The 71309-nt window shown below is 44.5% G+C and overlaps 2 protein-coding genes and 1 long non-coding RNA gene across 4 annotated transcripts in view; 1 reads left to right on the top strand and 2 right to left on the bottom strand.

Moving 5' to 3' along the window:
- Positions 1-3666: 3666 nt before the first annotated feature.
- Positions 3667-37610, bottom strand: ADAM11 (ADAM metallopeptidase domain 11). Its single transcript, XM_031968651.1, has 25 exons — positions 37221-37610; positions 36478-36656; positions 19859-19935; positions 19240-19306; positions 17015-17100; positions 16812-16872; positions 16238-16301; positions 16072-16139; positions 15016-15090; positions 14827-14898; positions 13537-13703; positions 12040-12124; positions 11798-11888; positions 11440-11491; positions 11030-11219; positions 10290-10357; positions 9934-10225; positions 9746-9796; positions 9442-9505; positions 8731-8830; positions 8251-8370; positions 7890-8058; positions 7654-7768; positions 6911-7001; positions 3667-6697 (listed from the first exon to the last, which is right to left on the bottom strand). The coding sequence occupies exons 1-25, from the start codon at positions 37285-37287 to the stop codon at positions 6649-6651; spliced, it is 2520 nt and encodes an 839-aa protein (XP_031824511.1). The 5' UTR covers positions 37288-37610; the 3' UTR covers positions 3667-6648.
- LOC116423290 lies at positions 21339-35703 on the top strand. The gene is made up of 2 exons (XR_004233843.1): positions 21339-21676; positions 34854-35703. It is a non-coding gene; the product is annotated as an uncharacterized LOC116423290 (long non-coding RNA).
- Positions 37611-58729: 21119 nt separating the features above from the next.
- Positions 58730-71309, bottom strand: part of DBF4B (DBF4 zinc finger B) — a 24624-nt gene continuing 12044 nt past the window's right edge. For both annotated transcript variants that reach the window (XM_003768423.4, XM_023502480.2), the window contains 5 exons: positions 70964-71009; positions 66846-66962; positions 64767-64872; positions 64342-64466; positions 58730-61987 (listed from right to left, as the gene is read on the bottom strand). In XM_003768423.4, the coding sequence (XP_003768471.2) occupies positions 60685-61987; positions 64342-64466; positions 64767-64872; positions 66846-66962; positions 70964-71009 (1697 nt within the window). In that variant the 3' untranslated portion in view covers positions 58730-60684. The remainder of the gene's footprint in view (positions 61988-64341; positions 64467-64766; positions 64873-66845; positions 66963-70963; positions 71010-71309) is intronic.

The raw sequence follows: 71309 nt of genomic DNA on the forward strand, positions 1-71309 counted from the left end.
TAAAAACTAATTTTTATTTGATTTTGTTACTATGTATGCATTTTGTTTCAGTATATATAGTATCCATGGGAACTATTATTGTCATCCCATTAAATCGATAATTTTTTTTTAAAGTCCAATATAATCTGCATTGTCCCACACCCATAGCTTCCTCCCATTTCTACAAAAAAGCAGAGGGAAGTACTTTCTTCAATCTCTTCTTTGCAGTTAAGCTGAGTCATTATAATTTCATTGCATTTTGGGGTTTTTTTTCTCTCAAACTTTCCATTTATAACATCATTGTACACATTGTTTTCCTGACTCTGCTTCCTTTACTCTGCATCCATTCATATTGGTCTTTCCATATTCTCTATATTCATCACATTCATCATTTTTGGCAGCACAAATAACATTTCATTATTTATAGACCATAACTTTTTTAGCTATTCCCTAATCAATAGGCCTGACTTTCCAGTTTTTTGCTACTATAAAAAGTTCAGCTATAAATATTTTGGTGTATGTGAAATCTTTCTTTTTGTCACTAACCTCTCTGTGGGACACATACCTAGCAGTGGGATCACTGAATATAAGAAAATGGATATTTTAATCATTTTCTTTGAACAATCCCAAATTGTTTTCCGGAATGATTAGATCACTACTTTACTAACATTGTTCATTATTAGTGGATCCATCAGTAGGTCACAACATTAAGTAATGCTTCTTTATTGAGAGAAGAGGGCTAGATGTATAGATTGGAAAGTCCTATGCAGAGGTGAAAAGTCCATGAAAGCTGAAAAGGTCACCAAGAACTCAGAGAGAAAAGAGATGAGGGTCGGGTCCAAGCCAGGGTGGGGTTAGTTTATCTTTCATATCATGGTCCTTGTCAAAGGAGACTAAGAAGGAGCTAACAGAGAGGTAGAAGTAAAACTGAGAGAAGAGGGTATCCAGAAAGAGAGATGATTGGATGCTGCAGAGAATTTGAGAAGAATAAGAAGAGAGAAAAGGTCATTGGATCTGGCAATTGTGGCCCCTTTGTAAAGGCCTTTGCAGATCAACAATGAGGTTGGAAACCAGATTGCAAAGGGCTGAGTAGTGAGTGAGAGAAATGGAGGCAGTGAGGAGTGTGGTCAGGGAGATATAGGAAGTTGGCTTTGAGAGAATGTAATAGGGTTCCCCCCACCATGATGGAAGAGACTCAGGCGTGTTTGTAGGGATTCGGACAGGAATGGATAAATAGGAAAAAAACAAGATTGGAGAAAGAAGGAATGGGGGGGATGTTTGACAATCTGTTGGCAAAAGGGGAGAGAATGGGATAGAAGCTTCGTGTAAAGGGCTTGTCTGAAGAAGGGTCTTGTCTTCGAGATTAAAGTAAGAGAGAGAAGGTGATGAGGGATGATTTAAAGAGGGGATTGAGATAATAGAAAAGAAAAAGGAGAGAGCTTCCTAAGAAGGGTCTTTTTCTCAGTAAAATATGAAGCAAGGCCCTCAGAGAAGAGAGAGGGAAGGAGGAAAAGCTGAGGGAAACGGGGAAAAAAGAAGAGAAGGTATTATTTGTATGGAGAGTGGAATGGAGAATCAACTAGGGAAGAGCTAAAAAGGTTATTTTCTTGGGGATTACCCAGAATCTGGTGGTCCTATTCCAGCCTCCAGGATTTTTAGGAATATGTTGTCATAGTTATACAGGTTTTCTCAATAGGTGAAGAGAGTAAATGATACCAAAATCTAATGAAGACCACATTTCCTGAGTCCTTCATGTGAATTATGACTCAGTCTTGGATACTGAGAGACCATCCCTGGGGGGTTTTGAGTCTTTCCTCTCTAAAATTTCTGCTCTGATGTCCAGCCAAATTCACTGTGACTGTCCCCAGTCATACTCACTTCCTTTTCTCAAGCTATCTCCTTCTCTTCCCTGTTTCCTTCCAGTTTAGGGATCACATTCAAGTTACTGATCCTGGAAGGGATGTATCACTGTACAATGTAGATGGCACAGTGGATATAGGGCCAGGCCTGGAGTCAGAACAATCTAAATCCAAATTCAGCCTCAGACACTTACTAGCTGTGTGATCCTGGGCAAGTCACCTAGTCCTGTCTGCTCGGGTTCCTCATTTGTAAAAATGAACTGGAGAAAGAATTGGCAAACCACTTCAGTATTTCTGCCAAGAAAACCCCAAAGAACAGAAGACAAATGAACTGTCCACAAAATTATCACATTAAGATTCAAATTGATCTTTCTTGACTCCATTTTAACTCAACCAGACAAGCATGGTACAATGAAGAGCACTAGATTTTGAGTCAAGTACCTTTGTTCAAATTCACTTATTTCCTGTGTGACCATCAATAAGCTCTCTGGACTTCAATTTCCATAGGTACAAATTCACCTAACCCACTATATGTGAGACCTCTATCATCATGACATCTTGCCATCTGTATTATTCTAGCCCTGTTTTCCACTTCTCTAAGGAACAGTAAATGAAAAATATTTCAGCTGCTTTGGGAAAAAGCTGGAGAACGGGCAGCCCTGTGGCTTCTTTGATGTCCCTCACCAGGCCAAAACTCCCTTCCCTGGATAGAAGTAAGCTCCCCCAATTAGGGACGTCAGGGACTGTCTCACTTTTGTATTTCTCTTCCCTGGTCCTAGCATAGTTAGTGACACACAGCAGGCTCTAAGTAAATGCTTATCTATTCAATTAGGCTTTTATGTCCCTTCTGTCTCTAAATCTGTGACCCCATGACTTATAACAAAGCCTTTTATAACAAAAGGTCCCTTGGCTAGAACTGATCTATCTTCTTTGTGCCAGTTCCCTTCTCAATGAAATGAAGAAATGAGCCCCTTCCCAGGAGAGCATCCACGTTCCCAGGCTTCACTGATAAACTCCAGTATTTCATCCATCATTCCCTCTCAGGCTAGAATGATTCTAATTTACCGAATATTGAAGCTTACTCTTTTGTGTTCCCTTTGGAACTTGGGGTGCTACCTTGGGGTACAAGCAAGACAGTGGGAACGATAGGTTTCAAATCAGTCTGGATGTCTGGCCTGTGATATCTTACCCCAGTCCCAGGGAGAAGTGCAGTTATTCTTTTTGTATTGCTGGGGTTAGGGTTATGGCATCCCAGCAGTCTAGAAAATCTGTGTAAAATTTTTTGGCCTTCCCTTGGTACCCAAGAAGTTGTCTGAATTGATTTCTTTTAAGGGTTGTTGACAGTTCTTTATTGTAAAATATGGATTTCATAGGCTCTGTGTCATTTGCAGCTTGCACAAAACTTCCAAAAATCCCCATTTAATTTCTTATGCTGACCCATGATATATAGAAATCTTGGTGCAGGAAGGGATAGCTGTACTTAGGTCTGGATTCATCTGACACCCTTTGCCCTCTTGAAGTGTAAATGAATTCTAAGATGAGACAGACCCCTCAGGACTGTGTGGATGGGGGAGAAAAGTTTTCTGTGGGTCAAGGAAGACTTGTGACTGTGAGATCTCAGTGAAGAACAGGATGGCTCTCTTGGCAGGGGCTGATCCACTTTCTTTGTGCCTGTTCCCTTCTCAGTGAAATGAAGAGTGCCCCTTCCCAGGAGAGCGTCCAGGCCTATGCTGATAAACCCAGCATGTGGACAGTGGGCTGGGGACAGAGAATAACCCAGGGAACAGAGAGAGGCCGACAGGAGCCAAATTCATCACAAGACCCCGAGTGTGAGTGTGAGCTCCATGGAAGCCCCAGGATGTGACCTTTATTTCCCTCTCTTCCCCTTCCCCCCAAAATGGTGTATTTACAGGATGCTGCACGGAGACCACCGCCCTCAGGGAGTCTGCAGCCTCTGACCCAGGCTGGGGGGCTCCGGGGGCAGGCAGTGGGATGAGAGGTCACGATGGCTGAGAGCCTCGGGCTTACACACAAGGTGGTGGGTGTTCCTCCCCCTTCCCCAGCCGCACTCACCCACTGGCACACCCCGAGGCACGTTTGTGCAGAGGTGCAAAGCCATAAGCTGATGCCCAGGTGTGTGCCCCCAACGCGGGCGGCCCCCGGGGGCGCTCCGTAAGGCATCCCCAGACCCGCTTTAGCTTCTCCGGGCAGCAGGCAGGTGTGCTTGGGGCAGGGCTCGCCAATGGGAGGACACCCTGCCTCGGGCGGAGCAGCCAGAACCCGCCCCGCCGGTGGCTGGGGCCGCCAGGCTTCCCACAGCTACTTAGAAGGAATCAAAGTGTAGCAGCCCCAGGCCCCCCCAGCTAGCACCTGAGGTGAGGTTTGGGGAGGCGAGGGGATGCAGCCCACCCCCTGAGTCCTCCCCAGAGTTGCCCCAGTTGGGGGAGCTTGGGCTGGAGGGAATACGTGGAAGGGGCAGAAAGCAGCAGCTTTCATCAGGAAAAGGAGCGAAAGGAGCGCTATCGGCTGTGGAGAAGGGAGACAGGCCTTTTGTCTCCCTTCTCACACATCCCGGCCGAACAGATTTAAACGAGGAGAGAGGGAGCAGGATGGGTTCCCTCCCCACTCAGTCTCTTCGGCTCTGCGCCCAAGTTCATAGAGGAAGCCCAGAGACAAGGTGATTGTCCGGAAGAGCCCCGGGGGTCTCTCCCCCAGATGGAGAGACGTCTTCCATTTGGGGTTCAAAGGGTGGGGGTGAGAGGCAGCAGCAAAAACCTATGTAAACACTGCTCAGACCTTGGGTTGGGGTGGAGGAAGGAAAGGGAGTTTAAATTGAGTATCTGGGAAGTATTCTTGAAGCCCTGTCTTGGGATTGCAGATTGCTATGGGGACCTGCGCTTTCCTTCCCCATTACCCCAACACCCACCATAGCACCAATCACAGAAGAATACCTCGGACCCCGTCCCTACTACCGGGGGAGAGGTTCGGCAGCCTCCAACATCTAAGGTCACCCCGATGGGCCCTCAAACCCTGAGTTAGTCCCAGAACTGCCCATAAGGAAATAGCTCATGCCGTATTCCTCCCTGGGATTGCCAGTCCAGTCCCTGGCCCTCACTGACATTCTGGGGTCATGGCCACAGAACCAGGCAACTTTGGTTTAAATTCAACACTCAGGCCTGTCCTGGGTTTCGGTAGGGCTGGGGAAGCTCCGGCCTGGACTGGTGATAGACAGAAGTAAGGATTGCTCCCCAAACTCCTCCTTAGGTTTGGGGAAAATGTATGTTCTGTAGTTAGGATTTTGATCCCATCAAAGGGAAGGGAGAGTTCCTATGTCTCCTTTTTTTCTTCCTTCTCCCCCTGAATGCCAGAATGCCCTTAAAAGCTACCCTGGTCCCTGCCAACCTTGTGGTTACATTCATCATTTAGTTCTCAATAAAAAAAAAAAAATCAGACATCTTAAACCACCTCCAGGCTCTGGCTGGGAGAGTGAGGAAGCCAGAGCCGGGGGCAAAGAGCAGGTGATTCCCCCAGCCCCGGAAGGCTGAGCGTGGAAGCCCTGGGACCTGGTAGTTGATCGACTGGACCAGTCTTGCAGGCAGGGTCGGCCAAGGTGCCCCAGGGCCGTAGTGCAGTGTCAGCTGGTGGGCGACCCCCTCCCTCACTGATGCCCTCTGGCCCGTAGTCCCAGCCTGGGCACAGTCAGTGATGATGGAAGCTACATTCACACAGGGAGGGGCTGAGTGCACACAAGGCAAAGCTGGGCATGAGGTGGAAGAGGGGGGGCAGGGTGCACACTCCGGCCCACCCACTCTCAGTAGTAGTAGTGTGGGGGATGGAGCCGTAGCCCCTCTGGCCCAGGGACCCTCCCCACCAAGATGTCCCTTTGGGAGCCTGTGTGATTCCTTGGCCCCGGGAAGACTTTTGCATGGCATGGCTCCTCGGTGGGTGGGCTGAGGGCAGCTGGGTCCTTTGCCCTTCCAGGTGGTGACTGTGAGCGCCAGGCAGGGGGTGGAGAGGAGGTTACGCCCCACCCGACCTGCAAGAAAAACAAGGAACCAGAGAGCGTGGGGGGGATGGGCTGAGCGCAGAAACAGCCAGACTGCTGATGGGCAAGGAGGAAGGAAGGGCAATCCCAGGCTGGGAGTCCCTCCCCACCCCCACACCTACCCCCCAAGATGATGGGAGGAAAGGAGGGTGCTAAAGCAAATAAAGCTAAAACAGAGCCTTCTTCCCCCAACCACCACCCCAGATGTCTGAACATCTGCTCCTTAAGTAGGACCTGTCTGTCACCATGACAATCCATAGAGGTTGAAGAGAAAGTTAGGAATGCATGAGAGGCTAACAGGGAGGAGGAGCAGGGAGGTCAGACACTGGATGATATGGAAGACATGACAGATGGGATGGGGGGACGGGTGGATTGTGGACCTGCATTTCCCCCTCCCTGGGGGACCAGTGCTGCGGTTATTTATTGCTGAAGGACAGAGGTTAAGGAGGTCCAAGTCCCTGAATATTTCAGGGGCTGAGTCTGCAGTGGGGGCTGTGGAGAGCTGGTGGTGGAAAGGGATGACCCACAAAGTGCCCCTTTCAGTGGGGAAGCAGGTGGAGAAGCCAAGAGCAAAGCCCGATCCAAGGCAGGCAGGCTGCAATGAGCACCGGCCCTAGCACCCCTCCCCCAAAGGGAACAGGCGTGGCAGGTGGTGAGCTCAGGTCTGTGCCCGATGGAGAGGTCAGGATGGAGGCTGATGATGGAGATGGAGACGGATGTGGATGTGGATGCGGATGCGGATGGGAGTGGGATGGGGAGATGTCATCACACTGCCCCCTGCTGGGTCGGGTCATACCTTCCTCGGCGAATGTTTCTTCAGGAGTGAAGAAGGGAAGGGGAAGGGGAGACAGAGAGAGACAGAGTCCGTTTAGGGCCAACCTTCGATTAGCCCCATTAGGACCAGGACCCCCTTCCCCCTTCCCCAAGGTTGGCCCAGGGTCATCAGAGTCCAGACACTGTGGGAGCCCCACAGTGACCCCAGCCCTGGGTCAGCAGAATCAGCTGGGAGGGGAAGGGCAGCTCTTACTTAAATCCCCAGCCAGTGCCGCCCAGAACGATGGCTGCGACCAACACAGCCCCTGCGATGGAGCCGATGATGATGTTGGTGCCGCTGGGACCTGGTGAAAGGGAGTTTGAGTTTGGTTAGGAACGTGAAGAGAGAAAGCAGCTAAAAGAAATCAGGATGGAGGAAGGAGGGGAATCAGAAAAGTAGAGGTAGAGGATGATTAGAAAGAGATGGGAGAAAAAGGGAAAAAGCCCACAAGTCCTAAAATATTTATGGCAGCTCTTTTTTGTGTTGGCAAAAGAACCAGGAGTTGGGGGTGCCCATCAATTAGGAAATTATGTTGAAAGAATGTGATAAAATATGCCATAAGAAATAATGGAGATAATTTTAGAGAGACTTGGAAAACTTCTTATATGAACTGATGAAGAACGAAGCCAGAAGAACTAGGAGAACAATTTACACAACAAAAACACTGCAAAGATAAGAACTTTGGAAGACTTAAGAATTTTGATCAATTCGATGAATGACCCAATTCCAGAAGATACACGATGAAATATGCTTCTCCTCCCAACAGAGATGTGACAGAGAGCAGAATAAAACATGATATTTTGGACATGGCCAATGAGATAATCTGTTTTGCTTGATTATGAATATTTTTTATAAATGTTTTTTTTAAATGGGGAAGGGGTTGGGGAAATAAATGTAATTTAACTTTAAAAAAAGATAAGAGTTCTGACCCCAATTCCTAGGTCCCCAAAGTTCACCTTTGTATTTCTCAGTCTCTTCTGTGGGTGGAGAGGTGGGCATTGGGTTGTAGACACTGCAATCTTTGCCTGTCCAGTCTGGCTGACAGATGCATTTCCCCTCATTGCTACAAACCTGGGTGGGAGAGGAAAGGCGCCGTGTGAGGAAGGACATCACCATCTCCCCTCCCTAAACAGACTGGCTTTGACCCATTCCACAAAAGCTCAGTCCCTGGCTTGGAGAGGCTGGTACCCACCCCGTGGTCAGAGCAGATCCTGCGGCCTGCGCTGCCAGGGCAGCTGCTGAAGTTGAAGGCCGAAGCTGGGAGACAATGATGATCCAGGCAGAGCATGTTGGGGCCACATGGAGTGCCGTCCTCCACATAGCTCAAGTCTGAGCCATCTGCTAGTTCCACATGGCCTCCCCTAAAGACAAAGGCAGCCTCTGCTTCAATCTCTGGGGTGTACTTCCCACTCAGTTCCCCATTCTCTTGTCTCTCAATCAAAGCCTTGCCCCCCACCTACTTAGTTTTTTCCCTCCTCCCCTTCTCTAATTCTAGTCCCACAGAGGAGGGTTCCCCGGCCACAACAGGACAGAAAAGACAGGGCTCCAGGTACCTGCAGTCAAGCTCCCTGCCCTGGTGGTAGAAGGTGATACTGCTGATGTCCCCACCCAGGTCTCCTAGCCGAGGCCCACCGGAGATGTTGACACAAAGAAGAAATCCACAGAGCACGTCCCTGGTGGGAAAGGGTGGGAGAGAGGAGACATGAGGGCACTCTAACGCTGATGAGTGGCTCCTAATCTGAATCCCCAAGCCAAGTTTAGCTACAACCCTGGCTCATCCAAACCATGACCCTTTCCCTAACTAGAATTTGAACACAAGAAGAACTTGAGGATTCAGGAAACAGTGAGAGGGATCCCTCAAGGCTTCTTTCTCACCACCCCTTCCTCCCTCTCCACTTTTCTTGCTTGACACCCTCGTCCTTCTAACCTCAGGGTCTTTGCCCTAAACAGAAAATTCTTGGAGAGGCCCAGCGCTGTCTCCCTCACCCAGGACCCCAGGGTCAGGGCTTCCTCACGAGAGGGGACCCACTCACTGCTTACTACACTGGACCCAGCCAGAGCCCTTTCGCCCACAGTTTCCTCGTTCTGTCCCCTCCACGTTCAGTCGCTCATAACAGTAGCGGTCAGCAGCATCTGCAGGAGACAGAACCCTTGGTTTGTCCAGCAGCTTTACCCTCAGCTCTCCGAACTGTGCTCCTCAAAGGCTGAACAATCCAGTCCTGGAATTAACCTCTTTTGTGTCACGGATCCCTTCTCAGAAAAAGGTTTTTAAATGTATAAAGCAAAATAGAACCAACCGATTCCCAAGGAAACCGATTACTTTGAAATAGTTATTAAAATGAAAAAACAAACAACTCTCAAGTTCACGGACCCTAGACTAAAACATCATCTCTGCATGTGCACACCCAGCGAGGTCTCTGAGCCCCTGGGACCTCAGGAAAGGCTCCAGGTGAGAGGAACACTCCTAGACCTTCCCCTCCCACGGCTTCAGTCACAGCCCCACGACCAGAGACCCTTACAAGGCAAATGCTGGAGGAGGCCTCGGTATCGCAGGGACCATTTAGTCCCAGACAGGGTTAGAGGGGAGCCCCGCATTTTGCAGAGCCCGGAGCAGGTCTGAGTTTACCCGAGGTCTGTCAGACTAAAATCCAGTTCTCCTGACTTCCAGCCAGAACCCTCCCTACTGCGCATGAGAGCGTGTTCAGGAGATGAGAGGCCGGGGCGGTGACAGCAACAGGACTCACTGTGGCCCCAGAGTGCCCGGCACTGCTTGTCCCTGGTTTTGCAGCGTCCTCCGTAGCAGCGACCCTGAGAGGAAGAGAGACAGACAGACACAGAGGGCCAGAGACAGGGACACAGAGAGGCGGGCAGACAGAGAAAGACAAGAGCACTGAACCTGAGGCTTCTCCGGGGACGGGCCTGGGGAGGAGGCGGGCCCGGGGAGGAGGCGGGCCCGGGGAGGAGGCGGGCCCGGGGAGGAGGCGGGCCCGGGGAGGAGGCGGGAAGAATGACAAGCCCCGCCCCGCATCTCCCTTTGTCGTTCATTACCTGTTCCTGCTCACAGTAGTAACCGTCCAGCTTGTGCAGGTTGGGGGGGCACTGCGGAAACAAGGGGGAGCGTGTGGGGGCCCGGCCCCCGTTTTCCAATGAGAGAATGGCTGAGCTCGGGCGTGAGATGCGCCCCTCCCCCCCAGCGTCGGGGAGGGGGCGGGGCCCCTCGGGGACATCAGACCCACCTGGCTGGAGTCCCCCGTGCAGGTCTCCGCGATGTCACATTCATTCACGGCCTCCCGGCAGGACACGCCCCTGGGCTCGTACTGGGAAGGGGAGGGAGGACACGACCCTAGGTGAACCCTCCTCTGTTCCCGGCCGATGGCGCGGGTCCAGCTCCAGATCGGCCCCCACCCACCCGCTCGGCCCAACCCTAAATTCGCGCCCCTTCGTTTTCTCCGAGCTCCCATTCCTCCTCCTGGCCCGCGCCAGGCCCCGCCCCCTCCCACCTCCCAGCCCCGGCCCTCCAGTCCCCGCCTAGAACCCGTCCCACCCCCGCCCCTCCATGCCCCGCCCCTCCTGCCCCCCCCCCCCTGCTCACCTGCCCCCTGGTCCAGCCTTCCTCCTTCGGGGTCCGCCCTTTTCCCACTCCTGGGCTCGGTTCACCCCCTGGGGGAGAAAGGGGGGGGAACCTGCCCTAGCCTGGCCCCCCCGCTCCCCCCTGCCCCCCTACCTGCACGAGCCGCTTTCCTCCCTGCCTGAAGCCTTTCGCACCTGGGGTTGACGGGAGGGGGGAGGGGGGGGGGTCTCCCCCCCTCCTCCCGCTTCCCCGGCTGCCCCAGGCAGGCGCCAAACCCTCCCCCAGGCTGCCCTTTTCCGGGGGGGAGGAGGGAGGGCCCCGGCCCCTTCAGGGTCCGGGTTAGTTGGGGGGGGGGACGGGGGGGGGGGGGGAGGGGCCGGCCGGGACTTCAGGGTCCGGTTAGATTGGGGTGGGGGGAGCGGAGGGAGGGGGCGGGGAGGGGCCCGGGCTCCAGACTTCAGGGTCCGGTTAGATTGGGGTGGGGGGAGCGGAGGGAGGGGGCGGGGAGGGGCCCGGGCTCCAGACTTCAGGGTCCGGTTAGATTGGGGTGGGGGGAGCGGAGGGAGGGGGCGGGGAGGGGCCCGGGCTCCAGACTTCAGGGTCCGGTTAGATTGGGGTGGGGGGAGCGGAGGGAGGGGGCGGGGAGGGGCCCGGGCTCCAGACTTCAGGGTCCGGTTAGATTGGGGGGGGGGGGGCGGAGGGGGGGGGGGGGAGGGGCCCGGGCTCCAGACTTCAGGGTCCGGTTAGATTGGGGTGGGGGGAGCGGAGGGAGGGGGCGGGGAGGGGCCCGGGCTCCAGACTTCAGGGTCCGGTTGGATGGGGGGGAGCGGGGGGAGGGGCGCGTTGGCTACCTTGAGGGGCTTGTTGAAAAGGCAGCTGCCGCCTCCCTCCTGCAGAAACTGGCTGTACTCCTCCACGCTACAGCGCGAGAACTTCTGGGGCAGGTAATGCCTGAGGGGCGGGCGGAGGCGCTCGGTCCGGCCCGTACCCCGCCGTCCCGCCACCGCCTCCCCACGGGCGCGGCCTTGGGCTGTGGTGAGCGCCGCGCCCTCCCAGCGGCCCCGGGGGGAGGGGGCAGGGCCTGGGGCCGGCCCCGGGCTGCTCCCCAGGGGCTCCTCTTCTCCCCGCCCCCGCCCAGGGCCCCGCCAGCCTTTCCGGCCCCCGCGCTCACCCCGTGTCCTCCATCATGCAGCCCTGCCAGGTGTCCGGACACTTGCACTCGCCTGCGGGAAGACCCAGGCGCCCTCAGAGAGGTCCCCGCCCTCCCCCACCCCCTCCTCTGCCCCCTTCCGCCGCCCGAAGACCAGGGGCGCTGCTGAAAGGGGGGCTCCCGGGTTTCAATCCTGACGGAAGGGCCCCTGGGTGAAGAACGTCTCTGTCAAAGGAGAGCCCCGGGGCTAAGGGCCCTGCCGGCTCTGAGTCTCGCGGGTGCGGCGCTATGTGGTGGAGAGCACCCTTCCTCCGCTCCCTTTCATGCGCCCGAGACTGAGTCAGAGGGAGCAGGGGGGCACCGGAGGCAAAAGGGTTACCTGCTGAACTTCGGTGTTTGTTCCACATCATGCCCAGATTCTGTCCCAGGGTCTGAGCCAGTGTCACTGCCACATACGCCACAGTCCCGTACTTGAAGGAGTGATGGAGAGACAGATCAACCCTGAACCCAAAAAGGAAACACCCCCCCGCCCCCGCCTGCCTCATCTCCCCCCAGCCCTGCCCCCTACTCTGTGGGGGCTCCAGAACCTTCTCCCCGTCTCTGATCCCTCCCCAAGCTTACCTCATTGACGCCACCTCCCCTAGACTGGGAGCAGATGCCCCCGACATAAGCTGTACCACTTCTGGCGTTCTGGAAGGTCCTGCCTCTGGCGAAGGAATGATGGGGAGAAAAATGAAGTCAGTAATAGGTCTGCGAATAAGGAGAAACCGGAAAGGTCCTCTGTTTGCATGGTTCGCCCTGCCATTCTACCATTTCTGGGTCATTTCTGGAGTCGGCTGGGAGTGAAGGTTTAAAATGCAACCATTGCTAGGAGGGATGGCACTTGTGACACCACTAGCTCACTTATGATCTTGTGGAAATCACTTTCCCTGGTGCTCAGTTCCCACAGCTGCAAAAGGAACTAGTTGATCTGTCAAGTTTTGTCCAGCTCTAAAGCTTTTAAGATTCTCTACTTAACATTTGGGGGTGAATTAGTTTATCAGATTTTTTTTCACCAAGGGCCAAAAAACATGAGAGCGCAGGACACCCGGGAGGGAAGAGGATGCCAAAAGGGGGGAGAATAAATAGGGGAGCATCAGGAGCCACTAATGTGATGGAACAGGGGTTACTCAGAAGGTGAACAAGAATTTAGCTTCCAACTGACAGAGAAATCTCTAACCAAAGAGGAAGTTGATCTCTGAGGTTCCTTCCAGCTCTTAAAGCATTTAAGATTCCAAGATTCTCACCAGTCCTGAAGTTAGGAGGACCTGAGTTCAAATGTAGCAAACACTTCCTGGGCAAATAAATCACTTAAGCCCAATTGCCTCAGGAAAAAAAAAAAAAAAACAAAGATTCCAAGATATTAGACTGTAACACCTGGGGGTGAATTAGTTTATCAGATTTTTTTTTTTTTTCCACCAAGGGCCAGAAAATAGGAGAGCACTGGACACCTGGAAGGGAAGGGGATGACAAAAAGGAAGAAGAAAGAAGAAATAGGGGAGCATCAGAAACCCCTTGTGTGATGGAACAGGGGTCACTCGGGAGAACAAGGATTTAGATTCTAGCTGACAGAGAAATCTGTGATCAAAAAGGAGGCTGGGAAGAGGTTGAAGAAAGGGAGTTTTGCCGTAGGAGGACTGGCTGGGGTGATAAAGATTCCACATTTTGGACAGAGATGATGGTAGGAACAGAATTCAATCAGAGCTGTGGGGGAGAGACCATCAAGTTAAGTCTAAGAGAAGCTGCTCCTTCCCCCCCTTTACATTCTTCCCACTCCTAAGTCTCAGTCTTGGCTCCTGGTCCCTATGGGAGATCAGCTCCATTCCAGGAACTCCTCCTGGGTGCCTTGCTCTCTCCAACAATCATTGGAGTTCAGTGGGGATAACTGAAGGGAACCCAGGAGACAAGAAGGTGCCACTTGTGTCTGGGATGGACCGGCCTTTTTCAATATTCCCAGGAAGGTCTAGGAGTCTGGGGAATAGTCCCAAGGGGCTCCTCTACGGTCTGGAGAGGGGGAAGAGTTCTCACCAGGAAAGGAAGGCAGATGAAAGGGCAATGGGGTGGGGCAAGGAATCTCACGAGAATAGGTGGGTAGCATCGCTGGGCTCAGGGAGTCCCTCCCGCCGGTAGACCATAAGTCGGGCCAAGGTCTCTAGAGGGTCATCTTGTACCTGGATCTTGTCACCTCCTGCCCATGTTTCCATAGCAACCAGCACAATTCGAGTGTTCAGCTGATCCTTGTACAGCTGCAGATGGAGAAGAGCACGGTGGATGGAACACAGGATTTGTAAGCAGGAAGACCTGAATTCTACTCCTGTCCCAGACACGGGCTGTGCGGCCCTGGGCAAGTAACAAGCTCTCTCTACCTTGGTTTCCTCATCTGTTAAATGGGTCTAGGAATAGCTCCTACATTGTGAGGTTGTTGTAAGGATAAAATGAGATCATATTTGTAAAGCACTTTGCAAACCTTGAAGCTCTACACAAATCATCACCATCACCATTATTATCATCATCCTGGGACAAGACAGGAGAGGGAACAAGTCAGGAAAAGGGGGTTGGGCTGGAGCAAGGGCCAGAGACCTGACAGAGCCTTCAATATTCCCACCTCTTCATGTGGTCTGGACCTCAGTTTTATGCTCTATAAAATGGGAGAGAAGTCCCACCTCTCTGCTCCAGCTGGAGCATGGAGGGATGTGACTGGCTCAGGGAGACTGAAATTAGAGCAAAAACTGAAGCCATCCCAGAGACCACAGCCCCTAGACCCAATCTCAGTCCTTGTGCACACCTGATGTAATGGATGGAATAGTGGCCTGGGTTTCTAGGCTGTGGGACCCTGGACAGATCATGTAACCTCCCTGTTTGTTTCCTCATCTGTGAAATGAACCTTTCTCAGAGGATTGTTATAAAGATCAAATGAGGTAACATGCAAAGAATTTTACAAACAAAATGCTAAATATTTACTATTTATTATTTTGCTCATAATCCTGGGTAATGATGAGGGAGCTAGCTAGGAAAAGGTGCCACAGATAGGGCTAAAAGTTGGCTGGAAGAAGGGTGTCAAATACAAGACTCATACCTTGCAATACTCCTTAGTCCACCAGAACTAGATTAGGAAATATTTAATCAAAAAAAAATACTAAAACAAACCCCCCAAAACAATAATAAATGATGCAAAAATAAAATAAATAGTATTTTAATAAATTAAAAATAAAGATAATATTAACATGTATTTTTCTAAAGAAGCATGTGATCCGCAGGGCACCCTATGTACAGTTTAGTGGCCTATGTTACAGGAATAGGACTCTTTCTGGAGTGAAGGGGGAGATGCTGCAGGTTTGGGGGTCCGGGCAGGGGGTGGACAGTGCTTACCACATCAGCCAGGTTCACCACAGATTTGGCAAAGTTGCTGGTAAGTACGACAGACTGACGCAGCTGCTCAAACTGACGGAGGGAGAGAGAGGGGAGTAGAGAGGAGAGATTGGGAGAGGGAGGATGTCCTGAAGAGGGCACCGTCTGCCAGACCCTGCCCAGCCCTCAGCCCCAACCCTGCCAACTCACCAGCTGGTGGTCATTGATCACGATGAGTTCCACATATTTGGTCTCGCTGTGGACAGTGGAGTGGCCACGCCGGACCTGGGGGTGAGGGACAGGTGAGAAGGAACCAGTCCACCTCCCCCTGACAGCTGAGCCCAGCTAAGTGGAAGCTCTAAGTTCCAAAGAACCAGAGCCTCCAGCCAACTGGGAAAAGTATGTGCTGGAACTAGGGAATTACAGGTTCTAGAGCAGGGATTCTTAACCTGGGTCTATGGAACCTTAACAAGTGAACTTAGATGTGAAAATAATTATAGGGGCCACTAGATGATGCAGTGGATAGAGTACTGGCCTCGGAGTCAGGAAGACCTGAATTCAAATCTGGCTTGAGACACCTAACAACTAGTTGTGTGACCTTAGACAAGTCAATTAACCCCAAGGGCCTGGAAAAAAATGATTATAGCATTAAAAAATAACTGATTTCCCTTTGCGATTTTGTATATTTGATTTTCTGCATTTACAACATCATTCTGAAGTTCTTGACACACAAGGGTTAAGAACCCCTATTCCAGACACGGGCAGGTTTTGCATTCCCTTCTGGGGAACTGGATTTCCTTGAGATGCTTACAGCACCAGAGGGAGCCAGCTCACTTTGAGTTCAAGACAAGAATAAGCTATGGCATTCTCTTCTTGTCCACCCATCCGGATGGCCTGGTGCACTTTGCCCCTGCGTGCATCTTTCTGAACCCCGGGGCTCGGGGCTGGTGATTCTGCATGCTGGATGCAGCTACAGCACTTTCTTAGGTCGTGCTTTTGGTCTGCAAAGCATAATGATCTCATTTGAAGTGGGAGTTTGCTTGTGGGCAGATGCAAACACATGCAGATGGGTGGGCAGGGAAGCTGAAGGCTACAGGCCCAGGAATGGGCAGCTTGGGGCTGCTCTGCGGTATGCAAAGGGGACCCGCTCCCCCACACAGTCAGCGGCTCCAGGCCATGCTCGTCAGGGTCCCCAAGGCTGCAGGCTCCTCCTGCCTGTCTGAAACCTGAGGATTCTGCAGCCTGAGGTTTCCATGGGCCCCATACCTGCCTTTTCCTTCTCAGCCTGGGCAGGGCCGGGGGAACTGGAAGTGAGGGGGCAGCAAACAGACAACCTGGGAGGAGGGAAGGCAGGTGAGGGGCCACCCCAGGTTCTTTACTCTTTGTGTCTCCCCCCACACACACACGCTTTCCCCCCCTCCCTCTGTCTCACCTGGTTCTCGGCATCCAGGGATTGGGAGAAGAGAGGTCCGGTGAATGAGGTGGGGGAGAGGCCCCTGAAAGGAAGAGGGAGGCATCAGCCCACTCTGGACCCTCTTACTCCAGAGAAACAGAGGCAGCGAGCAGAGGGAGCCCAAAGGGGAGCTTCTAGTATTTCCCTGCTCCCTTGTCCTTAACCCCACCCCAAGGTGAACGGCCAAGGCTCCCATGTCAGTATGTCAGATCCAATCTCCTGGCTCCTCAAGTTCTCAGGTCAGGACCCTGGGGGCAGGTACCGGGAGGAGGGGGTGGGGAGGAAGGTAAGGAATTGGAGTCAGGTCTGGGGTTACTGGGGGGACAGGCAAGGATACCGTAGCTGGGGTTACCTGACTAACTGGGAGGACAGGAAGAAACAGGAAGGAGCAGAGCATAATTATGGAATCTGAATCATTGGAAGAGAGGAAGGGGCTGGGATAGAAAAGGGCTAGTTTGCTCTTCCAGGGGAAGAATTTATGCACTTATGGGGAGAGTGAACAGAGGAAGACCGACCCCAGAGGAAGGGAATTACTGGAGGAACCCTACCTTACCTGGGAAGTTTCTCCTTGTGGCTCAACGGTATAAGTGAAATTTCCATCAGAGAAAACTCCACTGTGAGGAGAAAAAGGAGGAGTTCTCTCTGTTCCCCACCTCCTCACCTGCCCCAGCTAGTCCCAGGGAATGGGGAAGTGGTCAGAGAGAATCCAGCCCTCTGAGGGGCTCCCCTGACTGGGCCCAAAGCTCCAATACTCACTGTAGTCCTTGGCAGGTAGAGATGGCAGCAAAGGACTCCGGGTTACCCCGGAGCTTTCCCTGGTAATAGCAATGGTCTCCTGCCCCCTGAAATAGCCCAGAGCAAAGGGGGTTAGTTAAATCTTTGCCCTCCTGCCTCCTTCGAGGTCCCCTCTCTGGGTACCACCTCATGGGGCCAAAGGGATGCTCGGGGTGGCTGCTGGAAGGATTCCTAGGGTCTCAGCCATATCCCTTTGGTCAAGTTCTGCTCAGGGATACAAAGATGAAAAGTCCCTGTCCTGGGAGGGTTTAAAATATAGTAAGAGAGAGAGAATACAGAGAATCAGGCCACAAAGTGGCGTGAAGGATCTCAAATGCCAGGCTAAGGAGTTTAATTTATATTTTATCTTGTGGGCAGTAGGGAGCTACTGAAGATTTCTGAACGGGGCAGTGATGTGACTGGGCTGCCATGGGAGAGAGAGAAGAAAGACTAGCAAATAATTAGGAGGCTAGTTCAGGAGAGAGGTGAATGACAGGCGAGAATTATGAGATTCTATCTCCTCCTTCTGAATGTTAATAAGTGATTCCTTGAATCATTGCAATCAAGGATGATTCTGGATGACCATTGTTTGAGGTAAATTACTGTGGGGACTCTGTGCATGCACTGAACTAGACCAGATTTGTCAAATTTGAGGGCCCCCAGGCCTTCCAAACCAGATTAAAATGTATTTGAGAAATGTTAACAAAATAAATAAAAAATACAATAAAACATTGATAATGTTAATTTGAGGTTTTTTAAATTAATGTGAAGTTGTTTCTATTTGCAGTTTGATAACTTTGGACTAAGTGGTCACTGAGGTTCCTTTGATTCTCTAAAGGGCCTCCTTGAAGCTCTACCCCATCCCTGGCTCACTGCCAAAGGGGCTGCACATCTCCCCCACAGCTCCTTCTGTCTGCAGTTCTTCCCTTCCCCCCATTCTCTTCATTTCACAGGAAATTACTTCTGCCCCAGTTATTGGAACTGCCTAAGGAGAGGAGAGGAGTGGGCTATTTATAGAAACTCATTCATCTCTAACCAGGCCCTTTTGGCAACTGGTGGGAGGGGGAGCAACAAGAGGGGTCCAGGTGTTTCTAAAGACAGTGAGAAAATCCTAATGGCTCTTGGCAAAATATGGATAATGATAAAGGATACAGAACTTCAGGTATGGAAACACAGCTAGAGCTATATTTAAAGTCCTTCTTTTAGCTTTTCTGATGTCTCTTTCTCCTCACAGGAGCAGAGAGCTATGGGTTTAGAGCTAGTAGGGGCTTTAGAGATCATCTATTCAAACTTCTTCGTCTTACAGATAAGGAAACTGAGGCTGGAGAGATGAGAAGTGACTTGTTCAAGGCGCTAAGTAGAAATCGGGATTCCAATCCCAAGCTTTCTCCACTGTCGGTGCTCCCGCACACAATATGTTGCCCCAAATCAGACTTTATGGACCTGGGATGCAAAGAATGAGGAACCAAAAATCCAGGGATCCCCCTTTCTCGGCTACCTTTCTTCTCCCACCTTGTCAGCACAGTCTGCAAAGCTCACATTTCTAAAGCACGTGAAGGTTTGCAAAACTCATCCCTAACCACCATTTCTTGTCAGCATGGGCATAATTGTTCAGGTAAGGAAATTAAGGCTCAGAGAAGTCGTAGAATTATGGATTTAGAGTTCAAAGGGACCTCAAAGACCATCTAGGCCGGGGCTTCTGAAACCTTTCCCATTTGCAACCCCTTTATGCCTAAGAATTTTTATGTGACCCCAGATATAGAGGCATATAAAATAGGTATGCAAACATTTGCTGATGAATGAAACATTTACCCATAACAAGCCATCATTTCACAACTCCCACGTTCAGTTATGAGTCCCCTTATGGGATCATGAACCAGAGTTTAAGAAGATGAATCTAGCCCACCTCAGGGCTGTCCAAGGTCATATGGCTAGAAGTGTCACATCTGGAATTCAAAGCTAGGTCCTGACTCCAAGCCCAGCATTTACTAGGAGCTTTTGAAGTAATTGGGGGTGGGAGGGGAGTAGAGGAAGAGCAGATGAGAATGAGAACCAACAGAAATGCCAGAAATTTGAGCGCCTCAGTGACTTCATCTCCCCCCATGTCTCCTCCTTTCTGACCTTCCTCCCTCTCCCCAATCCACCTTTTGTGTCCCCAAGTACTTCTCCCCCATTAGCTTTGCCTCTTCCCATTCATGTCCACTCACCGTGCTGTGCTGGGTGATCCCATCTCTGCTGAAATGCCGTTCAACGTACTGTGAAGCCAGGAGGTGGCTGCAATAAAACCAGAGGCAGCAAGGTGGGAGTGAGACAGAAGGGAGGGGGGGTTCAGTTAATCTTTCCTTTCTCCTGTGGTCCCAGCCACACCGACAGACATCCACCCATTCTGTCCCCTTCGTCAGCCTACTGACCATCTTCCCATACTTCTCTCATCCAGCTCTTCTTCTTTGCTCCAAGCCATCCTTCCACCCTATCCCCTAACTCTAACCTCCTGACTTTTTTCTTTTTTTTCTTTTCTTTTCTTTTCTTTTCTTTTCTTTTCTTTTCTCTCTCTCTCTCTCTCTCTCTCTCTCTCTGTCTCTCTCTCTTTCTCTCTCTTTTTTCCCCTGAGGCAGTTGGAGTTAAGTGACTTGCCCAGGGTCACACAACCGGGACATGTTAAGTGTCTGAGACCAGACCTGAATTCAGGGCCTCCTGACAGGGGCTGTGCTCTCTCCACTGCACCCCCTAGTTCCCCTCCTGTCTTTTTTTAGGGTGGTTACCTAGAACTCAGCTCAGCTCTCCCTCTGCTCTCCCCCCTTCCCTCCCCTTCCCTCCCCCACTCACTGGTTCAGCTCCAGATCCAAGGTGAAATTCAGACCAAAGGCAGGAATGAGGAAGCTCACCTGGGCCAGGTGGACAGGCTGAGAAGGCAGAGTGCAGGAGTTAGCCCCAGACTGAGCCAGGGGGAAGCTGGCAGAGACCTGGGGATGGGACCACCTGGGAGGCGGGAGGGAGAATTTGGATGTAGGGGACAGGTCCTTAGGATCTAAGTGAGGGGATTTAAAATAAGGAAAACCTAAGTTTGGCATGGGAATAGCAGAAGGACACACGGACAGGACAGGGTGTGGGGGTGGGGGGGAGAACAAAAGGGGAGAGGATTTGAAGATGGGAAGATCTCAGGGTGAAAATACAGGGCATAGAGACTAGAACAGGAGCAGCTCCATGCAACTGAAGAATGGAAGCTCTGGTCCGTGAGCAAAGGAGGGCATCCCCACATTTGAGATGAAGGTGGGGTGACTTGGAGATGGGCTCCACAGTCCTGGGACCAAGAACTTGTCCTGTATGTGGGGGGCTCATCCACTAAGGGAAGTTGTTTTCCTTCCAGCCCTCTTGCCTCCCTTCCTATTTAAGACCTCATTTGGGGTTGGGGAATAGAGAGTGGGGAGGAGGGGGAAGCACGGAAGCGCCAACACGCAGCAGCCTGGGCCTGGAGCCACTGACGCCTCCAGGGGCAGGGGGAGAGGCGGCTGCAATCTGCTGGCAGTCTCCTGCCAGTTAGAGTGCTTGGCACACCTTCCCCTCAGGTCTCCACCAGAGATGCCCTGACATAAGCACTCCCTGAAGAAGTGTCTGGGGCACCCTCCCCCCCGCTGTCCCCAGGGCTCCTGCTGATCCCCCAAAGCGCCCACAGCCTGGCTCCAGGTCAGCGTTAGCAATCTATCAGGACCCGACTTCCAAGTGTAACGAGTGCCCCTGGAGAATCAATAAGCCAATGGGCTACTGGGGGGTGGGGAGCCCCTAGAAAGGACAAGGAAACAGAACAAGCTCAGGACCCAGAGGCAAACCCCAACTGAAGAGCTCCCGGAAAGCACCCAGAAAACTGTGACTTATGACCCGGGGTACAAAGAGGCAGGAGGTGCCCTTGAGGATTCCACTAAGGCCAGTCAAAACTGGTCAGGGACAGAGGAAGCTGGCCCCCAGCCTCAGCCACACGGGAGGGAGTGAGAATAGCCCAGAGTCCTCGAAATGGTGGCGGTGGGAGTATAAAAGTAAGTCCAGTCTGGAGATAGGTATGAGGGGAACTTATCTTTGATAATTGTGACTGAGAACAGAAATCTGGGGCCTTGGACGTCGCCTCCTCCCCCCAACTCAGACCTGAGTTAGTGGTTAGGGGGCCAGACTTCCATCCCCACCTCTGCCTCCCACACACGGCGCTTTGGGGTTCTCTGACCAAGTAAGGTAGGAATACATCTTTGGGGCTAGAATCTCAGGGTGGGAGATTTGGGGGAAGGGGTGGAAGTATCCCTGGGAAACGGGGTGGGATGAGATGACACGAGAAGGTGTTATCTTGCTAAAGATACAGCACCCCCTCCACACCCAAATTTAGCATTCAGTTCCCCTCTCCCAACTCCTGCCTGAAGAAGCTTGTCTTTAATATTTCAATTCTGATGTTAATTTTTAAAGAGGGAAGTTTTCCTGATAAATTTTTCAGAGGGGCCATTGCGGTGGGGCTGGGAGGCTCTGGGTTGCCGTGGCAACACACCAGACCTCTGCAGGATGGCCACCCTCCTAAGTCTGGGCTCTTATTGACTGAGAAAGGTTGGAAAGATGGGGGCCCTGGAGCCAGAGACTGCTGAACCTGCTGACTGTTTTCCTGGGGAGGTAAGACAAAGAAGGGACAGCATGAGGGATGGAAGGACGAGAAGGCTGGGAAATGGGAACATAAAAGGTTTATCTATGGGATTTCAACAAATGGTGGTGAGCCAAAAACCTGAGACTGGGAGCCAGAATTCTGGGGTTTCATCTTCATACTCTGTCCAGTACTTTTTGGACCTACATCTAACTTCTTCCCCTGGACTGTCTCTCCTTGAGGGAACAATGTTCAGTCTTTAGGGCCTTGTATCTCCATACTCATAGATGCAGAATTAGCAAGATGGAAGGCAAGGTCCCAGAGAGGGCGTGGAGGGTAATTTCCAGGATAAAATGGGCCCTCCGAACCCTACCTGGCGTCACAGCAGATCTGCTTGAACAAATCAGGGCCCACAGCTTGAAGCTTCAAAGTAGGATCCCTCGCTCAGCCCCATTCCTGGGGGTCCACCCAATAGCCTCCCTAAACATCCCAGAACATGAGACTCAGAGTCTGGGGTGTCATGGAGGATCATGATTTAAATAAAGGAAGGAATACTAGGGGAACCTTATCTAGTCCTCTCATAGATGGAGAAACCAAGGCCCAGAAAGGAGGGAGGAGGCAAAAAGTCACATTCCGATACACACGTACAGGGAAAGCAGAACAGCCACAGGTCCTGTCAAAACATCCCAACCTCAAACTCCTTTTACTTGTATTTCCCCCTTGCTCTCCAAACACTACCAGGATTAGTTGTGATTCACTCTCTCTCCCAACACACACACCTGCATTCCCACTAAAATCCCTTCGGTTGCTAAACCTGAGGATGCTGAGCCATAGATACCCAAGTTTGCCCACTGTGATCTGCCCCAGACCCCAAAGTCCTGCCCTGCAGCTGCTCTCCCAGTCAGCCAGGAGCTGTCTTCCCCCACAGCCTTTGCTGACATTGGGAGGGAAGAGAAGAAAGCAGAACGAGGGGAGGGCCCTCTGGATGACTCCGTTAGCTTGCTGAAGGTGAGCGGGGAAAGAATGAATTACTGACTGAATGGCTGAATGAAAATTGCATTAAGCACTTCATGCCGTGCATTGTGCTAAAAGCTGGGACTCAGACACAAGAAGCAAGAAGGATGCATTCCAATAAGGGAAAACAAGCCATAGAGACAGAGAAGGGAGGGTTTCTCTCTGTCAGAGATGCTGAGTGGAGACCCTGGGAGAGTGATGGACTTCTCCTTTCCAGGAAAGAATCCAGAACAAGAGGGAAGGATGGGAGAAGGGATTGGGGGTGAGCAGCTCGGCACAGAGATGGGCCCTGTGCAGGGGTCCGGAGGTATCACATATGGTGAGCACTCCAGAATAAGGGGAGGGAGCAGGAAGGGGCTGCATTGCCAGGTTGGGTGCTGGAGGATGAACCAAGCAGCATGGGAGGAAAGTGGGGCATTAAAAGCTTGGGGACTCTGGAAAGGGCTCAAGAAAGCAACCAGCAAATCCTTTGATTCCCAAGAAACACACACTTCCCCTTCTCCATTTTCCATTGTCCCTGGGATGGCCAGGGATTCAGCTTTCACGTCTGAGCCCCTAGATCCTCCATCAGGACATAATCGAAGACAATGAGTCACTTCCACTCTTCTCTCCTGCTTTCCTTACAATCTTGGCTCCTTTTGCTGCTCAGAATGATTCAAACTCACCCTCTCCCATCATTCTCAGTCTCGTATTCAAGATTCCTGGGTTTCTTTCTCTGATCTACCCCTAAGGACCTAGTCTTTCTATGTCTCAGAGGTTTAGCTCCTCCCTCTGGAAAAATTCCTGCTTCCTTCCTCTTTCCCCCGATCACTGTCAGAGATGTGAAAAAAAAAAAAATGAATAAGACAGGGCTGGCAACCTAAGAGCTTGGATTCAAATCCCCATTCTGCCACATACTGGCTATATTAACCTTGAGCAAGTTACTTTCCCTTCTGAGGCACTGATTTCCTCCTGTAAAATGAGATGTTGGGACTAAAACATTCGTGACATTCTAAGGCTGTTCGGCTGGGACCTGCTTGGTTTCCTGAGCTGGTGTTCTAGTACACTGGGGGGAGAGGGGTGGGAGGGAAAGGAGAAAGGAGAGATGGAGATATTGGTAGTAGATTCTGGAAAAGTTCTAATGGCAAAGCTCTGTGGCTCTGACTGAACCTCCCACACTTTCAGGAGAATCAGAAAATCCATCTGTCCCCATTCTGTTTGGAACATCCCTTGTGGAGAGGGTCTGGGGCAGAAAGGGAACCAGAGGAAGGAGGAGACCCAGACCTCGTCCTCAGAGAGCTTCCAGTCAGATGAGACACAGGCCCTACCCTACTCAGTCCTTCACAGAGGGATAGGACACAGATGGGACCAATGACAAGGAAAGAGAAAAGTAAAATGACATTTGCATTGGTCCAATTATAACTCACAAGGTAGAAAGTGCAGGTCCTGCTCCCTAGGATAGGAGGGAGTCAAAATGTGACTTCTGCCTGGGATGAGGATCCCTCTTTTGTCTGTAACAGCTCTTACTCATTGCTACCACTCCATTTGGACTCCAAAGTTGGATTTCTATCTGTGTGTACCTTAATTCTCTTCCTCCCACTTCCAACTTCTTCAGAGAACTAGACAGACCACCTTCTCTAGTGCTCCCTAACTTACACCCCTCCTGCACCATCAACATAAATCTCCTAATCTGTGGTTACCCTTATCCTTCCCTCCACTGGCAGCTCCCCAAAATAATCTAAATTAACTCAATCTCAACTGTCTCCCAGTTGATCCCTTCCCCTGAGCTCTGAGGAACCTCCATGTCACTCAGTGGAGTATAATCTTGTCTCTCTCCCTCAACATTTTCCTTCCCTGCCCACCATGAAGCAGAGATCATAAACCTGTTTTTGGGCCAAACAGTCTGGTGAAGCTTATGGATCCTTCCTCAGAATAATGATTTTTAAATTTAAATTTAAAATAAAATACACAGGATTTTAAAGGAAAACCATTATAGTGAAATAAGGGTATAATTGTTTTTCCATCTAAGTTGATGAACTCCCCTCTGAAATCTACCTATGGGATCTGTGGACTTTTTGTGAAGAATCCCTGCCTTTCCCTTGACGATTCCTTATCTCCCACTGCCCTCTTTCATGATAATCTTATTGACTATTTCTCTCATACTGGTGGAAGAAAAGGAGATAGATGAGTCCAACCACTGGTGCCAGGCCATTACTCCACCAGACTCATTCATCATGCTATCAGACTACATCAGTATTTCCATATTCCCTCCTGTCACCTACTGAAATCCAGGACCCATGTCCCTTGAAAATCTGATTCAACTTTATTCTCCAGCTGGTCTCCAGCCATCATTTTCAACTATTTTATCATCAGTGATGACATCCCATTGGGCACCTGGACCTTCTATCTCCTTCCACCATCAGCCACTTACTCCCTGGACTCATCCTTCTATGGCCCCTCTCCGATCTCAAACTCAGGGTCACCCCCTGCCCACAACTTCCTCGGCTTTCCCACTCTCCCTGAGCCTGGGCTCTGCCCAGGGCTGACTCATTCCCACCAGCTGCGTCTCCTTTCCTGCTCCCAGCCCAAGGAATATTGCTCAGGCAAGGTCATAGGCTTGGCCCAGGACAGGCTCTTGCTATCTAATTTCTGCCTGGGTTTTTGGTGCCATCTAGCCATGCTCTTGCCCTTGCTACCTGCTTTACCTTTGATCTAAAAAAATAAATTTAAAGTGGAAGTGAAGGTTATATAATTATAATGACCAAGAACACTAACTACCATCAGGCTTAGCTGATCTATTGGTTAGTTCTGATGAATTGCTTGCTTTTTTTTTTTAATTTGATGTTATAAGGGATAGATGGGACAAATGGGCGTAAGAAGGAAAGAAGAAACTATAATATTCAGAAGTTAAGAGGGTATAAAAAAGATATCAATTACATTTTTGAAACTTACAAAAATTCTTTTTTTTTTTATTTAAGCCTTTAAAAATAATCAGTCATTTCCACTTATACCACCTCCATCCAGCCAATGAGCTTTCTTTTGCTTGGAAAAAAAAAGCTAAGAAAATCAAAGGGACAGGAATTCCAGACCCACTTTAGCAGATGTATTTGACTTCCCACTTTGTGGAGGATCATAGATGAGGGACTTAAAGCTTATCTAATCCAATCACCTCATTTTACAAAAGGGGGAACTAAGATGTTAAATGATTTTGTTCATGGACATAGAGGAAGTAAGTAACAGTCACAATCTGAATTTAGATGCTCAATAAATTATCTCATTTTATCCTTACAACATAGATGCTCTTATTATCCCCATTTTACAAATGAGGAAACTGAAGGCTAGAGAGATTAAATGATTTGCCTAATGCTACCCAGCTAGAAAGTGTTTATGGGTAGGATTTGAATTCAGGTTCTTTGACATTAAATCTAACATTGTTTCCATTGTGCCAGAGTGCTTTTCTTCCCTCAGTCTATGTATGTCATTTGTGCTTGTGGAGAACGAAGAATGAATAACAACAACAAAAACAACTTCATCCTATTCCCTACCACCTTCTCCAGGATCTTTTCTCTTCAATTCTCTCTTTGCTTGCACATATTGTTCTTCTTCCCCTGTACCTTTAAGCAGAAACATTTCTCTTTGCCCTGACAAACCTTCACTCGATCCAAATGTTCTCATCCTATTTCTTCCCTTCCATTCACTGCCAAATTCTTGAAGGTGTGGTCTATACTTGCTACCTCCATTTCCCGACAATCCATTAGGTCCCTAATCCTCGAAATCTGGCTTTTGTCCCTGCCATAAGACTAAAACTGCTCTCTGGAAATTTACCAGTGACCTCCTAATTACCCAATCCACTATTTTTTTATCTGCTTTCATCCCTGATGACTTTTCAGCTGCATTTGATACCATGGGTCATTCCTCTGACCTGTTCTTCTCTTAACCTCTAATGATCCTGTAGTATCCTGGATCTCTTCTTAACCCTCTGACTTCTACTTATTGATTACTCCTCTTCCTCCTTCCACCGTCTCCTTATGCTTTGCTCCAAGATCTACTCTCCAGCTTCCTGCTCTTCTGGCTCCGACTCCTTTTCTTGGATGATACCATGACTTCAGCTATCACTCACAAATATTTCTCTCCAACCTCAGTCTTGGGTTCTAATGTTACACCCTAGCAGTCTACTCTACCTTTCAATTTGTGAGTTTTGCATTAGATGTGATGGCAGATCCCAAACCAAACTCATCTTTATCCCTTCGATATCAGCCCAATATCAGCCTGCTTCCTGACTTTCCTATTTCTATCATTATCACCTTTATTCTCAGATCTTTGGAGATATCTCTGATCCTTTCATCTATCTCACCCTTGACAATCCCATCAAATTTTTAATATTAAGATAAATTTTTATTGATAAATATTTCTTTTACATTGACTTAAATTTCCCCTTGTATCTTTCTCTTCCTCTTCCTAGCAAGTTGTCCCATATAATTGAGAACATTTTTATTGAAAAAAAAGGAAAAGGAAGAGAAAAAAAGACTTAGGAAAAATAACCAATATATTATAGAATATGAAAATATGTGCAAAGTTTAACATGTGCACTCCCATCTCTTCAAAAGAGTGAAAGGAATTGTTTTCTCATATAATTTTTGGGCCAAACAGTCTAATTACCAACTAATTACCAAATCCTAATTATCAAATTATCAATCTTCCTTTATACTCCTAAGACCACCCAGCTAATCGAGGTATTTATTACCACATGCCTGGATCATTCCAACTGCTCTCCATGACTAAGCTTTCTCCCTTCTTTACACAGACTTTGTATCTGTATATCTTAGAATGATAAGAGAGGTCTAGAAGTCATTTGAAGCCCAAACTAGTCCAAAATCATACATTTTGAGGTGATTTTCCTAATATGTTTTAACTCTATTTCATTGGTTCCACTACCTTATTAGTGCAGTGTTCTGTTCTTCAGATCAGAATGCAACCTATCCACCTCTTCTCATCCACTTCTTCCTAAAAATCCTTCACAGAAGGCAGATGCACAGGAAGTTTCCCCCTGTATAATTTACCTTGCATATACATTCCTAGGGGTATAGGGGCATACTGTCTCCCCATTTAAATGTGGACTCCTTGATAAAAGGAACGTGTTTTTGCTTTTCTTTGCATCCTCAATCCTTAGCACAGCATCTGGCACACAATAGATGCTTAATAAATGCTAGTTGACTCGATTTGTAGAAGTCATTTCTTTGAACCATTTGTGCATATTCTAAGGACCTTGCAAATAGTGCTTGTTTAACCCAGGGCCTCGACCAGTGCTGGACATATAAAAAGCCTTTGATAAATGCTTGTTGACTGATTTCTTGATACTAGTGAGTTATTCTTTAGTCTTCCTATGTGAAGCATCTCCCATTTACTGTGTCTGCTTTCCAAGGATCACTCTGGTCAAATCTGCAGAGGTTCAATACCAATATCATGATGATCAGCCATCAGATAATGAATATTGCAGCCAGGGTGATCTACACCCTGGATCGGATTAAAAGTAAAGAACAGATTAAAGTATAGAATGATCTCTAGACCGACATAGCTCCCTTCCATTTCTGTGGTGATGACACAGAGAGGGATCTGGGGATCTTAAAAATCACGCATTTCTCAGACCATCTGCAGTTATGAAATGAATCCTTGTCACTCTTCATGTGTGATCTTTGTCCAATGACTGAAAAGTTAATAAATAATCTGAGAAATTGTACTACATCCAAGTGAACATTCTTATTGTAAAATGCACATACCTCAACTACTATGCTACCGTGGGATATGTCACTCTCCCCCATTCAAAAAATTTCAATGGCTCCCCAGTACCTCTATTCAGCATTTAAGGCTAGATTAAAGCAATCTGGCACCTGGGGGGCTGGGTTGTGGAGGGCTGAGGTATTTGGGTTTAATCCTGTCCGAATCAAATGATGTAGGTTTGAATCCTGGCTATGCTATTCACTGCCTGGGTTATCATGGTCGAGTCATTTTTTTTAGCCTTGTCATCTACAAAAAAAAGAGGAATTGAATGAGATGACCTCTAAGGTCTCTTAAAGCTTGCAATTTATACATTGTAAAGTATCCCAAGACAGTGTGTGCTAATTCATTAAAGATGTGCTAAGCAAAGTACCAAATGAGCTTCAAGGGGATAAAGACATGACTGACAGGGAGCATCAAGGAAGGCTTCCTAGAAGAGACAACATGTGAACTGAGTTTTAAACAAGTAAGAGAGGACAAGCTCAGGACCACTGATTTAAAATTGAAAGGGGTCTTAGAGGCCACCTAGTCTGACCCCTTTATTTTTCAGATGAGAAAACCGAGGCCCAGAGGGCTTAAGTGACTTGCCCCAAGTTCACACTGATAGTATCAGAGATGAGATTTGAACCTTCTCTAATGAAAGTCAAATCCCTTTTCACTGAACCATGCTCCTTCTGTTAAGGCAAAAGGAATATCGCATGATTATGGAAGCATGACAGAATATTGCACAGGATTGGACTGTAGCATATTTCAATCAAGAAGAGACACAGACACAAAGAGAAAAAGACAGACATAACGAGAAAGACAGGGAGATGTAGGGAAAAAGAAAGGAAGCAGAGGGGAGGGAAAGATACAGAGACAGAAAGACACAGAGAACAGAGACAAAGAGAAGAGAGGAACAGAGACAGAAAATACAGAGAAAGAGACAAAGAAAGAGAAAAAAGAGAGAAGCAAGTAGAAAAAGAGAGAGACAGAGACAAACTGGAGAGAGAGAAAGAGAAAGAGAGAGAGAGAGAGAGAGAGAGAGAGAGAGAGAGAGAGAGAGAGAGAGACTTGTCATTTACATGGATCAAATTGCCTAAGGAAAAGAATATTGGAGAGAGAGAAGCAGTTAAAGAGAAGGAGGAAAACCTTGGGAGTATCTTGTTTCTAAAGCCAAGAGAAGAATATCTAGTTGTAGGGATTGGTCAGTAGCCTCAAAATTTGCCAAGAAGTCAAGAAAAATGGAAACTAAGAAAAGGTTATTGAATTAGATGAATAGATCACCGGTGGCTTTTAAAAGAAGAGTTTCTATGGAGTGACTTAAGAGGCTAGTTGAGGTCAGAATTCATAGTAAGGAGGCTGGGGCACCATTTATGTGTCAGTTTAGTAGTGATGATGACAAGAGACATGACAATAATTGGATGAGATAGAAGGGTTGAAGGGAGGTGTAAGTTTGAGGAGATTTAAACATATTGGTAGGGAAATGGGAAGAGACAGAAGTAGTGGGGGAGTGGGAAGACAAAGAGGAGAGAGACAGAGAGAACAGAGAGAGAGAGAGAGAGATGGAAAGAGAGTCAGGGAGAGAGAGAGAGATCCATGAAAAAGGAGAAGAGAGATAGGTTCCAGCAGGATGTGGAAATAAGTAAAATAGAAGGCAAAGGGAAAGAAATTGGTCTTCCTGAGATGCTGGGATGCTCCTGTGAATGGAAGAAAGGAGGACAGAGAAGGAGATGAATGATAGCATAGAAAGACAGGATATAGGGCTTGGAGGATCCTCTCTCTGAGAGACAAGGTCCTACCTAAGAAAGTGTGAGGGGAGAGAATGAATTATGTACATCGGTGGGAGAAGGACCTATGTGACCCTGGATAAGTCACTTTCCAGGCTTCAGTTATGTCATCGGTAAAATGAGGGCATCAGACCCAATGACTTGGAAGGATCCTTCCAGTTTTAAATCTCCATGCCTATGATGCTAAAAATGGAGGAGAGGAGCTCGAGGGAGCTCAAGGTTGGATGGGCTCCATCTTTGTGAACAAGATTAGCTATAAATGTGGAGAATGGAACAGAGGCTGGTTGGGAAAGAAGAGAAGACTGGAGAATGACATAAAGGATCTACCTTCTACCTGTATCAACTTTAAAAAGTCACTTAACTCTTACGAGCCCCCATCCAGACTCTGAAAAATGAGAGCATTGGCCATGAGAAGCCTCAAAGGTCTCACTCCATGATCCTGTGCCCAAAAGACTCCAAAGTACCCCCTCCAGTTCTAAGTACTGTGTCCCCTGGAACCACCTGCCTGGGCCAGAAGCCAATGGAAGAAAGCAAGGAAGAAGTCAGGCTTCACAAGCCTTGTCTTTGGTGAAAGAAATCAGCACTGAGTTATGTCTTGTACAAGATGCGGCGGCAGCCAAAGGGAGATTCCAGATATCCCAGGGGGTCAGAGGGGAAGCTGTTTCCTGTCTCATCCCACAGAATAAATCCCAGGACGCCCCAAACCTCACTCTGAGGAACAAGCTGATGGCCCACTTAGCCACAGACACAGTAAAATGCCAAGACAATAGAGGAACTTGGACAAGCTTCTAGTGATGAGAAGTGACCTATATTTCTGAGGACAAAGTCACCTCCCCGCAGGGTCACCATCTCTGAGGGAAGGGACTTTGGGCAGCTGGGTCACGGAAAGAATCAGGGACAAGGGAGATAAAAAGGTAGTGAATGGGCCATGAACCCAGCTAGGGCTGGGGATGTCTAAGCCTGCCACAAGCTGGATTCCTAAGCCCTTTCCTGGCACTAACAGTGCTCCTTGTCTTCATCACTAAAATCACCTTCCCCAGATGTTGTCTCTCTTGATATTCCATCCCTGACATCAAGCCCCCATCCCGGAGGCTGGCTCCTCACCACCCCTGACACTGAATTCCCTGGGGTTAATCCCTCATCCGGACACTGAACCCCATCTCTGACACCGAGATATCCCTGACATTGAACCCCCATCTTGACACTCAGCCCCCATCCTTGATGTTAACTTCTTACCATTTCTGACAGTGACCCCGTCCTCTCTGAAAATGAATCCCCATCCTGACACTGAGACCTTCGTGCCCTGATATAGAATTCCTGTCTCTGACACTGAAGCTCCCCATTCATGACAATGAGCTCCATAATCTTTGATATTGTACCCTGTTGTTATTGTTGTCTGGTCATTTCATTCATGACCCCTTTGGGGGTTTTCCTGGCAAAGATACTGGAGTGGTTTTCCATTTCTCCAACTCATTTTTCAGATAAGAAAATTGAAACAAATAGGGTTAAGTGACTTGCCCAGATCACACAGTTATTAAGTATCTGAGGCTATATTCAAACTCCCAAAGATGCGTTCTCCTAACTCCAGGCCTGGAACTCTATCCACAGAGCCATTTTGCTGTCTTAACAAACCCTATTTATGGTGTTTTACAAGTCAAAACATCACCTTTGTGAGGTCACTGGTCTTCTTTGAGAATGAAGGAGGAACAACAACAATTCCTTTTGTTCCTTATCCCTTTCCCAGCTTCAGAATTGAGCACACGTCAAGATGCTTTTCTGTAACAACTAGAACATTGAACCCAAAATGGAAAATTCAGAGGAAATCTCCCTTTTCCCTACCCCAGCCTTTAGTTAAAACAATGGAAATCTGGATGTGTAGCCCAAAGCCCATGCTTTCTCTGACATTTCTATTCTTCCCACTTGAGATCTTCTCACTTTTTATTTCTCTCCTTATGACCCAGCCTGTTTCTTTATCTGTATAGTGTGATAATTGGTCTATAAGAATTCTGTAAATCACAATTTCACAGATTTATGGATAGAAAGGGATTCGTTGAATAATGTAGCCCTTTCATTTAACAGATGAAAACAAACTATAGCAGAAAGAGCCCTAGAGACCTGAGTTTTAATTCTGGCTCAGCCACCAATGTGCCACAACTCATTATGGCCCTTGGACAAGTCACTGCTCATTTTCCTCATCCATAAAATGGTTATCACTGGATAATGTATGTGAATGTTGTACTATTCACAAGATATTGTTATCAGGTCAGTGATTTTGCATGCCAGGCCCTCTGTTCTCCATTATTGCCGAAAGGTTTTTATGGCAAAGACACTGGCGTTTGTCATTTTCTTCTCCACCCTTTTGTCAGAACTATGAGCTGTCCACCTTGGGTAACCCTGAATGATGTAGCTCATAGTGTCACTAAGCTACACAAGTCTCTCTTCCCCGACAAGGCAGTGATCCAGGAGCAGCAAGCAACATTTATCAGTGGGGCAACAGAACCACCTGGCTTCAGGTGTGAGGATGCCTAAGAAGACAGAGAGGTTGGGAATTCCAGGTACACACCATGGTTATATTGTCCAGTCTTGTCCAGTCTGGTCAATATGTTCCACTTGGAAATTCCTCAGTCTTGAATCCAGTCATCTTGATTGAGTCCAGCCCTTTCCTAGAATCCTCTTGAGTTTCCTGAGAAATCTGTATTGCCTTCCTATACTTAGTACCCTGCAAACCCAAGTCCTGGCTGGACTTTCTTCTGAATGCCTGAGAGAGCAAGTGTTTGTAGTTAGTTCCTGAGAGCCTAGTCTTAAATGAAGGCAAATTGCATCTCAAGCAGCACCGAGATGGTGCTCTGGGTCCTGGTTCTAATCCACTTCCAAATTTCCCCAGATGTTCCACAATCATTCGCTGATGCTTTCCTGTGTGGGAAGCCTAGAGCTGGAAGGACACTCCCAGGTCATCATTATAACTATCTCACCTTAGAAATGGGGAGATCGAGCCTTAGGACAGGAGAAGCTATCTGCCCAAAAGCACATGGTGAATTAATGACAATGGCAGAATTCTAATCCAGGTCTATTGGACTCTCTTTACATTGGGGCCACGTCAAACTATATCTACTCATCTTTGAATCAAAGACCTCCAAAAGGACCAGAAATGGATTGATCCAACAGAAAAAAGAGGCTGTCTCAGAATCATCAGACCTGGGTCTGCCTCTTTCTACCCCTGGGAGATTAAACAATCCATTTAAACTCTTTAGCTTCCGTTTCTTTGTTCATAAAAGGAAGCAGCTGAATTAGATTATAGCTATAAATCTGTGAAAGTATGATTGGTGGAGTCCAGTTAGTCTAACTTTTCAAATCTCAGAATCACACTTAGGCAGAATCAGAATTCAAATCCAGGTCTCTTGCCTTGTTATTTGCCTTCCTTCTCATTTTTCCCTTTGGTTACCTTTTCTTTCACACACACACACACACACACACACACACACACGAACCCTTCAGTTTGATGATACATTATCCCTACCAGGTCTTAACACACAAAGCCCCCACTGCCATCAGTCAGAATCCTTACATGCTTACATGGGTCCCTGAATGCTCCAAATAATTTACTATTCAAAGGGATATTAAAGACCAACATTTATTCTTCACTGTGGGCACTTAAGCCTCAAGGTCCACCTCTGACCAGGTAACTTAAAAGACAGAATCCACATGAGAGAGTTGAGGAGCTTAGATGGCCTCCCCTTGTCCTTTCCTTTCTGAATCTAGTGAATGATTCCAAAACCTGGGAAATAACCACAAATAACAGGAAGGGAAGGGCAGGCTCTTTCTTTCTCCAAGTGATAAAGAAGGGAAGGGGCTTTGAGGATTACTGTCCCCCTCAATCCACATTAGAGTCTAGGTTGGAAAGGCCAAAGAAAACTGAAAAGGGGGCAGTGGATATGTCTTATGGTGTCTTGGGCAGGGTTGCGTACTTTGAATGATGCTTTTGCCTCCCCAACAAGACCGTGAGCTCTGTTGTCATGGGGAGGGGGAAGGAAGAGAGAGAAAAAGAAAAATTTAGAACATAAAATCTTACAAAAATGAATGTTGGAAACAAAAATAAATAAACTAAAAAATTTTAAATGATAATAAAAGACATAAGCTCCCCAAGAGCCAAAGAAAGAAAAGTATTATATTTCTAGCCTAAAATATTTGCTAGGAGAGGATCTAGGGTATTAGGTTTCTAGTCTCTTTCTGATCCTAATCCCTTAGCATCTCCTTGAATCTGGATGGCAAGAGGTCCTGGAGGGGCAATTCCTACCCTGCATTCATAGCCAGGGACAGTGGAGAGAGTGTGAGATTGAATCAAGAAGATGGGTTCAGATTCTACCTTAAGCTATATTAGGAAAGTTTACAGCCTCAGTTTCCCCATCTATAAAAAGCGAATAACAACAGCATCTACGTATTATGTGGATCAAGTGAAATAATGTATATATGATACCTTTTAAAGCGGAAAGTCTAATATAAATGTAAGCTATGATTTTCCCCAAATGTCCCAGTTCCCCAGTCTTTCTCACCATATACACTTTCTCAGAAAATTAGGTTGAGGCAAGAGTCTCCTTAGCTTTGGTGTCCCTTTTTGCATCCCCCCCATCTGTCTTCCTTCTCAAGCCTGTCCTTCTTTCTATCCTCCAACCAGGTCAGCCTCCATAGGAACCGAGAGTATGGACAGCTGGGTTAGAGAGCTGGAGGAATGCCACTTTGGCCCAAGAGACATAGAGGTCAACCTTCTCCATGTGCCATCCCCATGCCTCTCCTCCTGCTTTTTCAGAGGGACCTGGTGCACAAGTGAGGCCCTCCGACCAAGGAGTAAGGTGCCAGGCAGCCCACATCCCAGCTTCCTTGCTCCCCCTGGCCGAGGACTCAGGAGTCTGTGCATCTAGCCCCTTCTTCAGGTCATCTCTCCCCCTCCCCTCTCCTACCTCCCACCCTATGAGAACAAAGTGGAATCTGACTGTAGCCCCTTCCTTCCCCTTCACTTCCCAAGGACCATTAATCTATCCCCCTCCTGCCCCCCTCCCACCACCCTGAGTGATGGCCCATCTATTATGCATGTTCTCTTCCTGCTCTCTTCCATCTCCAGTCCTCCCCCTCTTTCCACCACATCCCCCCCACTCCCCTATTAGGGCTTTTAACCAAATACATTAGCCAGGGACAGATGCCAGACTGACAGATGTCTGTAATGGTAGTCTTCCATTTTTCACTTCCCCTTCCCCCTCCCTCAACATATATCCCCCTCTGCCCTCCTTCCCCCTTCTAAAAAAAAAATCCCAGGCTTGAGCAATATCCTCCAAGTCCTTCTTCAAGTTTGTATTTCTGTAGAGCTGGACCCACCCAATGCCTTCCATAAGGCTTTGGCCCCCTCCCTTTCAGGGTCTGCTACCTGGCCTCCTCCCCCAAAGCTTCAAGATTGCAGAGAACTCCAAATGAATATTCCATTTTGATGGTTATTATTCACACAATATTAATTAAATATTAATTACAATTAATCTCCTTTATTCCTAACCTTCCTCTGAGACACCCTAGGGGACAGAAGCTGAAAGGGAGCTAGGTGGGGGTGGGCAGGTTTGGCAGGCAGTGTTTTAGCTGGGGATCGCAAAGCACTTTCTGGACACTAACCTCTTCTTCCCCAGACTCTGCCTTCAGTGCAAGGAAGGAAGAAGGACTGACAAGGGCCTCCCCCCTAACACAGGGAGGAACTAGAAATAGAGCTGAGATGTCCTCAGTCAGATTTCAGGGCCAAAGAGAGAACCCAGGAGTTTTCATTCTTAATTCAAAGTTGTTCTCACCACTGTCCCTCCCCTCCCATACCCCAACGAGGCCCAAAGTTAACCCTAATTTATCACACAACTGTCATCTCAAGGAAAAGGACCTTGGAAGCCTGGGAAATGGGGTATATCAGAGAAATTAGGATGGAGAGCTTAGCGCTTAAGTAACATCTCCCCGACCAAGCCTTTTAACACTTAGCTCACCGGGAATCTAGAGCTTAGCAATTCTAACAATTCGTCAGGTCTCCCCAGTCTTCTGCCTTGCAGCCCCTTAAGGATCTCCCTACAGAAAGGGAAACTGAGACCCAAGAGCCGCGGGGCCTCAGGGGCTGAGTCAGACCTGAGGTCAGGATCCAGAGTTCCTGAGAAGAGCTGGAAGACTCGTGGATACCCTCATTCCCTGGGACCCTTCTCCAGCAGTTCAGGAACGCAACTCCTCTCTCCAAAACTTGACACCCAGTTACCCGAGCTCCCTTCCTAATACACCCCACTCACCGGGCCCCCAGGTGGCTCCTTTCTCGCTCTGGTGTCCAGCTCTTGCTTGCTGATCTCTCTCCCAGAGCTCTCCCCCACCAGGCGGCTGGGATGGGTGACCTCAGAAGTATGCAGCCCCCTGTCCCAGGGCTGCTTCCCCCACTGCAGGGCTCCTGTTGGCCCAGCCACCCCACCAAGACCTGCAGAGACAAGGCCACCTGCTAGAAGGGACCACAGTGGGGAGAAAGGACAGGGTCTGGGACAGACTCAGCCACAGAATGACGGACTCCCCAGAGTCCTGGGGCTATGGTGTCACCTGTGGAGACCTGAGGAGGTAGGATCATCTCCTGGGAGAGAATGGCTCTGATGGGCACAGGCAAGGATGGGGAAAGATGGGCCCTCCTCTATTCCAGCCCAAGCATCGCTAGAGACCCCCTTTCCGAGGTCCCGCGGGGGAGCTGGAAAACCTGGGCATCCCAGCAGGGGGGTGGCCATGGTAGGAAAACAGTTGGGATGGAGACAGGTGGGTGGGTGGATGGCTCCCTCCCTGGCACACCTCAACCCTCCTAAACTCGGTGCTCCCCCCACACACACTGCAGAAAAATGTGGATGCAGCAAAAATATACTGCATTCTGGGGGGGGGGCGGGGAAGACGGGCCGGGGCTGGAGAAGAGGAAAAGGGCCAGGCTGGGGGTGGGGGGGCCGGGGGAGTGGGTGGGATTGGGCCCTCCGATTGGGACCGGGGGGCAGGGGAGCACACTCACCAGGCTGTGGGAAGAGAGCGGAGAAAACGACGAAAGGCACCAACACCCGGCGGAGCATCCGACTCATCCTTCCCTCATAATCTCCCCAGGTCTGGGGGCTGAGGACAAGGCGGAGATGCCCGGCCGGGGGACCGGGAGGCCGGGGTGGGGGCCAGCCAGCGAAGGAAGGAGAGGGCTGCAGAGGGGGTCGCTGCCTCTGCTGTCTCCCTCCCAGGCTGGATGGGGATGGGGAGGCTGGGGTCTGAGGAGCAGGTGAGGGGAGGTGGGAGGGGGGCAGGGGCCAAGCGGCCGCCCCCAGAGCTCAGAAGCAGGGAGCCGTCTCCATCCCCCTGCGGCGTGAGCCCAGTGTTAAGAGCCGAGCTGGGGGAGCACGTGAGGAGAGAGCCCGCCCCCCCTTTTCCCCTCTCCCTCCTCCTCCTCTCCCCTCCCCCGCCCCGCCCCGCCCCGCCCCGAACTAGCACAGGGGCATTGCCCGGCCGCACGGGCAGCGGGGACAAAGCCCGGCCGAGGCACCACGGGAGGAAAAGGACAAAGGGAGAAGCAGCCGCCCGGCTCCCCTCCCCCTCAGTCCCCTCTGCTTCCCCGGCGTCTGCTCCAGGATTCACCCGACCCGTCCTTCCCCTCCCCGGGCACCCCGCTTCTCCCAAAGTCCGGCGGGCACGTTGGTAGGGCGAGGGCAGCTGCTCCCCGAGGCCCCCAAAGCTTCCCGGGCCACGCCAGGGGCCCCTCGGCCCCCTCGTCAAGGGGAAGGTCAGTCCCGCATATGCACCTCTGCAAGTCCAGAAACCCGGGGGTACTCCCCTGTCCCCCATGGGGACCCAAGCCAGAGCTGCGCTTTAAAAGGAGCCAGGAACCGAAGCTTAGAGGCCAGCTCGGGGCGCGATGTCGCAGAGACCCTACCCCAAGGAGAGGGCGAGGGTGGAGAAGCAGAGCCTGCCTCCCCGCCGTCACAGTGTGCCCCTCCTGTCCCGGGGCGCTCCGCCTGGCTTGGGGCTAGATTCTGGGACCAACGGGACAGGGGCTGGGACCCCCCCACTCTCACCTGAGAGACCTTCCTCGAAGGGCCACTGAGGCTGGGGAGGGAGAGACCAGCGCTCATCCCCTTTAGCCATGTGGCCCGCTGAAACTGACCCCAGCGGCCGGAGCCAGTGGCTGAGGATGGGCCAGAGAAAGGGGGCACAGCGGGACCAATGTGCGGGAAGAAAGAAGCTACTCGGAGGGGAGCGGCAGCCACCCATGATCAATTCCCCTTTCCACCTCCCTCCTGCAGGAATCACACATCCACTCGTTCTCCCTGCAAAGTGGGTCATTGCTGAATTGCTCCAAGACCTGGTGGCTCTGCCATGGAGGGGGGTCCAGCTGCCCTTCCCTTGGCTTTCTACCTCAGTCACTTCTTATGTTGCCCAGCTTTTCATCAACCCACATGAGTCTTCTTGGTCTCTTAGTGACCCCTGCTCAACTTTTGTACCAGCACCCCCTTACCCTGACTCTATAAGCTCCTTGCTTCTCCCTACTCAAGGTGCCGCCTACCCTATTCTCCAGGAATCCCTCCCTGATGGCGTCCATCCAATAATAATAATTAATTGTAATAATAGACATAGTGACTGGACTTCTAATATAATTTGTATACTTTTAAGGAAATTGTTTAGGATGTTGTTCAATCATGTCCAAGCTCTTTGTGACCCCATTCTGGCATTTTCTTGGCAAAGGTATTGGAGTGGTTTGCCATTTCCTTCTCCAGCTCATTTTACAGATGAAGAAACTGAGGCAAAGAGGGTTAAATGACTTGTCCAAGGTCAGACTACTAATAACTATCCAAAGCTAGATTTGAAATTAGTTTTTCTAACTCCAGGCCTCAGTGCTCTATCCATTATACCACCTCAAAACTGCTCTAGTTCCACACTTTTTCTGTTGTCTTAGACAACTCCTGAGCAGTTAAATGTTTTACAATACAACCAATAGGATTAAAAAGAAGGCTTGAATGCATGTCCTTCTGACTTCTTTGCCTGCTCTCTAACCCCTAAGCCTCCTTTGCCTCTCTGATAGTAACTGACATATAATAGTGGCTTATATTATCTCATTTATCTCCAACAATCCTGAGGTAGATACTATTATTATTTTCATTTTAGAGATAAGAGGCTGAATGAAATATACATTATTTCATAGTATAGAACACTTATAGAGTTATATAAAAGTCTCATCGTTGTTGAGTAGTAAATGGCTGGGACAACATGGCAGAGGGGATACAGAGCTGTCCTTGGTATCCACAAGCATGAGTACCAGTCTCATCTCTGATACTAATTTGTGCCTATGGACAACATCCCAGTGCCTCAAAGTCACTCTCTAAAAAACAAGTTGCAGAAAAAGGTGATCATCTGCTTTTGGAGAGTTTCCTCACTGGGAATTCCCTTCATTAATGAAATCACAGGTCCAGGACTATCTCATACAAGTGTTGTGCTGTCTTTCTATTAAGTCTTCCCCCGTATCAGTACTGACTCAATATCTCCATGAATAGATCCCACTAGCCTCCTCTTAGACAAAGCCAGAAGCCCTAGATTTGAGTCCCAGACCTGAGCTTCACCTTTCCCCTGCATAAAATAGAAGTTGTGATAATTAGCCTTATGCCATCTCCTTCGTAAGGCTATCATGAAGATATAAACCTAAGCTACTTGTGCTTAACTTGATCCAAGATGCTTAGCTTTAGGTTCTCTCCAAAGAGCCATCTGATATCTCCCATTCTGCAAAGGGAAAACACAGAACAAACAGATAGGAAATGGTTCCTATCCCTTCTTCTAATATCCAGCAACCCAGAATTCTGGTTTTCCCAGAATTTCCAACTGCTGATTTCTTTGATTTGGGTAATTTGGTTAAAATTTGGTTACGAAGTTCTGGCTGAGGCAACAGGTATTTCACCTGCTTTCCAACTCTGTCATCTTTGGTTTGTGATAGGAATAAGAATGACAGTGGGATAGAGTGGAGAAATAACTTAATTTGAGAGGGGACCTGAGCCCTTAGATCCCAATTGGTTTGGCTCTTGAGCTGGGATGTGAAAGACCTGTCTTTTATTTTTAATTTAATAGCCTTTTATTTACAGGTTATATGTACGGGTAACTTTACAGCATTGACAATTGCCAAACCTCTTGTTCCAAGAAAGACTTGTCTTCTTCAGGGTCATTGAAAGTAGGAGGCTTGATAATATTTTCGCCTTTTTGTTGTTTGCTTATTTTTTTTTCTTTCTCATCTTTTTTCCCTTTTGAGCTGATTTTTCTTGCCCAGCATGACAAATATGGAAATATGTCTAGAAGAATTGCACATGTTTAACCTACATCAGATTGCTTGCTGTCTTGGGAAGGGTGGGGGAGAAGGGAGAAAAATTTCAAACACAAGATTTTGTAAAGGTGAATGTTGAAAATATGTTTGCATGTATTTGGAAAAAAGAAAATAGGAGGCATGGAGACAGGCCATTCTTCTCTCTGTGCCAGCTAGAGACTGGGACCCAACTACAGAGCCAGACATAAAGTCACAAGCATCAAGCACTAGGTTAGCACAGTTGAGTCTTTCACCTTCACCTCTTCTTCAGACCTCAAACAAGGTGAGGGACAGGAAGGATGGAATAGGGAGGGAAGTCATTTCATGCTCCCTCAGGAGACTCAGGCCATAGCTAAGAGGGTGGTAGCAGCATCTGGCTCGTGACAGGCAGTTTTCCTTACCCAGCTCTATTTCAGTCCCAGGAGAGGTGAGAAGGCGTTTTCCCAGGAGCTGACATCAGTGCTGTGTATGTGTGTGTGTGTGTGTATTTGGAGGGTATGGTTGAAGGGAGTGGGAAAGGGTGCAATGGGTGTGACTCCTTTTCCCCCTATCATACAGCTTATGATCTGATTATGAGGCAGGGCTTGAAAAAACTGACTTTTTTTTGGAGTTATCTGTGGAGAAGCCCTTTGGATATCCATGGAGATTACAAACTGATAAAGGAAGGGGACTATCAAACTCCTACCAGATCTCTTCCCACTCTTCCTTCCATCAGCTCTTCTTCCTTCCATAGAAGTTGAAATCCCAATGAGTCAATGGAATCCCTCTGACTAGGAGGAAGAAAGGTTAATAGGATATTCCCAGGAAGAAGGAAATCTTCATTTATCACCACATTAATAATAACCACAGTGAAACTAACAATAATTTTTACATACAACTAGTATTTTTCAGGATTATTTAGTTTTTTTACACAGCTTTTCTTTAATTTGATCAGCACAACAACTTTGTAACATTGGGTATTATCATTGTCCCCATTTTACAGAGGAGGAAAGTTAAATCTGGCAAGATCACATTGTAGGATCATAGAATTGAGAACTGGAAGAGACCTTTGTGGCCATTGAATTGAATCTTTATTTTATGGGAGATGAAACCCAAAATTAAGAGAATGTCTAAAATGGATCCTTTGACAATAGTCTTAATAAAGTTCTTAAAATAAAAGTTCTTAAAAGCATAAAAACAAATACATAGAATTCCCAAGGAAACCAATTATATTGCAATAGTCATCAGAATAGTAAAAAAAAATTAATGAACCTCAATTTAAGAATTCTTGCTTTAAGTTCAAACAGATGATCACAGCTAGAATTTGAGCCTAGGTTTTATGGAGCCATGCCAGATACAGGGCAGACTACTTTCCTTGTCTCCTAGAATCACAAAGCCTCTGAATTGAAGATGTCTCTGAAGCTATCTGTCCATCCTATAACAACTTAAGGATCTCTTCTATAAGATCCCAGATGAGTAATCATTGAGACTAGATGAGGATCTTCAGCATCATCACCTCCTTAGGTATCTCATTTCATTTGAAGGACAACCTTACTTGTTAATTCAATTTAACAGGCCTTTATTAAGCACCTATGATGCAAAAGATACTGTGATTTGTGAGTCCCTTCTCTCAAAAAAAAATTAGATTCTATGGAGAAGAAATAAAGACAGAGTGACCGCACAGTAATTTTGAAAGGGCAAAGCACAGACATCTGGATGGATCAGGAGGTGGAAGCTGAGATCTGCTTTGAAGGAAATGTCAGTGATAAATTGAAAGTCCATTGCAGATATAGGGAACTACCTCTGGAAGGACCCAGAGTGAGAGTTGGAATATTGCATAAAGGAACACCTAGCAAGCAAGTCTGATTGGAAAGAGGTAATGTAAAATATGACTGAGCAGTTAGTTGGCACCATGGATAGAGTATTGCATCTGGAATCAGGAAGATCATCCTCATGAGTTCGAATCCAGCCTCAGACTCTTATTAGCTATGTGATCCTGGGAAAGTCACAATCCTGTTTTTTATCATTTTCCTTATTTGTAAAATGAATTGGAGAAGGAAAGAGCAAACTGCTCTAGTATCTTTGCCAAGAAAATTCTAAATGGGATCACAAAGAGTTGGACACAACTGAAAAACAACAATAATATAAGATGGAAAAGGAAAATAGGCGCCATACTATGGACGACTTTACATGTGTCACTGAGAATTTTGTATTTTATCCTATAGGCATTAGGGTAGTCACAGAAGGTTTTTAAATATGGAAATAATTTGGTATGTATTTTTAATTTTACTTTTATTTTCATTGCATGTGTTTTATGAATATCAATTTAGTAGCTCTAGGGAGGATGGATTACAGAGAAGAGTCTAGAAACATGGAGACTATGTGGCTATTATTGTACTACTGAGTAAGGTGATGAGGACACTGAATTAGGTTAGAAGCTTGTGTGAGTGATGAGAAAGAAATGGATGCAAGAAATGAAAAAATAGAATGGACAAAATTTGACAACTAATAGAATATGGAGGTACAGAATGAGAAGTAGGGAGGGAAAGTGAAAAATCAAAGTAGACTCCAAGGCTATGAATGCGACTAAAAGTTGGGTGGAGGAATAAACTTTGGGGGAAAATGTGAAGTCCTTTTAGCTATGTCATTTGGGATATCTCCAAGATATCCAGGTGGAGCTGTCCAACAAGTAGTTGATAATGAAAGACTGGAGTTTAGAAGAAAGACTGCTATTTGGTTATTGTTCAGTCATGTTTCACTCTTTGTGATCCTCTGTGATATATTGTTGTTATTCAGTCCTGTCTGACTCTTTCTGACCTCTATCATTTTCTTGTCAGAGATACTGGAGTCATTTGCCATTTCCTTCTCCAGCCCATTTTACAGATGAAGAAACTGAGGCAAACAGAGTAAAAAGACGTGCCTACAACCACACAGCTAATAAGTGTCTGAGGCTGGAATTGAACTTGTGAAGATGAGCCTGATTGCACATCCAGAGTTCTATTTGTGGCATCATCTAGCTGACCTAAGAGAAAGAACATGGCTAGATATAAAGATTTCAGAATGATCACCTAGAGATGATAATTGAAGCCATGGGAGCAGATGGGGCCACCAAGGGAGAAAGTCTAGTGAGAGAAGGGAAAAAGAACCAAGACCACGTTGGGGAGGCAGGGATAGAATTTGGGATTTAAAACTTTTAAAAAATATTTTAAAATTGTTTTTAATAAGTAGAGCCAAATCTTGATCAGATTCTAGCACAAAAGAGGAGAAAATGGCAAGAGGGGAAGTAGAAGGGATTAAGATATAAAGAAGGGGAGGAGAATTGTAAATCAAAACAATCCAATACCCAGCCAACTGGCAAAAGTTATAAAAGATGAGAAATGACAATGTTGGAGAAGTTATAGAAAATCAAGTACACTGCATTTTTGGTGGAGTTATGAGGTATAATACTTCTGGAAAGCAATATAGAATTATGTAAATAAAATGACTAGAATGTCCATATCCTTCTGACCCAAACATTTGTTGTTAGACATGTATCCCAAGGAGGTTATTGATAAAAATAAAAGGGTTCGTATATACCAAAATATTTATAGCAAAGAAAGAATTCATGATGGTTGGGCTCTATTTTTGCAGTAAAACATAAGGCAAGGTCTTCTGTGGAGATGGTAAAGAGAGGGATAATGTTGGGAGATTGAGTTCTTCAGTTGTTTCAGTTGTGTCTAACTCTTTAAAATTTAGTTTAACTTTTTAAAAACATATTTCCATTAGTCATATTCTGAAAGAAGAATCAGAACAAAAGGGGAAAACTATGAGAAAGAAAAAACAAACAAAAAGTTAAAGTAATATGCTTCGATATGCCTTCAGACTCCATAGATCTTTCTCTGGATGTGGATAGTATTTTCTATTATGAGTTTCTTGGAATTGTCTTGGATCATTGCATTGCTGAAGAGACCTAAATCTATCAAAATTGATTATCACATAATGTTACTGTTACAATATACAAAACTCTCCTGGTTCTGCTCATTTCATTTAACATCAGTTAATGAAAGTTTCAAGTTTTTCCGCTTATCATTTCTTATAGAAATTTCATTATATTTATATACTATAACTTCTTCAGTCATTCCCCAATTGATGGGCTTCCCCTAGATTTCCATTGCTTTGCCAGCACAAAATATGTCTAGCTTTTCATGATGTTAGTTGGGGTTTTCTTGACAATGATTTTGGAGTGGTTTGCTATTTCCTTCTCTAGCTCATTTTACACAAACAGGGTTAATGTTTTATCCAGGATCACACAGATAAATAGAGAGTGTTCAGACCAGATTTGAACTAATAAAGATGTATCTCCTTGACTTCAAATCTGGCATTCTATCCACCATCCCACCTAACTGCCCCCTGAAAAATCATTTAGGAAAGAGTAAAAAGGATTGCTTTGATGGAATGAGGGCCCATCTGTGATTGGATAAGAGAAATTGCAGGGGATCTAGTCAGCATGTTTGCATGGCTTCCTCTACCACATGAGTAGGAATAAAGCAGGTAGCTGGTGAATATAATACAAGTTTGGGTCTGAGCAGGGATGATCAATGCAAAGATTAAAGAGCAGAGATCAGTGCAGTGTTCAACTATGTGACTATAGGAGTGAAATTGGAAAAAGACAATAGTAAGGGGTGGATGGCCTAGAGATAATAATGATAGGTTTAAAAATAATCAGGCAGCTTTCCCAATAAATATTGTGATCTCTTGATCAAATCTAATCACCACTGAAAATCCTCTGACACTGTTAATCACATCCTTCCCCTTGATAATCTCTTTCTATATTTTTATTCTCTCTTGCTCCTAATTGACCCACTCAATCTACTTTGCTGAATCTTCATTCAGATCACATCTGCTAAACTTGGGGGCATCTACTGGGTCTGTATCTCAAAGAGATCATAAAAGAGGGAAAAGGAGCCATCTATGCATATTTGTAGCAGCTCTTTTTGTCGTGGCAAAGAATTGGAAATTGAGTGAATATCCATCAGTTGTGGAATGGCCAAATAAGTTATGGCATATGGAATATTATTGTTCTACAAGAAATGATCAGCAGAATGATTTTAGAGAGGCCTGGAGATACTTATATGAGCTGATGCTAAATGAAGTGAGTAGAACCAAGAGAACATTGTACATAATAACAAAAAGATTATGTGATGATCAACTGGATGGACTTGGCACTTTTCAGCAATTCAATGATCCAAGGCAATTCCAATAGACTTTGGATGGAAAATGTCATCTATATTGATAGAGTAAGCTTTGGAGCTTAAATGAAGATTGAAGTATATTATTTTCACCTTTTTTTTTGTTTGCTTTGTTGTGTGGTTTTTTCCTCATAGTTTTTCCCTTTTGTTCTGATTGTTCTTCTCCAATACAACTCATATGGAAATATATTAAAAATGAATGTACACAGGGGTAGTTGTTGCAGTTTTTAGAGCACCAGCCCTGAAGTCAGGAGGACCTGAGTTCAAATCTGGTCTCAAACACTTAACACTTCCTGGCTGTGTGACCCTGGGCAAGTCACTTAATTCCAGTTGCCTCAGGAAAAAAAAAAGTACACATATAACCAAAAATTAAATTAAAATTTAAAAACATGAATGTATTACAGGGCAAGCTCTTTAGTTTGCTTTTGTTCTTCCTCCTACACTATTTTGTTTGATGATCTTAGCTCCCATAGTTTCAATTATCCTCTCTATATAGATGATTCTGAGATATATTTATTCAGTCCTAATCTTCTGACCATCAATTTCACAGCTCCAACTGCTTTGGCATCTTGAACTGGATGTACTACAGACATGTTAAACTCAGAGAGTCAAAACTGAACTCATTATCTTTCTCCCTAAGCCCTTCTTCCTAATTATCTTATTGCCATATAGGGTATCACCATCCTCTATCATCCAGGCTGGAAAACTAGGTGACAACATCAACTATTCCCTCTCACTCTCAAAATCCAATGTTACTGAGTTCTGTTGATTCTACCTTCATAACTTCTCTATATTCTCTTCTTTTTTCCCCCCTTTCTTCCCTCCTTCTCCCTTCCCTCCCTCTTCCTCTATGTCTGTTTGTGTCTGTCTCTGTCTTTCTCTGTGTCTTTGTCTCTTTATATGCATAAACCCCTTCTCTCCCCTGACAACCCCTACATGCCTTGACTCCTGCAATAGCTTTTGGTTGATCTTTCTTCCTCAAGTCGCTTTTGGAGGAAGGAAAATTACTGAAGAAAATAACTCCTTAAATAGTAAAATTGGCCAAATGGAAAAGGAAGTACAAAAGCTCACTGAAGAAAATAATTCCTTAAAAATTAGAATAAGGCAAGTGGAAGTTGATGACTATGAAACAGCAAGAAAATAACAAAACAAAATCAAAAGAATGAAAAGATAGAAGAAAATCAATGTCACTGGAAAAACAATTGACCTGAAAAATAGATTAAGATAATTTAAGAATTATTGAACTACCTGAAAGTCATGAAAACTGTCCTGATATCCTAGAACCAGAGGGTCAAATAGAAATTGAAAGACTCCGTTGATCACCTCCTTAAAGAGATCGCAAAATGAAAACTCCTACAAAAGTTATAGTCAAATTCTAGACCTCCCAGGTCAAGGAGAAAGTATTGCAAGCAGCCAAAAAGAAACAATACAAATATTGTGGAGCCACAGTGAGTATGACACAAGATTTAGCAGTTTCTACATTAAAGGATTAGAGGGTTTAGAATGAGATATTCCTTAGGACAAAAGAGCTAGCAATGCAATCAATAATCATCTAAGCAGTAAAACTGAGTATAAGCCTTCAAAGGGAAAGTGGATATTTAATGAAATTGATAAATTTCAAGCATTTCTGATGAAAAAACCAGAGCTGAAAAGAAAATTTGACTTTCAAATAGAAGACTCAAGAGAAGCATTAAAAGCTTAAACAGGAAAGAGAAATCAGGGATTCAGTGAAGTTAAACTGTTTTATATTCCTACATGGGAAAATGATACTTGTAACTCTTAAGAACTAATATTGTTAGGGCAGTTAGGAAGAATATGTAAAGACAAAGGGCAGAGGTGTGAGTTAACTATGATGGGATAATAATTAAAAATAAAAATATAAGATGAGAAAGAGGGATGCATGGGAGAATGGGGAAGGAAGAGAATAGGGTAAATTATCATATAAAAGAGGTACAAGATTTTACTATAGAGGGAAAGATGGTGAAGGGGAGTATACACCACTTAAGAATTACTCTCATCACAATTGGCTCAAAGAAGGAATAAACATACTCTTAGTTGAGTATAGAATTCTATCTTACCGTACTGAGAAGTAAGAGGGGAATAAGAGAAGGGGGGTGCTGCTAGAAGGGAGGGTAGATTGGGAAGGAAGCTATCAGAAACAAAACACTTTTGAAGAGGGACATGGTGAAAGGAGAAAAAGAAAAGTATAAATGGGGGGAAATAGAATAGAAGGAAAAATACATAATCATAACTGAAAAAGTTTTTACAGCAAGCTTTTCTGATAAAGACTTCATTTCTCAAATATATAGAGAACTGAATTGAATTTATAAGAATACAAGTCATTACTCAGTTGATTAAAAAAATTGATAAATTTGTCAAAGGATATGAAGTTTTTAGAAGAAGAAATCAGGTATGTATAGTTATATTTAAAAATGCTGTAACTTCCATCATTAAGGAAATGCAAGTTAAAACAATTCTGACGTACCACCTCATACCTACCACATTGGCCAACAGGACAATAAAGGAAATTGACAATTGTTGGAGGAAATGTAGAAAAATTGGGACACTAAAGCATTGTTCATGGAATTGTGCTGGTCCAATCATTCTGGAGAGCAATCAAACTTTGCCCAAAGGGCTATAAAACTGTGTATACGCTTTGACCCAGCAATAGCGCTGCTAGGTCTATATACTTAAGAGATTAAAAAAAAAGTAAAAGGACCTACATGTAGAAAAATATTTATATCAGCTCTTTTTGGAGTGACAAAGAATTGAAAATTTAGGTAAAATTTATTTGTGTATGTATGTGCATGCATACACATGTATATAACCACAGATGTATAATAATTTATACATTATTTGATATAATTATCAAATTACTTACCTTTACAATGTGAAGTGATGATGAGGGATTGAGAGAATTTGGAACTCAAAATTTAAAAAATCCAAATGTTAAAAATTGTTTTTACATGTAATTAAAAAATATAGAACAAATAAAATAAATTCCAGTGGCTCCCTATTACTTCCATGATCAAACATACAACCTTCTGTTTGGCATTCAAAGTCCTTCATAACCTGCCCTCTTCTATATTTCCAGTCATATCTTACTTACTCAATGCAAATATTCAATGTTCCTCACCAAAATACTCCCATCTCCTAACTCCAGGTGTTTTCCCTGGCTGTCCCCAATGTCTAGAGTTCTCTCTCTCCCCTTATTTCTGTTTCCTAGTTTACCTAGACTCCTTCAAGTACCAGCAAAATCCCCATCTTTGACAAGAAACATTTGCTGAAACCCTTTAATGCTAGTACCTTTTTTGAACAATTTTCCTCATCTTATGGCTTTTTTATATACATAGCTATTTGCATATTATCTTCCCCAGTAGATTGAGTTTCTTAAAGGCAGGGAGTTTCTTTCTTTGTAATCCCAGGGTTTATTAAAGTATCTTGCACATAAGTGTTTAAATACTTGTTGATTGATTGTCTGATCCTACAGAAGTAAAGCAAGGATGATCCCTTTCCCTTTTTATTATCTGACATGGTCTTAGAAATGCTAACAATAGTGATATGATAAGAGAAGGCAATTAAAGGTATAAGCAGGCAAAGGGGAGAAAAACAACTATTCCTATTTGTTGATGATATGATGGTTTACTTTGAAGATTCCAGAGAATCACAAAGAAATTGAGACAATATCAATAAAATAGGATATAAAATGAACCAACAAAAATCAACCAGATTTTTATGTAGTATAAATGAAATACAGGAAGAAGGGATAGAAAGAGAAATTCTATTTAAATTAACAAAATGGGTAAAATATCTGAGAGATGAATCTACAGAAGCATCCTCAAGAGTTATTTGGATACAATGGCAAAATGCTCTTTTAAAAAATCATGACTTAAATATAATGGAGACTGGCTAAAGAAGGCCCAGTTCTGAGTGAATACATGATAGGTTGTTACAACCCACATGATTATAAACCTTCTGGAAGTATGTGGTTATGTACAGTACCAAAGGTTTTGCTCCTGAGTAGTGAAGAAGAGCCTTTTGATTGGCTGTTGAGCTGCAATTAAGCTGCAATTAATAAATGGGCATGGACTGATCAAATGTCTCTGAGTGGGAAAAGTTTAAGAAGTTCTGCCTTAGGGTTTTAAGCCCTAGAGTTTTAAAAGAGAGATATGACACAATTCATTTGGAAGAATAAAAAAAATCTAGAATCTTAAGAAACAATGAAAAAAAAGAATAAAAAGGAATATTACTTTCGGAATTCAAACTATATTATAGTATAGAATAGTAATCACAATTTTTAAAAATTTATGCAGCATATTACATTTATAATTTTACTAATGTTGAACCAATACTGCATTTTTCAGTATGGTCATAGTGCATAATATTTTTGCATGGTGTTGTAACCTCTTTGTTAATATTTTGTTCCACTTTTTTGGATTAATAGTCTTTTAGACTTTTTCTCTCCTTGGTTTAGATATCAGGACTCCATACAGCTTCAGAAAGATTTGATAGAATCTCTTATTTTGCTATTTTGATCAATAGTGTGAAATTAATTGGTTTCTAGTATTTGGTAGAGATTACTTACAAATCTATGTAAGAGAATCCCTTTGGGAGTTTTCTTATCCTTCATTCAATTCCTTTTCCTGAGATGTGTTATTTAAATCCTTTATTTTTTGTTCTGTTCATACTTAGGACAAATGGTACCACAAGGGTGATCTCTTGACTTCTGAAACATCATAAATGAGGCTTACTAGGGCAGCTAGGTGATTCAGTGAATAGAATACAGGCAGGAATTCATCTTTGGGAGTTTAAATCTGGCCTCAGATACTTAGTAGTTGTGTAATCCTTGGCAAGTCATGTAACCTTGTTTGCTTTAGTTACTTATAAAATAAGCTGGAGAAAGGAATCTAATATCTTTGCCAAAAAAAACCCATACTCAAATGGTGTCACAATTTGGTGCAACTGAAACAAGTGAACAATAAAACAGTCTCATCTTCAGAGTCTAAAAATCTCTTTGTCTTCCTATGCTGCCTTGCTGGGTATTTTTTTTTTCCCTTGGATGTTCAATTAGGATTTGGTCTGGCAAATTTTCTAGATCTTTGTGAAATAGTAATGGGGAGAACTTGTCTATGCTACTTTCTTCTATTCCATCATCTTGGATATCCTCTAACATGGTTAATCCTCTAAAATTCCTTTAACTACTCAATTGCTTTGTAAACCCTTATAATTTGATGTGACTCCACCACTGTCATGAAATGCTTTTTCAAAATAATCTCTTCACCAGTAAATCTAATTAATTTGTCTTGTTTCTCACCTTAACTTTTTCGAAGATTTTGACTCTTTTGCCTACCCTTTACTCTTGGTTACTCTCTCCTTCCCAATACTGCTATCATGTTTCTCCCATCTTCCATTGATCCCATGGACTAATCATATATCACACCCCAGTTGTGAGAAATAGTAAGCTGCTCATTTCTTTCCTAGTGTAATTTTTCCCTCTTTTAAAAACAATAGAATAGAATAAAACTCCAATTGTAATTCCAATGACTTGAATTCTTATAAATTTGAGTCAATTCTTTAAATATTTTAGAAATGAGGCCTTTATCAGAACCTTTGAATGTAAAAAAATTTCCCAGTTTATTACTTCTCTTCTAATCTTGTCTGTATTGGTTTTGTTTGTACAAAAACTTTTTAACTTAATAAAATCAATATTATCCATTTTGCATTCCATGAGAGATATACCCTAGTTCTTCTTTGGTCACGGATTCCTTCCTTCTCCACACATAGATCTGAGAAGTAGACTATCCTTTATTTTTCTAATTTGCTTATAATATCACTCTTTATATCTAAATCATGAACCCATTTCAACCTTATATGTAGGGTGAATATAGGGTGTTAGAGATCTGATTTTTCTTTTATAGCATGATAAATGTGGAAATATGTTCATAAGAACTGCAAATATTTAACTTATATTGGATTTTTTGCTGTCTAGGGAAGGGAGGAAGAAGGGGGAGAGGGAGAAAAATTGGGAACACAAGGTTTTGCAAGGATGAATATTGGAAAGTATCTTTGCATGTATTTTGAAAAATAAAAAGCTATTATAGAAAAGAAATATAGTACTCAGATAGTGATTTTCAGAGACTAAAGATTCCTAATTTATGTCTACTCATGTTTTCAGATCAGCTGTTTTCAATAGTAGATAACATATGCTTTTCCATTTTTTCAATTGTTTGACTTGTTCTAATATTTCTTGTTATCTCATGGAATCAATGAGTTCTGTTTACTGCATTCTATTTTTTAAGGAGTTCATTATTTGAGTAAGATTTTTCTGCCTCCTATTCAAAGCTATTTACCACCCCCTTTTTTGATTTGAGTTCTAATTTCATTTTTTATCATCTGTTTCCTTTCTTTCAGTCACAAATTGGAATCCTTGCCTCCAGACTCCCCATTTTTTCTACCTCTATGTGAAGATGGCTCTGCTCTTGAATTCTTCTGTTCCGATTAATAAATTTCTACCTGGAATCAACATTTTAGGAAGAAACCACCATTTTAGGAAGTGCCTAGACCATTCATTGTTACTTCTTTCCCAGCCCTACTCCTGAATCTTTAAACTTCTCTGTTCCCTTCCTCACTCACCTCCCATTTTTCATCTCCTTTTTATATGTCTTCCTTCATTAGAAAGCTCCTTGGAAATAGGGAATGCCTTTTTTTTTTTTTTTTTTTTTTACATTTTGGTTTGTTTTGGATTCCCAAAACTTAGTATAGTTCTTGGAATATAATAACTGTTCTTTCTATTCTCTCTCTGTCTCTCCCTCCTCCCCAAGACATTTATTTTTCTTAGTCATTTCTTGTACTTACTTTTCTTCTTGGTTTATCTCAATCAACAATATTCACTGTCCCTTGGTTTTGCCATACCTTCCCTTTCTTCCCCAATATGTTTGGCCAGCACCATTGGGTTCTTGTTCCCTTAGAGCATCCATGGTCAGAGCCTTGGAAGTCTTGGTTCTCTTTATCTGAACTTGTCCTGGCTTCCCTAGGGAGACCCCTCTGCCTGTGCCCATAGGCTTCTGGCCATTCTGGGGGGATGAATGGGGGTATTTACTATTGTTTTTCTTTTGAGCTCCTGATCCTTATTTGATTTGGAACATTTTTTAGATTTTTCTAGAGAGTCTGACTCCTTTGTGACATCTCATATCACCATCTTAATTGGAAGTCCTTCTCACATATTCTTAAAAAACTTCACTTGATCTTGCCATCTCATCAAGCTCCAAAAACTATTAGAATAGTCTACATTCACTTCTTAACCCCTTATATTGTGACTTCTGACCCCACCACTATCCTGAAAGGCTTTCCTAAAATAATCTCTTAATCAGTAAGTCGAATGGCCTTGTCTTGTTGCTCATTTTCTTCAGTTTCCTTGAAGCTTTTGACTATCTTGCCCAACCTCTTCTCCTGGAGGCTCTCTCTTTCCTTGGTACCCAACCCTGTTTTGTTTTCCCTGATCTCTTAGATCATTCCTTCTGTTTCCTTTATAGCAGCAGCAGCATCCATTTCTCATGTTATTAAGCTCCTTTCCTTCTTTATGGTCCTCCTTGTCAATCTCATTTCCTTCTGTGGATTAAATTATCATCAATTATTATTATGGAAGAATGCATAAGAATGTATGTATCAATGATATTACCACAAACAGAAATGAAGTCAGGGAGACAAGCAAATTTAATCTAAGTTCAGCATCTAGTATGCTTGGGGAGATAGTTGAAGATGGGTTACAAACTCTGAAGGAGAAACACAGAGAATAGAGCAAAGGACTGAGATCCTCAGGCTGAGGGAGATACATTAGAGTAATGTTAGTCAGGGAAATGAGTTAGATTTGAAAAGAGGAAATTGGATATAGATTAATAGAAAGAAATTGAGGATGGGAATAATGCTTCTCAGCATTTTATTGTTGAAGAAGACACTTTTATCACAACAATCCTAGGAAATAACTATTATCATTTTCATTTTACAAGCAAAGAAACCAGGCTAGTGAAGGAATTTGACCCAGGTGACAGTGGAGTTTTATGGTACAATGGAAAAAGCACTGTATTGGGAAGCATAAGATCAGGCTTCTGATTCTTCCAAATGCAATGTATGTATAGCTTTGGTCAAGCCACCTTTCTGGGCCTCAATTTTCTTGTAACATGAAACAAAAACTGGAAAGCTATTTGGCAGAAATTAGATTTAGATCTAATGCTCATATGCCAAGATAAGATCTGAATACATGACTATCTATAGCCATGGCTCTACATAGATATAGGTCATTCATATCAATAAAGAAATCAGAAGAATAGGGAAGAAGATACCTTTCACAATTATTGATAATCATATAAGATTTTAAAAGGATTATTAGAGATAAAAATGAATAGCTTTGTACAGTAAAAATGTTCTATTGATTTTTAAAATATCACTTTCATTTCTGAATATACCCCTTTTACTTGACTTAGTAAGCTTGCAGCAAAGAATTTTTTTAAAAGGAAAAAACAATGAACATGGCAATTGAGCCCAACATTATAGATAGATAGATAGAGATAGAGGTAGAGATATAACTATAACCTTTTACTTCTGGAAAAAAGAGGAAGGAGATACATTTTCTCAATTTCTAGGCCAAGTTTTTTGGACACTTTACAGTAACACGACACTAACACTTACAGTGTTCTGTTTCTCTTGTTTTTTTCTATTCATTTATACTTGCTGCAGTAATTAAGTATACATTGTTTTCCTGGGTCTACTTACTACCCTCTGCATCAGTTCATCGGAGTCTTTCCAAAGTTTTCTGAATAATTCACATTCAGTGTTTCATATAATGAAATAACATTCCACCTAGGGTCCAGTGGGGACAGTTCCTTTTCCCTCATCCTGATGTGTCCAGGTCCTAATTTGGACAGCCAGGAAGAGCAACACAGAAACTCAGAACATTTGGAAGAACTGGGAGGCACCAATTCCAATTCTTCCAGTGATGTGGAGAACCAACAGGGCTTCCTATTTGACAAAGTCCCCTGAAAATACCAAATGACTTGCCTATTTATTGTAAGAGCTCCCCTCCAAGTCTTGTTATCCATCTTGTTATTGTACTCTCAGGATTTTTAGACCTTTCTATCTATCCTGTAGTTGAACTTTCTGTATGTCTTATCTCCCTCAATTACATTGTGAAATCCTTTAGAGTATGAAGTGTCTCAACTTTTTTTCTATTAATATGAACCATATTCTAAAAAATTCTAAATCACTAAATTAGAGAAATGCAAAGTTAAAACAAAGTTGAAGATTCACTTCACACCTATACGATTGGCAAAGATAACAAAGAAAAAATACAGTTGTTGGAGGATCCGTGAGTAGAAAAGCACAATGATGTATAGGTGATAGAACTGTGAAGTGGTCTGATTTCTAAAAAGCAATTTGGAACCATACCCCAATTATCATTATACTCTGTATATCCTTTGATCCAGTAATACTGTTACTAGGCATATGGCAGCTAGGTGGTGCAGCTAATAGAATGCCAGGTGTGGAGTCAGGAAAACTTATCTTCCTGATGCCAAATCCACTCTCAGACACTTACTGGCTGTGGAACCAAGTCACTTACCTCCAATTGCCTCAAAAAAATCCAACAAGGAGTTATAAAAAGATGTAGTTTTGTATAAAATGTTTTTTCTAATTCTTTGTATTTGGAAAGAACATGTTTATAACATGTCAAATTCTTAATACTTAATATTAATTTTCAATAGTAATTAAGAGTATTATTTATTAGCTAAGTAATATTTTATATTTAAAAACCAACTAGTTGAAACCCTTAAGGGACAATGTAGCCTAGTGGATGGAGGGCTGGCCTTGAAGTCAAGAAGATGAGTTCACATACTGCTGCTGACACGTTAGTGTGTGACCATGGGCACATCAGGTAATATCTGTGTGTTCCAGGTAATTCTCTAAGACATAAATTTGTAAAACAGTTGGAGATCCGAATTCGAGTAAACTTCTTCATTGGTAGCTTCTTACACTGACAAAATCACAGGAACTCCCTCTCTACTCCCAAAAGGTCAAAGCAGAAGACAGTGTTTAGGTGGGGGAAGTATGAGTTGTAGAGAGATGGGGGGGAAGAGGGAGACAGAAGGGTCATTTAGGAATCTCACCAGTCAAATCAAAATACAATTTTTATTTGAAAAGGAAAGAAACTGAAGAACCTAGTGGTTTATATGTCATGTCCAAGGTCACAGTAAGTACCTGAACTAAACTCAGGTTCAAGTATAAGTAGAGGGATTTGTGTTGTAAAGTAGAGGACTAACTTGTCTTCAGAGACTAGAATGAAGGGAGTTACAGGAAATGGCCTATATTTTCATTAAAGGAGGTAAAGTCATTCGCTACTCGGGAACAAGTGGTACTGCAGGCGTGAAAAAGCTGGGGCAGCCAGTGAGGGCAGCGAGATAGGGACAGAAGACTAAAAACACTACATTAAAATAGAGAAGTCTGGTTGATAGTAAATAATATGATTCTGCAGCAGACCTGGGAAGGAGGGACTTGCTCTAGCACATTCAGCAGCTTGGGAATGAAATGGGGAATCATGATGCGAAGTGGCGAAATGCCTGGATTCAAGAGTATTTATGTGGCCTCAGACACTCACCAGATGTATGACTCAGGGCAAACCACTTCACTGTTTGCCTCAGTTTCCTCATCTGTAAAATGAACAAGAGAAGGAGATGGCAAACCATTCTAGGAGCTTTGCTAAGAAAATAAAGAGTTGGATATGACTGAACAAAAAGGGGAAAAGGGAATGATAGGGATGATTGAGAATTGATCAGGATTGGCAAGAGGTTAAAACCAACTAGTGGAGAACAGAATTAAAATGGTTAACTAGAGGATAAAGATTTCAAAGGAAGGAAATTGGGGCCACTGTTGGGATGATAGATTGAGCAAAGATTGGAAATCATAATTATATTTAGAAATGAGAGAGGGAGACATGGAAATACAGGATATTATGACCAGAGAGAATAATTTCTGCATTTAAGATCACAAGAATTACAGTCTTAGGCAATAATGAAATCTAAATCCCTTTGGGGTAACTGAAGTGGAGTTGGAAATGTTGGTCATGGGATTTGAGCAGATTGGTGAAATGGCAGTCAGTACAGTTGAAGGCATTAACAATGTGAATACTGAAGGATAAAGGTAAACCCTGGGATGGTAAAAAAAACAAAACAAAAAACAGTACAATGGGTATCAAATTCCTTTAGAGAGGAGGGAGAATGACCTAGAAGTGGCATCTGGATCTGGATCAAGTGGCAGGGACAGAAGGAATGAATTTCAAAAAAGTTGCCAAGTGATGGAGGTTGAGGAGTAGTCCAGGTGTGATAATCAGAAACGTCCCCAGAAAGTCACCTTTGTCATTTGTGAAGGGGGCAGATGATGAAAGAAGCTGAGAAGGGCACAGAATGGACTCCTACTCCTAGTTTGATAAAAAGTTTAGGACAGGAAGCTTCTCTTGCTGGCTGCTGCCTCTTCAATAATGATCATCCTTACCATTCTGAGTGAGAGGTCACATTTTCCCACTCTGGGAATTTTTTTTTTTTTTTTTAATAAAAAGAGAGAGGGTTGGATTAGATGATCTTTCTTTTGGGGGATGAGAGGGTGGGGGAGGAAAGACAGTTGGGATTATATGACTTGCCTAGCTACTTAAGAGTTAAGTGTCTCAGGCCAGATTTGAACTCCTGACTTCAGGCAAGTGGACTAAATGGTCTCAAAAGTTTCTAGCTGCACCCCTCCCCCCACCCCCCCAAATCACAACAAAAAAACAAAAAACACCACGACCTGTGAGGGATATAATTACTCCTATCTGTGGGAGGTGATGATCAGAAAAGACTTTATGGAAGAAGTAGCAATTAGGACATGAAGAGCATTCCAAGGCAGGATTGAACCCGGTAGAATGTTGTAAACCAGTTAGGTTGGAACAATGGGTTCAGAGAAAGAGGTGAATAAAAATTCAAATTTGACTTCTAGGTTGCTTGGAGTTTATCTTTTAGGTTATGGGGAAGAATGGTTATTGGAGGAGAAACAGGATGGTAACTGCATTAGATTAGTATCAGATGGTTTTCCTGATTATTGCTTTTTAATTCGACAAAGAAAAATTCTATTCCTTCCTCCCATTCCCTATTATTTTCCTTAAGATTCTCAACATGCATTCCTCCAAATGAATTGCTATCAATTTATCTAGCTCTATAATGTATCTTATGACTGATTTCAGTGGTATAGCTACTGAATATGCTAATTTGGGTAAATAGAATTTTTATTATATTGGTGGACAATATAATGAGCACAAACATCCTTCTAATTAGTGGTAATTAAGTGTTTTGTATTGAGTTCATTTTGGTACATTGACATCCAGATGTCTTATATATTATTTTAGATGTGATAGGTTCCTTTTTATTATTTCCTTCAAGATTTTATTACCCTTATAGAAATTCTATTGACCCTTTATTTATTGTTTTACCACTTTAGTGAAGCAATTGTCTAAATTAATTTCTTTTGCTATATCTAGTTTTCCAAGTAAACCATGATGTTGTTTACAAATAAGAATGGTATTATCTATTTGCTTCTGTTTACACATTTGATTTTTTCTATTTGCCAGTATTATTATAGAGAAAGGGATATCTTTACTGTGTTCTTGTAATCAATGGGAAACCTACTAGGTAACTGAATGTATAAAAAAAGATTAGTATTGCATCGGTGTGTAGAATAGGTTAAAGAGGCTAATATAATAAGGAATAAGCTAAATGACTGCACCTACAGTTTTTGTTGTTGGGTCACATCAGTTGTGTCTGACACTTTGTGACTATCTGGGGTTTTCCTGGTAGAGATAGTGGAATGATTTCTCCAACTCATTTTACAGAAGAGGTAAACAGGGTTATGTGACTTACCCAGGATCATCCAGCGAGGAGGCCAGATGTGAACTCTAGGCCTGGCACTCTATTCACTGTGCCACCTGGTCGCCCTGAACTACAGAAGTATAAATAAAAAGGGAAGATTTGAAGGATATTATGAACTTGCATACTAATTTGATATGGAGGATGAAAAGCAAAAGTAAAGGATAACTAAGTTCTATATTAATGACTGGCAAATGAGTCAGGAACCATTTAATTATGCATTTGTATTTGTGGGAGGAAAGAAGTAGGGAAAATAAGATAAAACATACTGAGTTTTAGGGAAGTCTGTATTGATGTAGTTGGCTATGAAGTCAGAAGAGAACAATGGCTTACTCCTGGCATTGAGTTGACGGTTCAATGGTAACAATGACAAATAAGACTATGGCTAGAAAAGGTGGGGCACCCAGTTTGGGATTGGGGCTGCCATGTCATGAAAAGGTGCACAAGTAGAAGATGCAGATCTCCAATAGGCTAAGGATTTTACAACACTGGGGCTTGAGTTAATAATGAAGTAGTGGAAGATGATGGCATTAGGCTATGTAGAAGATAGAGGAACAGGGACTAGAGTAACTCCAGTGGGAATAGTGATGTAAATGGAATAGTTAGCGCTGTCCAATGGCAAAGTCTTCAAATGAAGAACAAGGGATGCTGGCGAACTGTTGGTCCAGAAGTGGCACTACAAGCAATCAGAGCGGGTAAACAATTCTCTGAGGGGAATGGGGGAGGTCTTACTGGAAACTTCAATGGAGATGATGACATATGGGTAATAGCCAGGCTACAGTCACGATGGGGAGTTACACAGTACTTAATGGAAAGGACCCACAGGACTTAGGCTGGGACTACAGTGAATCCCTAGTTGAACTCTCATTTAACAGATGAAGTTGAGACTCAATGATATTTGAACCTCCGACTCTAAATTCAGTACTCTTTCCAATGTGGATCAATTGTTCTGATCAAACAAGATGAGATGGTGTATGTAAAGCATTACATACACAATCAGTTGTCACCTTGTTAACAAATCTATTTATTTATATTCTTCATAACAAAATTAAAATTTCTCAATTTACTCAGAAATACTATTTAAAATGCCAAACAGGGAATTGGGGATTGTATATTCAGTTATTTCATTTCCAAGTTATTAACTAAGGTCTTCATGGGGACCTATGCCAACCTTCTCCTAAACTTTGTCATTTAATAGCATCAAGCCTCAGGCAGTTCCAATTAAAAGAATGAGTGGAGGAAAGAGACACAGACAGACAAGAGAATGAAAGCTGCAGCATAGATTAAGGGGGGGGGGGGGAGAAGCATACAAGGAATCAATAGGAAATCCATCTCTATTTACAGATTAATGGTTGAGCAGAGTGGAGCGAGGGCTCAGAGTGAGGAAAGTAATGGGGGAGTAAGTGGAGTGAAGACAATTATCTCAGAAAAGAAGGACTTCTAAGTTATTGGGGGTGGTTCTGAGCCTAGGGAGACAGCTGGAAGAGCTGACATCAGCTTCCCACCCAGCCCCATGCTGGAATGGAGGGGAAAGGTCAGAGCTGGAAGTCAGCTAAGTGTGTTGGGAGGAAGCTCCATGGGCTTGGCAAGTCCCAATCGCCCCAGCCCCCTCCTGATTCAGATTCAGGATGATTCTATTTGGCAGACACGGAGGGGGAGATCAGACACAAGTGAACCAGATGTTTGTGGGAAGGGAGGCTAATTCTAGGGAAACAGCCTTTTAAAAGGGATAAATGCTTTGGATATAATAAAAAACAAGGGTGAATGTAACTTTTGTTGTATTTGCAAGCTTTCTCTGCACCAGTCCTGCAGGGAGGGAGGTAGTAATATCCTGGTTAAGGATCATTGCCCTGCATAAAGGCATGTAGATGGTGAAGTCACAACTGGGGAGCATCAGGTCAGCCCAGGCCAGGCCATTCTACATGAAATCTCTAGAGGTCAGCTAGGCTAGATTAGGCTGGGTCCACACATATTCCCAGCTCTCTGTACTACTGGCTTCAAGGAGTTTACTCAGCTGGTCCATGTGTCCAGGCAGGCCTCAAAGGTCAAAAAGGGGGCCCCATCTGTCTCTGTCCGGCAATTCCCTTTATTCTGCTCTTCTTTCCTTTCCCAGTCTAGCTCTGGTTTGGGTTGTAGTACAGAATAGAGGTGAGACTCATAACCACTGTCTAGAATCATAATCCGGGCCCGGCGGAGACCCTCGGCATCCAAGGAGCGGTCTCGAGAAGCCTGTGGCCTCTCCAGTTTTGAGAGGAGCTGCGTGTCCCACTCTGACTCTGAAGAACAGGGCTCTTCCAGCAGCGGCGAGCTAACTTTAGCAGGAAGGAGAGAGGCAGGGGCTGCAGAAGGAACAGGGCACCAAGTGCCATCTGGATTACCTTGTCTCTCTGTTGGTGGGCAAGGGGGCAGGGACCCCACATCCTCTGACGATGGGGAATGCTTCTTGGAGTTCAAGGTTGTCAGTGGGATGGGTGCAGGTTGGCAGTCTGAGTGGCTAGACTGAGAATGATGGTCAGGGGAAGGTCTAGAGACCCAACAGGGAGACAATCTTGGGGCAATTTGTGCATCTTCTTGGAGGGAAAAAGGGCTTCCCTCTTCAGACACCTTTGTTATTATGTCTACTTCCAAGCCTGGGTGATCAGAGCATGGTGAATCTCTCCGCAGCTTGCTAGGGGAACTGGGCTGTGAGGGAGACACAGACTTGTGGATAGCACCAACTGGAGAGGCAAGCAAAATGTCTGGATTCACGGTAAGGTTATGAGTGGGGGAGAGTGTGTCTCTTTGCTCCTGGCTCATTACTAGAGGACATAGGACAGGTGTATCTGTGATGCTGGGGCAGGGCACAGCCTCAGTGGGCACCCGAAGTTTCTTCTCAGCCCTACAATTAGGGGCCTGGAGTTTCCGCTTATGTCCCATCCCTGCCCTATCTTGCTCATTGAGGAAAGGAGGGGGTGCTGACTCGTCACAACAGTAGGGTTGAGCCAAGAGCTTCCCAGAAGCAGCACAGGCCAGAGTGAGCTGGTGAACAAGGGATGGTGCTCCTGAGGAGTTCCCAACTGTCCCAGCCAATTGCCCCAACTTCTCAGAGTTTTCCATTCCTAGAGCTTTCCCACCACTAGTCTGTTGAGCTGGTGCCAAGACAGCAAGAGTGCCTGATGACAAATGGTCACCTCGCATCTTCCCAGCACTTCCTGAATCTCCATTTGTCCTGGGAGATGATGCCCTGGGATCTGGAAAGTGGTCGAGAGGAGTTGGTCTTTGCAAAGAACCCAAGCTCTGTTGTTCCTGGCCAACAGCTGGAGAATCCGACAGCCTAGAAAGAGAATTCCTTGATCAGCTACAAGAAGAGGCTCATAGGGAGGGAGAAAAGAGAGAATCAGTTTTTTCCCCCAACTAAAAAGATCAGCGTTCCTCTCTCCAAGGTCCTTGTACACCCCAGTGAAACAGCTGAGGGTTCAACCCTGCATTGGTTTCCAGAACGCCCTCTTGTCTTGGCTGTGTGGCCTTGTGGTCAGAGCTGGCCAGAGAGGAGCAGGTAAGAGGGCAGCTTATTTAGTGACTCTAAACAAAGGAATCCTGCTGTGGGGCCGTGCTGCTGGAGAGGGCAGAGGAAGAAGCAGCAGCATCAGGGAAGAGGTGAAACCGCAGCTCTGGGCTGCCTACAGTCAAAGCTGGCTCAGAGTAGCAGAGGTTGTCTCTTCCTCTTGTCCCTGAGAATCTCCTTCCTCACCAGAAATATTCCCATTTTAGAAAGGGACCTGTATGTGCACGAATGTTTGTGGCAGCCCTTTTTGTAGTGGCTAGAAACTGGAAACTGATGGAATGCCCATCAGTTGGAGAATGGCTGAATAAATTGTGGTATATGAATATTATGGAATATTACTGTTCTGTAAGAAATGACCAACAGGATGATTTCAGAAAGGCCTGGAGAGACTTACATGAACTGATGCTGAGTGAAATGAGCAGGACCAGATCATTATACTTCAACAACAATACTATATGATGACCAGTTCTGATGGACCTGGCCATCCTCAGCAACAGATCAACCAAATCATTTCTTTTTTTTTTTTTAAATTTAATAGCCCTTTATTTACGGATATACATGGGTAACTTTACAGCATTAACAATTGCCAAACCTCTTGTTCCAATTTTTCACCTCTTACCCCCTTCTCCCTAGATGGCAGGATGACTAGTAGATGTTAAATATATTAAAATATAAAGTAGATACACAATAAGTATACCGACAAAACGTTATTTTGCTGTAGAAAAGAATCAGACTCTGAAATATTGTACAATTAGCTTGTGAAGGAAATCAAAATGCAGGTGTGCATAAATATAGGGATTGGGAATTCAATGTAATGGTTTTAGTCATCTCCCAGAGTTCTTTTTCTGGGCATAGCTAGTTCAGTTCATTACTGCTCCATTAGAAATGATTTGGTTGATCTCGTTGCTGAGGATGGCCTGATCCATCAGAACTGGTCATCATATAGTATTGTTGTTGAAGTATATAGATCTCCTGGTCCTGCTCATTTCGCCAGCATCAGTTCATGTAAGTCTCTCCAGGCCTTTCTGAAATTATCCTGTTGGTCATTTCTACAGAACAGTAATATTCCATAATATTCATATACCACAATTTATTCAGCATTCTCCAACTGATGGACATCCATTCAGTTTCCAGTTTTTAGCCATACAAAAAGGGCTGCCACAAACATTCGTGCACATACAGGTCCCTTTCCTTCTTTATAATCTCTTTGGGATATAATCCCAGTAGTAACACTGCTGGATCAAAGGGTAAGCACAGTTTGATAACTTTTGAGCATAATTCCAAACTACTCTCCAAAATGGTTGGATTCGTTCACAACTCCACCAACAATGCATCAATGTCCCAGTTTTCCCGCATCCCCTCCAACAATTATCATTATTTTTTCCTGTCATCTTAGCCAATCTGACAGGTGTATAGAACCAAATCATTTCCAATGGAGCAGTAATGAACTGAACCAGCTACGCCCAGAGAAAGAACTCTGGGAGATGACTAAAAACCATTACATTGAATTCCCAATCCCTATATTTATGCCCACCTGCATTTTTGATTTCCTTCACAAGCTAAATGTACAATATTTCAGAGTCTGATTCTTTTGTACAGCAAAATAACATTTGGTCATGTATACTTATTGTGTATCTAATTTATATTTTAATATATTTAACATCTATTGGTCATCCTGCCATCTGGGGGAGGGGGTGGGGGGTAAGAGGTGAAACATTGGAACAAGAGGTTTGGCAATTGTTAATGCTGTAAAGTTACCCATGCATATAACCTGTAAATAAAAGGCTATTAAATTAAAAAATATATATATTCCCATTTTACCTGAGGTGATTTAGTTTCTTTTTAAAGGGAGAATTCTTTTTTCCTTTTCTGATCTGTTTCTTCTTTCCCCCAGAGGGAAGAGAATCCCCCAATGTCACACACACACACACACACACACACACACAAAATTACAAACCAAGAGAAGAAGAGGAAGGAGAGAGAAGAAAACACCACATAATTCCCCCCTCACCCCTGCAGATCTCAACAACCTGCAATTTCTTTCTACCCCTGCCCCAAGCATTTGAAATGGGAGAGAATATCAAAGGCAACACTCCAGGTACAACTGGGAAAGTCCAACTCACCTGGGGGGTAGCACCTGAATAGAGAGTTCAGCAAAGTTATTGCTGAGCTGGGATGTTATCTGGTCCACTGCTGTATAATTGGATGCTTCCACAGCAAAGCCCCTGTGTTGGTCACTTTGGAGATGCTGTATGGGAAGCAGAGATGCAGACTTTTAAATGAAGTGGCAATTGCACATGTATACAAGGGCACTATTGAGCTTCCCTTGGGAGCTGAAAGCCAGGTGCTGATGGTTGGGGAATGAGCACTGGCCCAGGATTACTTATCCTGGCACTTCCCAGGGCCTGGCAGGGAAGAGTGGGTGAAGGACCTGTGATTTGAGGGTCCCCTAGTTGCCCTATCTACATTATTGTAATACACCAAAACTTCTGTGAGTAAGAAGGAGGCCTCTTTAAAAAACCCCAGTCATCTGAAGAAGCAGCCTTACCACATGGAGCTCCTCAAAGTCCTCTTGGCAACACTCACAGTACCCCTTCTTTCTCCTGGGCACTGTACAGGCTGGAGAATGGGGGCTCAGCTCACCTTCAGGATCTCTAGGGAAAGAAACACAATAAAAAGTTTGATGCCTTGAGTCCCCTTCAAAAACTAAGCCAGTCACTTATGTTTCTTCCAAGTTCTACATCTCCAGATACCTTTTGACTTGCAACCCAACAGCCCTAAAGATGCAGGGTCTGGGAAGGAGATGATAGCATTGGGAAGAGACCAATAAGGAGGAAAAAAACATGTTTCTTATTTCCACTTCACACTGGGAATATCCTTCCCAGTGTCTATTATCTTCTGGCAGCTAAGAGAACAGTAAGAGGGTGGTAGAAACCAGGCTGGAGGTCTTTTTCTTGTGACTCAGACCTCCTTCTTTCTTGACCTCTACCTTTCCTCTTCCCTGACAGTGGATGTGGGTGGGCTTCTTCAACCCAATCCCTGGCCTGAGGGCATAGAGAAAGCATCTGTGAAAAGAAAGAGGACTACTTGTAGGGAACCAAATTCTGTCCACCACCAAACCAATCTGACTTCTGGGACAAAATAAAACAAAGACCACAAAGCAAAATAGGTAAAATCACAAGCTCTTTCTCCTCCAAACTGCAGCATTCTTCGCATCTTTCTGAAGTCAGTCTGTGACTATTTCCTTGTCCACCTGATCCTAAGTGTTAAGATCAAAGATTCAGTGCTAGAAAGGACAGGAGGAATCCTCTCATTCAAAGTCTTCACTTTACATACAAGAAAAGTGAAGGTCAGAGGGAAGAAGCACTTGCCTGAGATGCCCCGAGTGCTGAGCAGCAGAGGCAGGAGCTCCCTGTGCTACACCAAAAGATATCTCTGGGAGGGCAGCAACTGAAGTCTACACTGATGATTTTTCTATCTAGCCCTGTCCCACCCCCATCTTGCCTGGACTCTTGTTCCATTCTTGCTCCTCAATGTTCCCAGCAACTCACATCAATGTGTCTAACCAACCTCTTTCTGACCATGAAAACAAGGTTTTCTTCTGTACCTTCTTATTCTCTTATAATTAAAATTTCTATAGTATTCATAGTAATGAAATGCCCAATCAACAGACCTACAACTAATCTACATATGTTATCTTAGAGACTTGCATAGACATTTAGAAATTAACTTGTATAAGATCCAGTGATTACGTATCAGAAAACAAATCTGACAGGTCTTCTGGATTCCAAGGTCAGCTCTCTATCTCTGTGATTGTGCCATGGCTGAGCTTTACTAAATAGGTGATGTTCCTGTGGGCAAAATAATATAAATTTTTACCCACCATACTTGCTATGGTAAATATTCAAAAAACTTGCTTATCACAGATGTGCACTTAGACCTTGAACTCATATAAAACTTGACAAAAACAGCTACTCTTGATCATGGGAAACTTCATCTGTCTCCTGACTCTCACACTGTGTTAGCAACTTAAAAGTCTATTGCGCTGCTGTCCTTCCTGGTAAGGAATACTGCACCATGAGCAAATACATTTTGAGAACAAATGCTTTATGTCATGTTGGCTCTCATGGCCTTGAAATTAATTGTGATGTCTTCTTTTGTCCCTATATTCATTCATCAAATCAAATTCTGTCACTTTTCCATCGGAAATCTTCCTCCCATTATTTTCCTTTAGATGATGCTCACCTTCGTCTAGGTCTCAGTCAAAGTAGTGGGATGACAACGGCTGCTGAGCTACTCTTGTCTAATAGGAATTCATCATCTAGACAATCAAGTGCCACCTGAACTTGGCTGAAATACTTGAGCAGAAACACAACTCTTTCTCCCCAATATATCACTTGGGTCAGTGATGGCATTTCCAGGGACTATCTGGTACTACTGACAGGACTAACGTGGATACAAAATAATTTCATAATGTAAAGACTAAAGGGAACCATAGGAGGTTACCTAGTATACTCCCTTTTCATGCTAACAGCACAGATGGAAACTCAAAGTAAATCTTTATAACCCTTCATTTGTACCAGTCCTCCATGTTCAGGTACTCAAGAATGAATCCAGAAAGACCTACTTGGCTTTGTGTTTGCGGAAGGAGGTTCTCATAGTTTCAAATGGACTCGTGTTTTGGGGTCCCAGGAAGTTAAGCTCAGGAAAACGCTTGAACTGATGGTAGAAAGGTTGGAATTTCCTGAAAAACAAAAATACACCAAACCCATAAAATTCCAAAGTTTGTAACTGGGGAGGGAAGGAGACAAAGGATCAATCCACATAACAGGTCCAGAGGAACAATTACATATTCAAATGTTAGTTTAATTAAAAAAAATTTTCAAAGCAAAAATATATCAATAATATCTAAATGAATACCTTTAACTACTGTATAAAGTATTTTCATACTCATTATTTCCTTTGAACCTTTCGGCAAATTGCTGGGGATAAAGTACTAGACTTGGAGTCAACAAGATTTAATTCAAATCCTGCCTCTGATACTTATTGGCTGTGTGACCGTGGGTAAGTCACCAAATCTGTTTGCCTCAGTTTTCCCAACTACAGAATGGAGATAATCACCGCCCCTTTTGTGAGGATAAAATGAGAAAGTAATTATAAAGCACTTAGCACAGGACCTGGCAGTAGCAAGAGTTACATAAATATCAGCTATTTTTTATTATTAAAAACCCAATGATGTGGATCACAGGAGCATAGAATTTAGAACTGGAAAGGAGAAACAGAAAAGTGAAGGAACTTGTCTAAAGTTACACATATGACTATACACCACTCAAATCTGAGCAACTTTGACAGGATTTTTATTTATTCTAATTAAAAAGGGTTCTGTATCTTAAATTCTGTACCTATTAAATACAAGATAACTATGCTTGCTTATGGGGATACAATCTCTGTCTTTGAGGGAATACAAATAGATGAGGGAAGAGACATATCTAATAGAAATTAGAATGTCATAAAGGCAGAGGCACAACAAAAAAGGAGATATGAGACTTATGAAAAGAAAGCTTCTTTCTTTCTAGTACAGAAGGGAATCAGGAAGAACTTCAGGGAGGAGGTAGCCCTGAGAAGGGCCCTAAAGAAATGGTAGGAATGGGGGAGGGAGGGGGAAGGAAGATCTGTCCTCAGCAGTACAGGAAACAGGGTGATAGAAATAAGAGGCAAGAAAGACGAGGATGAGAATGAGACACTGACCACCATTCGGTCTGGCTTGAAGCATGTAAGGATAGTGAAACAGGGCTGGAAAGTAACCCTGGAGCCAGCCTATACCCCTTTTAATGCCAAATTTCAGAAACTGTATACTATCTTGTAGATAGTAGGAGACCACTCAAGGTCTAAGAGCAAGGAACTAACATGCTTAGAACTGGGCATTGGCAAGACTGCTTTGGCAACCAAATAAAGAACGGACATGAAAAGGAGGATATCAAAAACATGGAGAACAATTAGATTTATTCCACTAATTTAGGCATGAAGTAAATTATGTGATAATGGTAATGGTGGCAGTGGAAAGAAGGAAGGGACTAGATGAGAAAGGTGACAGCAAATGAAGAATCAAAATTGATTGGTTTGAAACTGAGGGATTAGAGACTTGCCTTCGACAGAAATAAATCGACAGGGAGGCTGGGTGAGTTTTGGGAGAAAGATAAGCTTGACTGGACATGCTGGGAGTGAGATATTGAAAGGCTGTCAACCTTGAGATCCAAGTCTATAGATTTTCCGAGTCATTAACATAGAAGAGATCATTGAAACCATGGGAATGGACAAAGCCTTCAAGGAGAAAAGTGTAGCAAAAGAATAAAAGATGATCAAGGATCCAGCAGAAAACAGATGATTTTCAGAAAAATAATTCCTCCTCACTCCTCCCAAGAAGGTTATAGGGAAAGAAGAGTTCTGCTTTAGGTTAGTTCTTTAGCATTTTTACCTTCCAAGAAGATACAATCTATTTTCATTTTTATGCAGGGATCAGCAGAAAAGTTTGAACAGGAAGTTGAATAAGAGGGGATGAGGCAGCAAAGACCTGACAATCAGATATTCCCAGTGTGACTTCAGCATCATGTCTGAAGATACTCAATATCTCAGAGGATTGAGAGATTCTCATTTTAGTATGCAAATTCAAATATAAAAATGCGTTTCAAAACAAAATAAAAAACTAATTTTTAGAAATTCCAGAGATTAGAGTTGAGACCAAGCACTAGAACATGGTCCTTTAGTGACGTATCATTCTTTCAACACTCTCTCCTTTCTTCAGGACTGAACTTTCTTTCCATTAGTGTTTACAGCTGACCATCTCACTGGATGCTTGTGGGATAGAAGGCTAATCATGATTTACTCAATGAAAGGGCTAAAGAAACACAAGAGGCCTCAGCTGTAGATCAACTCTTTTTCCTTACAATACAAACTGGACACAATCAGGTGCTTTTTGTTTACACAGTGATTCAGACAAAGCCAAAGACAGAGAACACTTCTGCAAAAGTGCTAAATGTTACTATCTCTGGAGCCTAAAAACCAGAATTCAAACCTCATGGCTAAAGCTTACCATCTGGATGACCTTGGACAAGTCAATGAACTTAACGTGGCCTCAAATTCCTCATATGTAAAATGTGACCAGAGTGTGATCACAAGTAAAACATTGGGGCTGGATTACATGGCTTGTGAGTTGCCCTCCTAGGGAACTGAGTTAATCTAGATTATTTATGATACAGATTTGTCTGTAAATCCTGGGTTGCAAGAAAAACTTCAGGAATACTAACATTGTATATAGATTGAGCTCCTTAGATTACAGAATACTCACATGTCAGCCCTTTTATCTGATCTCCTCAATCACATTGAAAGAAATGCTTCTCCCCATATTACTCAAGAATAAATAAAGATTAGGAATTCACCCACAATTATGGTGCTAGGAAGTAATGGAGGTGGGTCTTACCCTCTAGTTTTCTGACTCTGAGCCCAGTGTTCTTTCCACTGGAGTACTGTTAATAATCCTCCCCCCCCCCCCCCCCCCCCCCCCCCCCCCCCCCCCCGTATATCCTATTTTGGATTTTTCACATCTTTGTTCTCATCCATTTGTATAAATATCTCAGAGCCGATTACTTACACATTTTCAGCACAGACACATACTTTATTCCCATTTATAGGGTTTTCTGCCCCCTGCCAATCCTCTGGGTCCCATTAAAGCTTCTACTCTGACTGCTGCCAAGGGGAGTAGGAACAGCTTTCCTTGGAAGGTGTGCTATGTTCCTCTTAACAGAGTTCTCTGCTGTTTTCATTCAATAGTATGCTAGGGAATCCCTGTGCCCCAGGGAGCAGAGGCTCATCTATGATGGGTACTCACAAAACAAAAGGCTTGATAATCCTCATTGATCTAACACTGGGATAGCCCTGCCTCATCAGCTCTAGGTGATCCTTGTAAGAGGAGAGAAGTAACATGACAGAACAGGTTGGAAATCAGATTCTAGTTGGCATTGTGATTAGCTAGTTGTGTGGCTGTAAACAAATAATTTCAACTTTCCAGACAGGTTTCCCACCTAAAAAATGTCACAGAAGCATTCATTGTGAGGATTAAATGAGATGAGATAAATGATCTTGGGGGGGGGGGGGGGGGAAGAAAGCTTAAAAACAAACAAGCATCTCCTCAATAATATTAGGTACAAATACTCTTAAGTAGAATGAGAAACAACCAAAGTCAAAAGTTCACTTAAGCTAAGTGAATGAGTCTTCTCCCATACCAAACTCTTAAAATTTTTAGATTATGAAAGTAATCTGATATTCAATGTCCATATGTACACTCAGGAAAAAAAAGAACAGCATTAATAAGCCCTAAAAGGGTTAAATAGAGTTAATAAAAATTTAGCATTTAAAGTAGGAAATCTCAGTAATACACACATTAAATAGTCAACCCCTTGAGTCATCATGAGTCAAGTTTAGGTATGGGGAGTATCATCATTTGTTGAACAATAACCTGAAATGATTAAAGACCAGATCAATATTATTCTCATTAAGGCTTCTGACTAGCACATGTGGAGGGAAGCTCTTTCTGAAGAGCGAACAGGAGCATACACTGGGTCTCAGGAACTTCCAGTGTTAACTGCAGGTTAGTCACTATCAGTGCATCCTTGGACAAGTCATTTCCTTGTCAAGAACTCAAAGGAAGGGAGGCATTAAGGAGCTTTATTGGGGGAAATTTTAATTTACCTGCTGCTGTCTTCGATCTTTAAGAATGGAATCTTCAATCTTGCCACTGAAAGAGCAACAACATACAAGTTTAGCCTACAGATCAGACTTGGAGGAGGGTTTTCTTTATAAACAGGATGTACAGGAAGAGAAGGGATATTCTGCCAAAGTCTGAAAGGCTCTCATGAGCTAGAAAAACAAGACAGATTGAGATGGGTCTTTCCATTTGGCAAGGGATAAGTTTTCTACTCTCTTTTCTTTCCCTCCTTCATTTGGATAACAGTTCTGAGATTTCCAGAAAGAGAAATAGTGATATATAGGGAAGGGGTCTCCTGATTTCAATAGAGAACAGGAAACCCTTTGAGAA

This window comes from Sarcophilus harrisii, chromosome 4 (genome assembly GCF_902635505.1).
Source record: "Sarcophilus harrisii chromosome 4, mSarHar1.11, whole genome shotgun sequence".
NCBI classification, from domain to species: Eukaryota; Metazoa; Chordata; class Mammalia; order Dasyuromorphia; family Dasyuridae; genus Sarcophilus; species Sarcophilus harrisii.

What these genes read in the sequence shown, in the direction of transcription:
- ADAM11 (XM_031968651.1), bottom strand. Translation starts at nt 37,287, where the DNA reads ATGAGTCGGATGCTCCGCCGGGTGTTGGTGCCTTTCGTCGTTTTCTCC. An exon ending in GGATCTGCTCTGACCACGGG is followed by an intron (nt 7,769 to 7,889) that starts GTGGGTACCAGC and finishes TCTCCCACCCAG; the next exon opens with GTTTGTAGCAATGAGGGGAA. An exon ending in GGCACTGGCTGGGGATTTAA is followed by an intron (nt 6,698 to 6,910) that starts GTAAGAGCTGCC and finishes TCACTCCTGAAG; the next exon opens with AAACATTCGCCGAGGAAGGT.